Source organism: Oncorhynchus tshawytscha, linkage group LG12 (assembly GCF_018296145.1).
Source record: "Oncorhynchus tshawytscha isolate Ot180627B linkage group LG12, Otsh_v2.0, whole genome shotgun sequence".
Classification (NCBI taxonomy): Eukaryota; Metazoa; Chordata; class Actinopteri; order Salmoniformes; family Salmonidae; genus Oncorhynchus; species Oncorhynchus tshawytscha.
Window position 1 is genome coordinate 2,441,190 of NC_056440.1, and position 60,948 is coordinate 2,502,137.

The following is a 60,948-nucleotide window of genomic DNA, read 5'->3' on the forward strand; positions in this document are numbered from 1 at the left end:
TGGGAAAAAAGGAACATTTGCTTTCTAACTGGGAGTCTCCTGAGTGAAAGCATCTGAAGTTCTTCAAAGGTAAATTATTTAATTTGGTTGCTTTTCTTATTTTCGTGTTGCCTGCTGCCAGCAGAGCCTAGCATAGCATTATGCCATGATAAACTTACACAAATGCTTGTCTAGCGTTGGCTGTAACGTATATTTTGAAAATCTGAGATGACAGTGTTGTTAACAAAAGGCTAAGCTTGTGTTTGAATATATTTATTTCATTTCATTTGTGATTTTCTTCGTATTTATGTCCGCTGCGTTATGCTAATGCGTTTGAGGCGATGATTACGCTCCCGGATACGGGTTTGAGAGTCGCAAGAGGTTCACTGACTTGCTAGTTAAATAAAGGTGTGTAAAAAATATATATATAAAAGAAATCGTCCAAAACCGATTTCCGATTGTTATGAAAACTTGAAATCGGCCTTAATTAATCGGCCATTCTGATTAATCTGTCGACCTCTACTGTAGATATGTGGTAGTGGTGGAGTAGGGGCCTGAGGGCACACAGTATGTTGTGAAATCTGTGAATGTATTGTAATGATCAGAAATACAGTGTAGACATCGTTAATGTTGTAAATAACTATTGTAGCTGGAAACGGCAGATTCTTTATGGAATATCTACATAGGCGTACAGAGGCCCATTATCAGCAACCATCACTCCTGTGTTCCAATGGCACGTTGTGTTAGCTAATCCAAGTGTATCATTTTAAAAGGCTAATTGATTATAAGAAAATTGTTTTGCAATTATGTTAGCACAGCTGAAAACTGTTGTTCTGATTAAAGAAGCAATAAAACTGGCCTTCTTTAGACTAGTTGAGTATTTGGAGCATCAGCATTTGTGGGTTCGATTACAGGCTCAAAATGGCCAGAAACAAAGACCTTTCTTCTATAACTCATCAGTCTATTCTTGTTCTGAGAAATGAAGGCTATTCCATGCGAGAACTTGCCAAGAAACTGGAGATCTCGTACAACGCTGTGTACTACACCCTTCACAGAACAGGGCAAACTGGCTCTAAACAGAATAGAAAGAGGAGTGGGAGGCCCCGGTGCACAACTGAGCAAGAGGACAAGTACATTAGAGTATCTAGTTTGAGAAATAGACGCCTCACAAGTCCTCAACTGGGAGATGGGAGCCAGGACTAGAGCTGGGAGATGGGAGCCAGGACTAGAGCTAGGAGATGGGAGCCAGGACTAGAGCTAGGAGATGGGAGCCAGGACATGGGAGCCAGCACTAGAGCTGGGAGATGGGAGCCAGGACTAGAGCTGGGAGATGGGAGCCAGGACTAGAGCTGGGAGCCATGACTAGAGCTGGGAGATGGGAGCCAGGACTAGAGCTGGGAGATGGGAGCCAGGACTAGAGCTGGGAGATGAGAGCCAGGACTAGAGCTAGGACATGGGAGCCAGGACTAGAGCTGGGAGATGGGAGCCAGGGCTAGAGCTAGGAGATGGGAGCCAGGTAGAGGAAGACCAAGAACAAGGACAGTAATCTCTGATGAAATTCAGGCGGCTGTGGTGGACCATGTGGTCCACATGGTTTGACCTTGAAAGAGGCTGGGCAGAGATGTCAGCACAATCTGAGCCGCTTCACCATAACAGCCATCATCCGGACGTTCCAAAATGAGAATATGTATGTACTGCAGACATTGGACCTCTCTACTACTTTTACTACTTGACAGCAACATAAAGCACAGTAAAGACCATAAACTAAAAATACATAAGGGGAAACAACACAAATGTCTCATGTATTACTGTATATATGAAATTGAGAGCTATACTACTTTGTCTCTTGACAACAAGGTAGATGAAATTCGAGCAAGGGTTTCCTTCCAGAGAGACATCAGAGACTGTAACATTCTCTGTTTCACAGAAACATGGCTCACTCTGGATACGTCATCAGAGTCAGTACAGCCACTCGTTTTTTTCACGCATCGCTCCGACAGAAACAAACATCTCTCTGGTAAGAAGAAGGGCGGGGGTGTATGCCTAATGATTAACAAGTCGTGGTGTGATCATAACAATTTACAGGAACTCAAGTCCTTGTATTCACCTGACCTAGAATTCCTTACAATCAAATGCCGACCGCATTATCTATATAGAGAATTCTCTTTGATTATAATCACAGCCGTGTATATCCCCCCCCCAAGCAGACACCTCAACGTCCCTGAAAGGACTTCAATGGACTCTATGTAAACTGGAAACCACATATCCTGAGGCTGCATTTATTGTAGCTGGGGATTTTAACAAGGCTAATCTGAAAACAAGGCTCCCTAAATTTTATCAGCATATCAAATGCGCGACCCGGGCTGGCAGCATTCTGGATCATTGCTACTCAAACTTCCGTGATGCATACAAAGCCCTCCATCGCCCTCCTTTCGGCAAATCTGACCACGTCTCCATTTTGTTTTCGAAGATTGCTTCGATCACTGGGATATGTTCCAGAAAGCCTCAGAAACAATATTAATGTTAATGCTGATTCGGTGAGCGAGTTTATTAACAAGAGCATCGGTGATGTTGTACCCACAGTGTCTATTAAAACATTCCCCAACCCAAAACTGAGGATTGATGGCAGCATTCGCGCAAAACTGAAAGCGCGAACCACTGCTTTTAATCATGGCAAGGTGACCGGAAACACGACCGAATACAAACAGTGTAGCCATTCCCTCCGCAAGACAACCAAACAAGCTTAGCGTCAGTATAGAGACAAAGTAGAGCTTTGCAACAGCTCAGACACAAGACGAATGTGGCAGGGTCTACAGTCAATCACGGATTACACCGACATCTTGCTCTCAGACAAACTAAACAACTTCTTTGCTCTCTTTGAGAACAATACAGTGCCACTGACACGGCCCGCTACCAAAACCTGCGGGCTCTCCTTCACCGCAGCCAACGTGAGTAAAACATTTAAATGTGTTAACCCTCGCAAGGTTGCCGGCCCAGACGGCATCCCCAGCCACCTCCTCAGAGCATGCGCAGACCAGCTAGCTGGTGTAATTACGGACATATTCAATCAATCGCTGTCCCTGTCTGCTGTTCCAACATGCTTCAAGAGGGCCACCATTGTTCCTGTTCCCTAGAAAACTAAGATAACTGAGCTAAATGACTATCACTAGCACTCACTTCTGTCATCATGAAGTGCTTTGAGAGACAAGGATCATATCACCTCCACCCTACCTGACACCCTAGACCCACTCCAATTTGCTTACCACCCCAATCACAACCACACTGCACACTGCCCTAACCTATCTGGACAAGAGGAATACGTATGTAAGAGTGCTGTTCATCGATTACAGCTCAGCATTTAACACCATAGTATCCTCCATAGTACCCTCCAAAATCTTCATTAAGCTAACTGGGTCCTGGACTTAGACGGGCCGCCCCCAGGCGGGTTAGGGAGGGTTTGGCCGGCAGGGATATCCTTGTCTCATCGCGCACTAGCGACTCCTATGTCAGGCCGGGCGCAGTACACGTTGACCAGGTCGCCAGGTGTACGGTGTTTCCTCCGACACATTGGTGCGGGTGGCTTCTGGGCTGGATGGGCATTGTGTTAAGAAGCAGTGCGCCTTCGTTGTGTTGTGTTTTCAGAGGACGCATGGCTCGCGACCTTCGTCTCTCCCGAGTCCGTACGGGAGTTGCAGCAATGAGACAAGACTGTAACCACTACCAATTGGATACCACGAAATTGGGGGGGAAAAAAGTATGAAAAAAAAGAAAGAAAAAGTTTGCAGACGACACTACAGTGGTAGGCTTGATTACCAACAACGACGAGACGGCCTACAGGGAGGAGGTGAGGGTCCTCGAAGTGTGGTGTCAGGAAAAGAACTGGAAGCTCTAGTCCTGGCTCCTATCTCCCAGCTCTATTTCAGATGGTAAATGAATTACAAAATATATATATATCTGTCGCTCTAGGTTCTACACAGAGAGAGGAAGCAGGGAGAGAGATTCTACACAGAGAGAGGAAGCAGGGAGAGAGATTCTACACAGAGAGAGAGGAAGCATTACACAGAGAGAGGAAGCAGGGAGAGAGGTTCTACACACAGAGAGAGGAAGCAAGCAGGGAGAGAGGTTCTACACAGAGAGAGGAAGCATTGAAGCAAGCAGGAGAGAGGTTCTACACAGAGAGAGGAAGCAGGGAGAGAGATTCTACACAGAGAGAGGAAGCAGAGGGAGAGGTTCTACACAGAGAGAGGAAGCATTGAAGCAAGCAGGGAGAGAGGTTAGTAGCACACTGGTTCCCAAACTTGGGGTCCGGGACCCACAAGTTTCACTGTGCATGACGTTTCAAATGCATTCTGTCATTACTAAATGTGTTATAGGTATTTTAACACAAAACAACAACAAAAACATTTCATGAATAAATAAATAGGGCATCAGTCATCTTCGTCAAATGAATGGGATAATGACGCAATCTTTGTTAAAGGGGAGGGAATCTGATTTCATTGGTCTCAGACACTTTATTCTGGATAAATGGAGTTGGTTCGAAGTCAGCCTGCCTGGAAGCAGGTTAGTTCCGATGGATTTGTTGCCTCAGAACGATTCCTGGCTAAAAGGTGAGCCACTTTCGTAATATCTGTGTTTTTTCAGAGTTTAACTTTGGTCAACTTCCTCACTAACTCCTCAAGCCAGGTACATCGTATAGGGCTCTGGTCTACAGAGACTTCATATGATATGCCTGGAAGTTTCATATGTCCGTGTCTCAGATTTAATATGCCTTTCGGATCAGTGTCGGATCAGTGTCTCAATTTCTTAACCTATTTCTGTTGGATGCTAAGCTACGTCGTAAGAAAACAACAGAACAGCAGGATCTGCTATGACGCTCCTGTCTGGTCTGGCTATACTGCCTAGAGATGACACTGTGACATGCTCGCTCCCTCCCTCCCTCCTCGCTATCTATTCTCTCTCTCATCTCCCTCTACGCAGAATCAGGTCAGCAGTACGTAAACACAGACGACGTGTCTCAGAACAGAGAGAGAAAAGAGAGAGAAAGAAGGGGCTCTACGCTGAACTCGTCACAAGGAGCACATGTGCACACAAAATACATTTAGGAGCACAATGAAAATTATCAGAAGTAAAAATAATTTTTCTCGCTGATGCTTCTAATATTCCAAATTCCAGGTTGGACAGCACAAATTGTTACGGTGTATATGCAAGTAAAATGGTCGCACTGTAGAGCCCTGAGTGGGTTTGAGGTAAATGTAATTTAGAAAGCAATTTCAGGAGGAGCGTTAAAAGCTTATGATGATATCAAATCCACAGCAGGAACTGTTCCTCCATATTGGAATGTAGCCTTCGAGCAGGAACTCCATGCATGGGCACAGACGTTCCTATTGGAATGTAGCCTTCGAGCAGGAACTCCATGCATGGGCACAGACGTTCCTATTGGAATGTAGCCTTCGAGCAGGAACTCCATACATGGGCACAGGGGTTCCTATTGGAATGTAGCCATCGAGCAGGAACTCCATACATGGGCACAGGGGTTCCTATTGGAATGTAGCCTTCGAGCAGGAACTCCATGCATGGGCACAGACGTTCCTATTGGAATGTAGCCTTCGAGCAGGAACTCCATGCATGGGCACAGACGTTCCTATTGGAATGTAGCCTTCGAGCAGGAACTCCATACATGGGCACAGACGTTCCTATTGGAATGTAGCCTTCGAGCAGGAACTCCATACATGGGCACAGACGTTCCTATTGGAATGCTGCCCAGAACAGGAACTCCATACATGGGCACAGATGCTCCTATTGGAATGCTGCCCAGAACAGGAACTCCATACAAAATTCATATTGTAACATGGCCATGGAGCAGGAACTCCATATACGGAAGCTATACGGACATAGAGAGGTAACCTTGCTAATTCCAAACCTGCATCCAGTCTTCATTAGCCACAAGTCCGCCTCACTCACCTGAATCCCCTTGCTTCATCAACCCCCCTCATAGTATTTAAACGGTATCCTTCTTCACTCCATCTGTCTCACATGCAGACCGTACTGCAGGACTCCTGCACAACGGCAGGCCAGCTCAACCCCAGTCGACTACCAGGGGCTGTCCCCGCCAGCAGGGGGACCAGCACAATCTCTGCTTATGGCTGGGGGTTGGCCTCGGCAGCAGGCGCAGCATAACCACAGTTCATGACTGGGGGCTGACCCTGTTAGGCCAGATACCAACCTCGGTCCATGACCACCATCCATGCCAGAACCCTCTACAACAACCCCCACCTTCTACGACACCTCTACTAACTTCTACGACACCTCTACTACCTTCTACGACACCTCTACTACCTTCTACGACACCTCTACTACCTTCTACGACCCCTCTACTACCTTCTACGACACCTCTACTACCTTCTACGACACCTCTACTACCTTCTACGACACCTCTACTACCTTCTACGACACCTCTACTACCTTCTACGACACCCTACGACACCTCTACTACCTTCTACGACACCTCTACTACCTTCTACGACACCTCTACTACCTTCTACGACACCTCTACTACCTTCTACGACACCTCTACTACCTTCTACGACACCTCTACTACCTTCTACGACACCTCTACAACCTTTGACACCTCTACAACCTTCTGACAACTCTACTACCTTCTACGACACCTACCACCTTCTGACACCTCTATGACACCTTCTACGACACCTCTACCACCTTCTATGACACCTCTACCACCTTCTACGACACCTTTACCACCTTCTACGAAACCTCTACTACCTTCTACGACACCTACCACCTTCTGACACCTCTACGACACCTCTACCACCTTCTACGACACCTCTACCACCTTCTACGACACCTACCACCTTCTGACACCTCTATGACACCTTCTACGACACCTCTACCACCTTCTACGACACCTCTACCACCTTCTACGACACCTTTACCACCTTCTACGACACCTCTACTACGACACCTACCACCTTCTGACACCTCTACGACACCTCTACCACCTTCTACGACACCTCTACCACCTTCTACGACACCTCTACCACCTTCTACGACACCTCTACCACCTTCTACGACACCTCTACCACCTTCTACGACACCTCTACCACCTTCTACGACACCTCTACCACCTTCTACGACACCTCTACCACCTTCTGACACCTCTACCACCTTCTACGGCACCTCGGACACCCTCTACTGCACCTCTACCACCTTCTACGACACCTCACAACCTTCTACGACACCTCTACAACCTTCTACGACACCTCTACCACCTTCTACGGCACCTCACCCTCTACTGCACCTCTACTACCTTCTACGACACCTCTACCACCTTCTACGACACCTCTACCATCTTCTACGACACCTCTGCCATCTTCTACGACACCTCTACCACCTTCTGACACCTCTACCACCTTCTGACACCTCTACCACCTTCTACGACACCTCTACCACCTACGACACCTCTACCACCTTACGGCACCTCACCCTCTACTGCACCTCTACTACCTTCTACGACACCTCTACAACCTTCTACGACACCTCTACAACCTTCTACGACACCTCTACAACCTTCTACGACACCTCTACCACCTTCTACGACACCTCTACCACCTTCTACGACACCTTTACCACCTTCTACGACACCTCTACTACCTTTGACACCTCTACTACCTTCTGACAACTCTACTACCTTCTACGACACCTACCACCTTCTGACACCTCTACCACCTTCTACGACACCTTTTCTACGACACCTCTACTACCTTCTACGACACCTACCACCTTCTGACACCTCTACGACACCTCTACCACCTTCTACGACACCTCTACCACCTTCTACGACACCTCTACCACCTTCTACGACACCTCTACTACCTTCTACGACACCTCTACTACCTTCTACGACACCTCTACCACCTTCTACGACACCTCTACCATCTTCTACGACACCTCTACCACCTTCTACGACACCTCTACAACCTTCTACGACAGCTCTACCACCTTCTACGGCACCTCGGACACCCTCTACTGCACCTCTACCACCTTCTACGACACCTCTACAACCTCTACGACACCTCTACCACCTTCTACGGCACCTCGGACACCCTCTACTGCACCTCTACCACCTTCTACGATACCTCTACACCTTCTACGACACCTCTACAACCTTCTACGACACCTACTGCAACTCTACTACCTTCTACGACACCTACAACCTTCTACGACACCTCACCTTCTACGACACCTCTACCACCTTCTACGACACCTCTACCACCTTCTACACACCCCTGCCATCTTCTACGACACCTCTACCACCTTCTGACACCTCTACCACCTCTAACACCTCTACCACCTTCTACGACACCTCTACCACCTTCTACGACACCTCTACCACCTTCTACGACACCTCTACGACACCTACCACCTTCTACGACACCTCTACCACCTTCTACGACACCTCACCCTCTACTGCACCTCTACTACCTTCTACGACACCTCTACAACCTTCTACGACACCTCTACAACCTTACGACACCTCTACCACCTTCTACGACACCTCTACCACCTTCTACGACACCTCTACCACCTTCTACGACACCTCTACCACCTTCTACGACACCTCTACAACCTTCTGACACCTCTACCACCTTCTACGGCACCTCACCCTCTACTGCACCTCTACAACCTTCTACTGCACCTCTACCACCTTCTACGACACCTCGGACACCTTCTACGGCACCTCGGACACCTCTACTGCACCTCTACCACCTTCTACGACACCTCTACCACCTTCTGACACCTCTACCACCTTCTACGGCACCTCGGACACCTTCTACGGCACCTCCGACACCCTCTACTGCACCTCTACCACCTTCTACGACACCTCTACAACCTTCTACGACACCTCTACACCACCTACGGCACCTCTACCACCTTCTACGACACCTCTACCACCTTCTACGACACCTCTACCACCTTCTACGACACCTCTACCACCTTCTACGACACCTCTACCACCTTCTACGACACCTCTACTACCTTCTATGACACCTCTACTACCTTCTGACACCTCTACCACCTTCTACGACACCTCTACCACCACCTACGGCACCTCTACCACCTTCTACGACACCTCTACCACCTTCTACGACACCTCTACTACCTTCTGACACCTCTACCACCTTCTACGACACCTCTACCACCTTCAGACACCTCTATGACACCTCTACAACCTTCTACGACACCTCTACAACCTTCTACGACACCTCTACAACCTTCTACGACACCTCTATGACTACTCTACCCAAACTACATCAACTATTACTCCGACCGACTTGTTAGTTTTTCAGATGGCGAGAAGACGAACTCTTGGGATGACAACATCCTGATTAGGAGGGAAGAGAGAGAGGCTGATGTCCTCATTTTAAAGAGACTCCAAATGTCAACACTGCTGGTGCTTCTCTGTCTGGTCAAAACTGTTCCATCACACTCTGTTCTACTGAATTCTACTGTATTTGATTGAACTTTTTTTCTTCTTCTTCCGGGACTCCATCCGGCTTCGTATCCTGATGGAATCTCTCTCACAGCTGGATATAGTGGTCACACATACTCCCTCACCCCCGGCCACTCAGTAGGCTCCCACTGCTTTAAGCCCCGGTGTTGCTGCTATTTACAGAACAGTGACATCGTCAGAGGGAGGGGCCAACGTCCTTGGTGAGTCAGAGAGAAAGTAGCAGGAATGAAGAGCAACAAGAACGTCCCCTAAATGTTCTCCTGCGACGTTTCCCTGCCAGCCGTCACCCCGGATAACAGACTGATGGGAGCAACAAAACGACAACAGAGTCCCCAGATAGCCATCACACTATGAGCTGGAGAGAGATCCCCCCCCCACACCACGGGAAGGGGGAGGAGGGACAGACAGGGGAGGGGGGGGGCCACTCGGGCAAGGGGGCCCAATCTCCACCTGCTGCCAAGGCCGCAAAGGGGCACCACTCCATCCAGCCAGCTCCCTACCCCAGCTATAGGCCTCAGCCTGCCCTACACACAACGGAGGCCCAGTGGGCCAAAACAAAAAGGTTGACAGAGCAGCCACAGAGGATCACATACAATAGAGCTCTTCATCTTCATCTTCCTCACACCTTTTGCACTATTTTCAACTCAATCTCAACGTATGTTTATGTTAAAATTAGATTGATGGAACAACCTGTTTAGTCAGGTTAAGTCATTGTATTGGAGTTGCGGTTTTACTCTAATTTCAATGTCTACAACACTGGTTGAAATTAGATGAAAACAGTTTGATGCTTGATAACTTTTTGCAAATCCAAATGTGTTTTCAAGATGGATTCTACAGGTTAACAAATTAATTTGAAACAACGTTGATTCAACCAGTGTGTGGTCAGTGGGATGGAGCTGGTTGGCGGCCATATTGGAAAATGTGTACCCTATGATTAAAATCAGTAGTAGCTAGGCACCATTGTGTAGACCCCATAAACTCAACTCTGGACCTCCCTGCCAGTTCCACAGCATTTAAAAAAAATTGTTCCCCTCTAATCAGGGACTTCCTGGTTCAGCCACTGTTATTCCACTACCTCTGTTTCAGTCCACTACAGAACCACTGTTATTCCACTACCTCTGTTTCAGTCCATCACAGAACCACTGTTATTCCACTACCTCTGTTTCAGTCCATCACAGAACCACTGTTATTCCACTACCTCTGTTTCAGTCCATCCTAGAACCACTGTTATTCCACTACCTCTGTTTCAGTCCATCCTAGAACCACTGTTATTCCACTACCTCTGTTTCAGTCCATCACAGAACCACTGTTATTCCACTACCTCTGTTTCAGTCCACTACAGAACAACTGTTATTCCACTACCTCTGTTTCAGTCCATCACAGAACCACTGTTATTCCACTACCTCTGTTTCAGTCCATCCTAGAACCACTGTTATTCCACTACCTCTGTTTCAGTCCATCCTAGAACCACTGTTATTCCACTACCTCTGTTTCAGTCCATCCCAGAACCACTGTTATTCCACTATCTCTCTCACTATTCATTTCCCTCTGTGTGTTTAAATAAAGTTCCTGTTAACTCTGGGGCTGATTTATTCCCCTCTAACGGGAGGCCGTGTCAGTGAGTCACAGAGCAGTGAAACACGTAGAGCCGGGTAGCTCTCTCTTCATTATGTTTTCATGTTGACATAAAACTCCTGTCAGCCAAACACAGACACTGTTTTCATTATTTCTCACAACTTTTAAATCAAAGACTAGCGGTTAAAGCGTTGGGTCAGTAACAGAAAAGTCGCTTGTTTGAATCCCCGCGCTGGCAATGTGCAAAATCCCCCCATCATAGAGAACCAGGAAGAACCTCCTCCCCCATCATAGAGAACCAGGAAGAACCTCCTCCCCATCATAGAGAACCAGGAAGAACCCCCTCCCCCATCATGAAGAGAACCAGGAAGAGCCCCTCACCCCATCATAAAGAGAACCAGGAAGAGTCATCAAAAGAGAACCAGGAAGAACCCCCTCCCCCATCATGAAGAGAACCAGGAAGAGCCCCTCCCCCATCATGAAGAGAACCAGGAAGAGCCCACTCCCCCATCATAAAGAGAACCAGGAAGAACCCCTCCCCCATCATGAAGAGAACCAGGAAGAGCCCACTCCCCCATCATGAAGAGAACCAGGAAGAACCCCTCCCCCATCATGAAGAGAACCAGGAAGAGCCCACTCCCCCATCATAAAGAGAACCAGGAAGAACCCCTCCCACATCATAAAGAGAACCAGGAAGAACCCCTTCCCCCAACATAAAGAGAACCAGGAAGACCCCACTCCCCCAACAGAGAAAACCAGGAAGACCCCCTCCCCCATAATGAAGAGAACCAGGAAGAACCCCTCCCCCATAATGAAGAGAACCAGGAAGAACCCCCTCCCCATAAGGAAGAGAACCAGGAAGAACCCCTCCCCCATAATGAAGAGAACCAGGAAGAACCCCTCCCCCCATAAGGAAGAGAACCAGGAAGAACCCCTCCCCCATAATGAAGAGAACCAGGAAGAACCCCCTCCCCCATAAGGAAGAGAACCAGGAAGAACCCCCCCCCATAATGAAGAGAACCAGGAAGAACCCCTCCCCCATAATGAAGAGAACCAGGAAGAACCCCTCCCCCATAAGGAAGAGAACCAGGAAGAACCCCTCCCCCATAATGAAGAGAACCAGGAAGAACCCCTCCCCCATAATGAAGAGAACCAGGAAGAACCCCTCCCCCATAATGAAGAGAACCAGGAAGAACCCCCCATAATGAAGAGAACCAGGAAGAACCCCTCCCCCATAATGAAGAGAACCAGGAAGAACCCCTCCCCCATAATGAAGAGAACCAGGAAGATCCCCTCCCCCCATAATGAAGAGAACCAGGAAGAACCCCTCCCCCATAATGAAGAGAACCAGGAAGACCCCTCCCCCATAATGAAGAGAACCAGGAAGAACCCCCATAATGAAGAGAACCAGGAAGAACCCCTCCCCCATAATGAAGAGAACCAGGAAGAACCCCTCCCCCAAAATGAAGAGAACCAGGAAGAACCCCCATAATGAAGAGAACCAGGAAGAACCCCTCCCCCATAATGAAGAGAACCAGGAAGAACCCCTCCCCCATAATGAAGAGAACCAGGAAGAACCCCTCCCCCATAAGGAAGAGAACCAGGAAGAACCACCTCCCACATAATGAAGAGAACCAGGAAGAACCCCTCCCCCATAATGAAGAGAACCAGGAAGAACCCCCCATAATGAAGAGAACCAGGAAGAACCCTCCCCATAATGAAGAGAACCAGGAAGAACCCCTCCCCCATAATGAAGAGAACCAGGAAGACCCCCCCCCCATAATGAAGAGAACCAGGAAGAACCCCTCCCCCATAATGAAGAGAACCAGGAAGAACCCCTCCCCCATAATGAAGAGAACCAGGAAGAACCCCCCATAATGAAGAGAACCAGGAAGAACCCCTCCCCCATAATGAAGAGAACCAGGAAGAACCCCTCCCCCAAAATGAAGAGAACCAGGAAGACCCCCCCCCCATAATGAAGAGAACCAGGAAGAACCCCTCCCCCATAATGAAGAGAACCAGGAAGAACCCCCTCCCCCAAAATGAAGAGAACCAGGAAGAACCCCTCCCCCATAATGAAGAGAACCAGGAAGAACCCCTCCTCCCATAATGAAGAGAACCAGGAAGAACCCCCCTCCCACATAATGAAGAGAACCAGGAAGAACCCCCCCCCATAATGAAGAGAACCAGGAAGAACCCCTCCCCCATAATGAAGAGAACCAGGAAGAACCCCTCCCCCATAATGAAGAGAACCAGGAAGAACCCCTCCCCCATAATGAAGAGAACCAGGAAGAACCCCTCCCCCATAATGAAGAGAACCAGGAAGAACCCCTCCCCCATAATCAGGAAGAACCCCTCCCCCCCATAATGAAGAGAACCAGGAAGAACCCCTCCCCCATAATGAAGAGAACCAGGAAGAACCCCCTCCCCCATAATGAAGAGAACCAGGAAGAACCCCTTAATGAAGAGAACCAGGAAGAACCCCCTCCCCCCATAATGAAGAGAACCAGGAAGAACCCCCTCCCCCCATAATGAAGAGAACCAGGAAGAACCCCCCCCCCCATAATGAAGAGAACAGGAAGTCCCCCATAATGAAGAGAACCAGGAAGAACCCCTCCCCCATAATGAAGAGAACCAGGAAGAACCCCTCCCCCATAATGAAGAGAACCAGGAAGAACCCCCTCCCCCATAATGAAGAGAACCAGGCCTCTCTCTGCGCTGCATCTATTATCCAACACTCACGTCACGGGTCAACGTTAGCTCTAAATAAAGACCTGCTGTTTATTTCAGTAGTATGCAACCACACAGGGTTGGGTGGGTTACTTTTTAAATGTAATCTGTTACTAGTTACCGGTTTAAAATACCTTAACTCAGTCATGTAATCTGATAACTTTCAGTTACTTATGGATTATTTCACCCGTAAATTAGTAATTTTTTCTTGTTTTAACAGTTATTTCAGGATGTTTGAGCCACTAAGCAGAGCCACATTAGAACAGATCACAAAACATTGTGTCCTTCATCCTGATCTTGTCCATTTACACCTATAAGATCTGATCAAAGTCAGACCACAATGCATATTTTAATCAAGTACACCTGTCTAAAAAGTGGGCACAAACACAACATGCAGGACAAAAGATACATTTTAAAACCAGGTATAAGTAAGGGCTTAAGTAACACAGCAACATGGACGGTGCTAAACAGGACACCAGTACGAAAAAGTATGAAAATGTCTGCACTCACTACTGCAATGACTCTGGATCAGAGAGTCTGCTAAATGACTCACTACTGTAGTGGCTCTGGATCAGAGAGTCTGCTAAATGATTCACTACTGTAGTGACTCTGGATCAGAGAGTCTGTTAAATGATTCACTACTGTAGTGACTCTGGATCAGAGCGTCTGCTAAATGACTCACTACTGTAGTGGCTCTGGATCAGAGAGTCTGCTAAATGACTCACTACTATAGTGGCTCTGGATCAGAGAGTCTGCTAAATGACTCACTACTGTAGTGGCTCTGGATCAGAGAGTCTACTAAATGACTCACTACCATAGTGGCTCTGGATCAGAGAGTCTACTAAATGACTCACTACTGTAGTGGCTGTGGATCAGAGAGTCTGTTAGATGACTCACTACTGTAGTGGCTCTGGATCAGAGAGTCTACTAAATGACTCACTACTGTAGTGGCTATGGATCAGAGAGTCTACTAAATGACTCACTACTGTAGTGGCTGTGGATCAGAGAGTCTGTTAGATGACTCACTACTGTAGTGGCTGTGGATCAGAGAGTCTACTAAATGACTCACTACTGTAGTGGCTGTGGATCAGAGAATCAGAGAGTCTGTTAGATGACTCACTACTGTAGTGGCTCTGGATCAGAGAGTCTACTAAATGACTCACTACTGTAGTGGCTGTGGATCAGAGAGTCTACTAAATATCTCACCACCTCATTGGTGGAGGTGAGGTTGAGGGTGCGCTATACAACGTCGATGTGGAGAGAGGAAAAGGTTCCTCATCAAACCTCATTCCATCCTTCCAACCTCAAATCATTAAACCTCATTCCATCATCCCATCTCTTCAATACCACTGAACTCCCAGAATGCCTTGACAAAAATGAGCTTACACTGTCTGTGACTGTGGCCCTCACTTTGTGCAGAAATTGTAAAAAGTCTTCATGAATTTCACTTAACGTGGCAACAATCACATCATAGGTGTGATTTCCTCTGTCTCGCAAAGACCAAAGCAGCCGGCTTCCTCTCCAAGGCGGTCTCCTCGATCCAGTGGCATGTCATGATGAAAAAGCTTCGGCACACTGACTTTACTGCTCTGGAGTTAGGTGGAGAGAGAGAGCTTCTTTCATGGACTCAAATTCCCTTTCGGTTTGTTGCATCATTCTCCAACCAGCGATTCCTTCTTACTAGCTATGCGGAATGAAGGCTCTCTGCTGGTGAACAGTGTTACACATCCTCTACGATGAAGTCAAATATCAGGTGATTAAGCCGGCTTTGTGAGCTGTGTGCTAGTCCTGGTTGTAGTTTTGCTTGTTTCAATGGTGTACAATATGTTCATTTTTGGCCATCTGTAGACGGCTGTGCATCTCCTTCCTACATGTCACCTGGCTGACTGTTCCCGCTCAGGGTCCTTCCATTGTTATGCCTCCTCTGAAAAAAACGATGTAAATTACTTAACTATGACACTACAGTCGAAGTAAAACAACAGTGGATTGAACACCTCGTTATCGTTTCAATTAAGGATTGTAGTTTTACCCAACTTTTGTCCACCATTTTGAAACACACGTTTCACTTTATATTTCTGTCGCACTGCTTTGCTTCATCTTGGCCAGGCCTCAGTCACACCAGTATCTCTACTTTACTCCATGTGTAACTCTGTGTTGTTGTTTCTGTCACACTGCTTTGCTTTATCTTGGCCAGGTCGCAGTTGTAAATGAGAACTTGTTCTCAACTGGCCTACCTGATTAAATAAAGGTGATCTGGCCTACCTGGTTAAATAAAGGTGATCTGGCCTACCTGGTTAAATAAAGGTGATCTGGCCTACCTGGTTAAATAAAGGTGATCTGGCCTACCTGGTTAAATAAAGGTGATCTGGCCTACCTGGTTAAACAAAGGTGATCTGGCCTACCTGGTTAAATAAAGGTGATTTGGCCTACCTGGTTAAATACAGGTGATCTGGCCTACCTGGTTAAATAAAGGTGAAATGAAATAAATTTCAAATCGCTTGCCCCTGTTTGATTAAGTCAGGGCTGGGGTTGGAACATGTAGCCACTCACACATGGACAAAGCCGTGGATGCAAGGATGTCGATGGTGGTTTATATTGTTTGTCTAGAAATACTCAAATATAAAATTTAAAAAACAATGGACTAACACACTATTATTCTATGAGTTATGATTGAATACAGGCATTTATTTGGGTAGAAAAAACTATTCAAAGGCAGGAAAACTGCAGTGTGGCTTAATTGATTTGGGTAGCATGTTACTGAAACCATAGCTAGCTAAGTTAGCAACAACCCTGACAGTGAGCATCTTATGTTGGGTCACAGGGCCCAACCAACTTAAAAACAAACAAAATAACTTTTGATTTAGCTAGATAGGCTATGTAGCCCAGTGAGTCTTACCCACTACAACTAGTTTAGCTTAGTTAAAATAGATTTAATTAGAAAAATTGTAGAAAAAATAATTGCACAATAGCATACTTGCTATGATATTTTGCGAACTACAGTAGCTAGCAAACATTATCAAACAGGCTAGCTAGCAAGAAATCTGACTAACTAGCTAGTGAGAACTCTCTGAAACCTCCGACCTATGCTGGAACATTGTGAAGACAATCCGTTTTTCTCTAGAGACTAGCTAGCTCAGCAAGCTAACGCGTCACACCTGCCAATCGTCAACTTTACCGCCAAGTGTTTCTTGGCCATGGGCCGAAGTCTGCATTAAACTGTTACATTCCTGCCCTCTTGATCTTTGATCAACAAAAAATGCTCTGCACTGGGTCAAGGTAACGCTCTGGGTCAGGGTAACGCTCTGGGTCGGGGTAACGCTCTGGGTCTGGGTAACGCTCTGGGTCGGGGTAACGCTCTGGGTCGGGGTAACGCTCTGGGTCGGGGTAACGCTCTGGGTCGGGGTAACGCTCTGGGTCAAGGTAACGCTCTGGGTCAAGGTAACGCTCTGGGTCAGGGTAACGCTCTGGGTCAAGGTAACGCTCTGGGTCTGGGTAACGCTCTGGGTAACGCTCTGGGTCAGGGTAACGCTCTGGGTCAAGGTAACGCTCTGGGTCAGGGTAACGCTCTGGGTCTGGGTAACGCTCTGGGTCAAGGTAACGCTCTGGGTCTGGGTAACGTCTGGGTCGGGGTAACGCTCTGGGTCGGGGTAACGCTCTGGGTCGGGGTAACGCTCTGGGTCTGGGTAACGCTCTGGGTCTGGGTAACGCTCTGGGTCGGGGTAACGCTCTGGGTAACGCTCTGGGTCTGGGTAACGCTCTGGGTCAGGGTAACGCTCTGGGTCGGGGGTAACGCTCTGGGTCGGGGTAACGCTCTGGGTCGGGGTAACGCTCTGGGTCGGGGTAACGCTCTGGGTCGGGGTAACGCTCTGGGTCTGGGTAACGCTCTGGGTCTGGGTAACGCTCTGGGTCGGGGTAACGCTCTGGGTCGGGGTAACGCTCTGGGTCAGGGTAACGCTCTCGGGGTAACGCTCTGGGTAACGCTCTGGGTCTGGGTAACGCTCTGGGTCAGGGTAACGCTCTGGGTCGGGGTAACGCTCTGGGTAACGCTCTGGGTCTGGGTAACGCTCTGGGTCTGCGTAACGCTCTGGGTCGGGGTAACGCTCTGGGTCGGGGTAACGCTCTGGGTCGGGGTAACGCTCTGGGGGTAACGCTCTGGGTCGGGGGCTCTGGGTCGGGGTAACGGGGTAACGCTCTGGGTCGGGGTAACGCTCTGGGTCGGGGTAACGCTCTGGGTCGGGGTAACGCTCTGGGTCTGGGTAACGCTCTGGGTCTGGGTAACGCTCTGGGTCGGGGTAACGCTCTGGGTCGGGGTAACGCTCTCAGGGTAACGCTCTGGGTCGGGGTAACGCTCTGGGTAACGCTCTGGGTCTGGGTAACGCTCTGGGTCAGGGTAACGCTCTGGGTCGGGGTAACGCTCTCTGGGTAACGCTCTGGGTCTGGGTAACGCTCTGGGTCTGGGTAACGCTCTGGGTCGGGGTAACGCTCTGGGTCGGGGTAACGCTCTGGGTCGGGGTAACGCTCTGGGTCGGGGTAACGCTCTGGGTCGGGGTAACGCTCTGGGTCGGGGTAACGCTCTGGGTCGGGGTAACGCTCTGGGTCGGGGGTAACGCTCTGGGTCTGGGTAACGCTCTGGGTCTGGGTAACGCTCTGGGTCGGGGTAACGCTCTGGGTCGGGGTAACGCTCTGGGGTCAGGGTAACGCTCTGGGTCGGGGTAACGCTCTGGGTAACGCTCTGGGTCTGGGTAACGCTCTGGGTCAGGGTAACGCTCTGGGTCGGGGTAACGCTCTGGGTAACGCTCTGGGTCTGGGTAACGCTCTGGGTCTGGGTAACGCTCTGGGTCGGGGTAACGCTCTGGGTTGGGGTAACGCTCTGGGTCGGGGTAACGCTCTGGGTCGGGGTAACGCTCTGGGTCGGGGTAACGCTCTGGGTCGGGGTAACGCTCTGGGTCGGGGTAACGCTCTGGGTAACGCTCTGGGTCGGGGTAACGCTCTGGGTAACGCTCTGGGCCGGGGTAACGCTCTGGGTCTGGGTAACGCTCTGGGTCTGGGTAACGCTCTGGGTCGGGGTAACGCTCTGGGTCGGGGTAACGCTCTGGGTAACGCTCTGGGTCGGGGTAACGCTCTGGGTCGGGGTAACGCTCTGGGTCGGTGTAACGACACAAAAGTAGTAGGCCTGATTATCAACAATGACGAGACGGCCTACAGGAGGTGAGGGCTCTCCAGGAAAATAACCTCTCCCTCAACGTCAACAAAACAAAGGAGATGATCGTGGAACTCAGGAAACAGCAGAGGGAGCACCCCCCTGTCCACATCAACAGGACAGTAGTGGAGAAGGTGGAAAGTTTCAAGTTCCTTGCCGTTCATATCACTGACAATCTGAATCCGGTGAATAAATTCGGCTTGGCCCCTCAGAAACTATTACAGATGCATAATTGAGAGCATCCTGTCAGGCTGTATCACCGCCTGGTACGGCAACTGCACCACCCGCAACCGCAGGGCTCTGCAGACTGTGTTGAGGTCTGCCCTCCAGGACACCTACAGCACCCAATTTCACAGGAAGGCCAAAAAGATCATCAACCACCCGAGCCATGGCCCGTTCACCCGCTATCACCTGTACACAGGTCAGTACAGGTGCCTCAAAGCAGGGACTGAGAGACTGATGGCCTTGAGATTGAAGCAGTTTTTCCGACTGTTAAATAGCCATCACTAGTCGGCTACCACCCGGCTACTCAACCCTGCACCTTAGAGATTGCTGCCCTATATACATAGAATCACTGGCCACTTAAATAATGGAACACTAGTCACTTTAATAATGTTTACATACTGCTTTACTCATTTCAGAGAGTATACTGCATTCTATTCTACTGTATTTTAGTCAATGCCACTACGACATTGCTCATACTAATATTTATTTATGAATTCCACTATTTTACATTTAGATTTGTGTATTGTTAGATACTACTGCACTGTTGGAGCTAGAAACACAAGCATTTAGTTAGATATTACTGTACTCCAACAGTGTCAGAGGTAACACCAAGTGACACAGAGCTCGTAACACAGGACACGGACTCGCCACTCGTAAAACGACCACCAATACGTGATTACGTTTTTTAAACTTTTGAACTTTTATTTAACTAGGCAAGTCGGTTAAAAACAAATTCTTATTTACAATGACTGGTCTACCCCGGCCAAACCCTAACAACGCTGGGCCAATTGTGCGCCGCCCTATGGGGCTCCCAATCACGGCCGGTTGTGATACAGCCTGGAATCAAACCAGGGTCTGTAGTGACACCTCTTGCACTGAGACCTGAGACCCGCTGCCACTCGGGAGCCCTGCCTGACTAAGGGCTGGCTGCCCTGTCTGTTTTTGGTTCTAATTATTAGGAAGATTACTCCTTAAGAGTCTATTGACACATCCGTAAATCGAATCTAAATAACATAATAGATCATACAGGTACCCCCCTGTATATAGCCCCCATATTGACTCTGTACTGGTACCCCCTGTATATAGCCTCCACATTGACTCTGTACCGTAACACCCTGTATATAGCCTCCACATTGACTCTGTACCGTAACACCCTGTATATAGCCTCCACATTGACTCTGTACCGTAACACCCTGTATATAGCCTCCACATTGACTCTGTACCGTAATACCCTGTATATAGCCTCCACATTGACTCTGTACCGTAATACCCTGTATATAGCCTCCACATTGACTCTGTACCGTAATACCCTGTATATAGCCTCTGTTATTTTCCTGCTGCTGTTTAATTATTTGCTACATTTTATTTAACACGTATTTTTCTTAACTGTATTGTTGGTTAAGTTAACATTTCCCTGTAAAGGTTTGTTGTATTCGGCGCATGTGACAAATACAATTTGATTTAATACAAAATCCTCCATAAAAAAAGAAAAATGGTCAGTTGAAGCTAGAGGAGTTATCTACACGGGCTGCATCTATACACCCCATCGGCCTGCCGTATCCGTGGTGAAAGGTGTGCCGAGCTCAAACGGTTTGGCATGCTTGGCGACTGTCACGGGACTCGTCTGAAGTCCGTAACACTGATGTGGCAACTTCTGCCTGTAGCGTTGAGCTACAAACTCACCATGGAAAGGAGAGACTCACGATGGGTGTCACAGGACTCGTCTGACGGTAACCCATAACAACAAATTGGACGTATGGAGGTCGTTTTGAGGCAACAAAAATATGGGGTTAAATGAGCTTTGTTATGTCTCCTAGATATAAACCTTGGATCTTATGATTAGTTTTGTGTCTTTTTCTCCGTGTGTGTATTCCAATATTTGTGGGTATCAGATTTCTGAAATTAAACTCTTTTTCATCTTAGTCTTTCTTGATGTTTTTCTATCCAGCAATTAATTAATTTATATATATTTACTTTTGCCTGCAGCCTGCTGCTGACTTTTGCCCAGGGCCCATAGGGTAGTAGTGCACTATATAGGGGATAGGGTGCCGTTTGAAAAACAGCAGGGCTCGGCCTCACAAGAAACCGATGAAAGATATGAATTTGTGCAAATTGTGAAGCATTAATAAAAATACTGGAAAAACTTGAATTTATTAAAACAAATAAAAAATAAAAAAAATGCATCATTAGAAAGCCAACATTATTTGACGATGTCATACTAAGTGAAAGACAACATTCTATATAATTCACATGACTCTGAAAATAAAAATAAAATGTCCATGAGAGGCGAATGGCTGGGGGTGACTGGTAGTATCAGGGGGTGACTGGTAGTAGCAGGGGGTGACTGGTAGTAGCAGGGGGTAATAGGGGGGTGACTGGTAGTGGCTGGGGGGGTAATAGGGTATCAGGGGGTGACTGGTAGTAGCAGGGGGTGACTGGTAGTAGCAGGGGGTGACTGGTAGTAGCAGGGGGTAATAGGGTATCAGGGGGTGACTGGTAGTGGCTGGGGGTGACTGGTAGTAGCAGGGGGTGACTGGTAGTAGCAGGGGGTACTGGGTATCAGGGGTGACTGGTAGTGGCAGGGGGTGACTGGTAGTAGCAGGGGTGACTGGAAGTAGCAGGGGGTGACTGGAAGTAGCAGGGGGTGACTGGAAGTAGCAGGGGGGGGTGACTGGAAGTAGCAGGGGTGACTGGTAGTAGCAGGGGGTGACTGGTAGTAGCAGGGGGTGACTGGTAGTAGCAGGGGTAATAGGGCATCAGGGGGTGACTGGTAGTAGCAGGGGGTAATAGGGTATCAGGGGTGACTGGTAGTAGCAGGGGTAATAGGGTATCAGGGGGTGACTGGTAGTAGCAGGGGGTGACTGGTAGTAGCAGGGGGTGACTGGTAGTAGCAGGGGTAATAGGGGGGTGACTGGTAGTAGCAGGGGGTAATAGGGTATCAGGGGGTGACTGGTAGTAGCAGGGGTAATAGGGTATCAGGGGGTGACTGGTAGTAGCAGGGGGTAATATACCAGGGTATCAGGGGTGAGTGGTTGGGGCAGGGGGGTGACTGGTAGTAGCAGGGGGGGTCAGGGGGACTGGTAGGGGTAGGGTATCAGGGGGTGACTGGTAGTAGCAGGGGGTGACTGGTATCAGGGGGTGAGTGGTGGTAGCAGGGGGTAATAGGGTATCAGGGGGTGACTGGTAGCAGGGGGTAGGGTATCAGGGGTGAGTGGTAGTAGCAGGGGGTAATAGGGTATCAGGGGGGTAACTGGTAGTAGCAGGGGGTAATAGGGTATCAGGGGGTGACTGGTAGTAGCAGGGGGTAATAGGGTATCAGGGGTGAGTGGTAGTAGCAGGGGGTAATAGGGTATCAGGGGTGAGTGGTAGTAGCAGGGGGGTGGGGGGTAATAGGGTATCAGGGGGTAACTGGTAGTAGCAGGGGGTAATAGGGTATCAGGGGGTGAGTGGTAGTAGCAGGGGGGGGTAACTGGTAGTAGCAGGGGGTAATAGGGTATCAGGGGGTAACTGGTAGTAGCATGGGGGTAATAGGGTATCAGGGGTGACTGGTAGTAGGGGGTAATAGGGTATCAGGGGTGAGTGGTAGTAGCAGGGGTGGGTAATAGGGTATCAGGGGGGGGTGACTGGTAGTAGCATGGGGGGGGTAATGAGGGTATCAGGGGGTAGGGAGTGGTAGTAGCAGGGGGTAATAGGGTATCAGGGGTGAGTGGTAGTAGCAGGGGGGTAATAGGGTATCAGGGGTGACTGGTAGTAGCATGGGGGTAATAGGGTATCAGGGGGTGACTGGTAGTAGCAGGGGGTAATAGGGTATCAGGGGTGACTGGTAGTAGCAGGGGGGGGTAAGGGGTAGTGGGTATCAGGGGGGTGAGTGGTAGCAGCAGGGGGTAATAGGGTATCAGGGGGTAACTGGTAGTAGCAGGGGGGTAATAGGGTATCAGGGGGTACATCCAGAATAGAAGCCTATTCCCTACATAGACCACTCTACTTTTGACCAAAGCCTGGTTACTTCATTTCCTATATATTTGACCATAACTACATAGTGTCCTATGGACCCTAGTCAAAAGTAGTGCACTATATAAGGAATAGGGTGCCATAGGGCTCTGGTCTAAAGTAGTGCACTATACAGGGAATAGGGCTCTGGTCTAAAGTAGTGGTGGGACACAGAAGGTGTCCACGGGGCTGTGTGTGTCCACGGGGCTGTGTGTGTCCACGGGGCTGTGTGTGTCCACGGGGCTGTGTGTGTCCACGGGGCTGTGTGTGTCCACGGGGCTGTGTGTGTCCACGGGGCTGTGTGTGTCCACGGGGGATGTGTGTGTCCACGGGGATGTGTGTCCACGGGGCTGTGTGTGTCCACGGGGGGGCTGTGTGTGTCCACGGGGCTGTGTGTGTCCACGGGGCTGTGTGTGTCCACGGGGCTGTGTGTGTCCACGGGGCTGTGTGTGTCCACGGGGCTGTGTGTGTCCACGGGGATGTGTGTGTCCACTGTGTGTGTCCACAGGGCTGTGTGTGTGTGTGTGTCCACGGGGATGTGTGTGTCCACGGGGCTGTGTGTGTCCACGGGGCTGTGTGTGTCCATGGGGCTGTGTGTGTCCACAGGGATGTGTGTGTCCATGGGGCTGTGTGTCCACGGGGCTGTGTGTGTCCACGGGGCTGTGTGTCCACAGGGATGTGTGTCCACGGGGCTGTGTGTCCACAGGGATGTGTGTCCACGGGGCTGTGTGTCCATGGGGCTGTGTGTCCATGGGGCTGTGTGTCCACGGAGTTACCAGGAGCTGAAGTCTCCAAAGCCAGTCTTTCCTTTGACCTTCTTGGCTCCGCTGGTGGACGGTCCGCTGTCCTCTACTGCCGGACGTTTCCTACACACACAGGATGGGGTTAATGGTGTGCGTGTGGTGTGGTGTGTGTGTGCGTGGTGTGTGTGGGTGTGCGTGCGGTGTGCGTGTGGTGTGTGTTTGGTGTGGTGTGCATGTGGGTGTGTGGTGTGCATGTGGGTGTGTGGTGTGCATGCATGTGGGTGTGTGGTGTGCATGTGGGTGTGTGGTGTGCATGTGGGTGTGTGGTGTGCATGTGGGTGTGTGGTGTGCATGTGGGTGTGTGGTGTGCATGTGGGTGTGTGGTGTGCATGTGGGTGTGTGGTGTGCATGTGGGTGTGTGGCCTCACGTGGTGGTAGCGGTCACAGGATTGATATATTTCCCTATGCCAGCCTTGAAGGTCTTGGGAGCCTGATCTGCTTTAGTCTTCCTCTGAGACAAACTGGTCTGAGCTCGATCCTCCTCCTGCTTCTCAAACTCCTTCTGACGCTCCGCTGCAATCTACACACAAACACAAGACGGTAGTGTATTTTCCAATCTCAGGTCTCCTGATTGTATGTTTTGTTGAAACGCGTCGGGGGCAGCTAACTGACGACAGTTGAAACGCGTCGGGGCAGCTAACTGACCACAGTTGAAACGCGTCGGGGCAGCTAACTGACGACAGTTGAAACGCGTCGGGGGCAGCTAACTGACGACAGTTGAAACGCGTCGGGGGCAGCTAACTGACGACAGTTGAAACGCGTCGGGGGCAGCTAACTGACGACAGTTGAAACGCGTCGGGGGCAGCTAACTGCCGACAGTTGAAACGCGTCGGGGCAGCTAACTGCCGACAGTTGAAACGCGTCGGGGCAGCTAACTGCCGACAGTTGAAACGCGTCGGGGCAGCTAACTGCCGACAGTTGAAACGCGTCGGGGCAGCTAACTGCCGACAGTTGAAACGCGTCGGGGCAGCTAACTGCCGACAGTTGAAACGCGTCGGGCGCAGCTAACTGCCGACAGTTGAAACGCGTCGGGGGCAGCTAACTGCCGACAGTTGAAACGCGTCGGGGGCAGCTAACTGCCGACAGTTGAAACGCGTCCGGGAAGCTAACTGCCGACAGTTGAAACGCGTCGGGGGCAGCTAACTGCCGACAGTTGAAACGCGTCCGGGGGCAGCTAACTGCCGACAGTTGAAACGCGTCGGGGGCAGCTAACTGCCGACAGTTGAAACGCGTCGGGGGCAGCTAACTGCCGACAGTTGAAACGCGTCGGGGGCAGCTAACTGCCGACAGTTGAAACGCGTCGGGGGCAGCTAACTGCCGACAGTTGAAACGCGTCGGGGGCAGCTAACTGCCGACAGTTGAAACGCGTCGGGGGCAGCTAACTGCCGACAGTTGAAACGCGTCGGGGGCAGCTAACTGCCGACAGTTGAAACGCGTCGGGGGCAGCTAACTGCCGACAGTTGAAACGCGTCGGGGGCAGCTAACTGCCGACAGTTGAAACGCGTCGGGGGCAGCTAACTGCCGACAGTTGAAACGCGTCGGGGGCAGCTAACTGCCGACAGTTGAAACGCGTCGGGGGCAGCTAACTGCCGACAGTTGAAACGCGTCGGGGGCAGCTAACTGCCGACAGTTGAAACGCGTCGGGGGCAGCTAACTGCCGACAGTTGAAACGCGTCGGGGGCAGCTAACTGCCGACAGTTGAAACGCGTCGGGGGCAGCTAACTGCCGACAGTTGAAACGCGTCGGGGGCAGCTAACTGCCGACAGTTGAAACGCGTCGGGGGCAGCTAACTGCCGACAGTTGAAACGCGTCGGGGGCAGCTAACTGCCGACAGTTGAAACGCGTCGGGCAGCTAACTGCCGACAGTTGAAACGCGTCGGGCAGCTAACTGCCGACAGTTGAAACGCGTCGGGGGCAGCTAACTGCCGACAGTTGAAACGCGTCGGGGGCAGGTAACTGCCGACAGTTGAAACGCGTCGGGGGCAGCTAACTGCCGACAGTTGAAACGCGTCGGGGGCAGCTAACTGCCAACAGTTGAAACGCGTCGGGGGCAGCTAACTGCCGACAGTTGAAACGCGTCGAGCAGCTAACTGCCGACAGTTGAAACGCGTCGGGGCAGCTAACTGCCGACAGTTGAAACGCGTCGGGGGCAGCTAACTGCCGACAGTTGAAACGCGTCGGGGGCAGCTAACTGCCGACAGTTGAAACGCGTCGGGGGCAGCTAACTGCCGACAGTTGAAACGCGTCGGGGGCAGCTAACTGCCGACAGTTGAAACGCGTCGGGGGCAGCTAACTGCCGACAGTTGAAACGCGTCGGGGGCAGCTAACTGCCGACAGTTGAAACGCGTCGGGGGCAGCTAACTGCCGACAGTTGAAACGCGTCGGGGGCAGCTAACTGACAACAGTTGAAGCGCGTCGGGGCAGCTAACTGCCGACAGTTGAAACGCGTCAGGTGCAGCTAACTGACGACAGTTGAAACGCGTCAGGCAGCTGACAGCTGAAACTCGAGCAGCTAACTGACGACAGTTGAAACGCGTCGGGCAGCTAACTGCCGACAGTTGAAACGCGTCGGGCAGCTAACTGCCAACAGTTGAAACGCGTCGGGCAGCTAACTGCCAACAGTTGAAACGCGTCGGGCAGCTAACTGCCAACAGTTGAAACGCGTCGGGCAGCTAACTGCCAACAGTTGAAACGCGTCGGGCAGCTAACTGCCAACAGTTGAAACGCAGCGTCGGGCAGCTAACTGCCAACAGTTGAAACGCGTCGGGCAGCTAACTGCCAACAGTTGAAACGCGTCGGGCAGCTAACTGCCAACAGTTGAAACGCGTCGAGCAGCTAACTGACAACAGTTGAAACGCGTCGGGCAGCTAACTGACAACAGTTGAAACGCGTCGGGCAGCTGACAGACAACTTACTGGATCATAGACCAAACACACAAACCAACCTGGGCATCTGCCTCTTCATACGGGTCCACGAACACAGTGGCACTCAGCAGCTTGATCTCAGACTGGAGATCGAGAAAGAGAAGAGAGAGAGTTTAGTTTAAGCCCTCGCTGGGTTAGTGGTCGCTGGTGTCTTCAGTCAGGTCTAGATTACAACTGTCTAAGTTACAACTGAATTCTGGGAGTCTGTTTCTACTTAAGTGAGTCACAGGTAACAGGTGTGAACAGGGGATCACAACAGCAGACAGGAGGAAGGAGATAAAACGAGGGATATTGATTGTACTTCTCTGCTCCATACAGTGTGTGTGTGTGTGTGTGTCAGTTTCCGTTAGCCGGTAATAGCTGGCTTTTAGCCGATAATAAAAATTGAAAAAGACAGAAAAGACGATAAATAAGATTGCCGCTGGCCCATTGTCCGAGAGAAGAAGAAAAATAATGCTTTTTAGCATATCCATTGATGGAAATACATTTGACTAATCATGCTTATCAGTCTGTGAATTTGCATAATTTAGTGGAATGCGTTAACTTGTGTACACTGTACATGCTGTTGACAGTGTTCTCCCGTTAATTACACTATGGATCTCACATTTACGCATCGCCTACTGCGCATTGCTGCATTGTTGAGCAACAAATTGTTGAGCAACATTTTAAGCTAAAACGTTCTGATCTGTTGCATTAGACACTTAACTTTTATTTTTAATTAGCCTAGGCCTGCTGGTTGTATGAATTAGGGATCTATCGGCTCACAACTGTCCCAGAGTCTGTTTTGGAATAGGCCATTTCTTTCTCAACAAGCTGACCAATAGAATAGGTTCACTTTTCTACTCTGGCTGACAGTCGATTGACATTGGCTAGTGATTTTTGCTGTTCGTTACTCGTCTCGTTGGCTGATGAAAAGTAAACTTAACATCCTCAAAGTGGGTAAGAAGGGCCCCCCATATCACTGTTTCCTTGACTGTTAAGACTGCATGAATTACTATATTCTCATGTTATTTCATATCCACCCAATGCATATGGGTCCTGTACATTTCTCAAAATGTCCAGTCAATTTAAAACGCTGCTGGTTAAATATACCACGCCACATTTTCCGAACGGAAACCCTGGTGTGTGTGTGTGTGTGTGTGTGTGTGTGTGTGTGTACCTTGGGTTTATCGGTTTTAGGATCAGCCTCTATGTTCTCCATGGCTGTCAGAGCCTCAAAGCCTCCCACCACCCTGGGAAGAAACAAGACAACATATCTTCAAAACTACACAAAGCTTCCTTTCTACGTGTCGGCCGGACAGAACTACAACGTAGGGTGAGCTTAAGGGGGAGGGGTGTGTCTGTTAGCAGCAGCTGGTGTGTGAGCTCTAATATTAAGGAAGTCTCGAGGTTCTTCTCTCCTCCGTTAGAATACCTCATGATCAGCTGTAGACCATACTATTTACCAAGAGAGTTCATCTATATTTTTCGTAGCCATCTATATACCATCTGAGCTGTATAAAAGGCCATAAGCAAACAAGAAAACGCTCATTCAGAGTTGGCGCTCCTAGTGGCCGGGGACTTTAATGCAGGGAAACTTAAATCAGTTTCACCTCATTTCTACCAATATGGTCACGTGTGCAACCAGAAGGGGGGAAAAAAAACCTATTCAGACCCCTTGACTTTTTCCACTTTGTGAGGCTACAACCTTATTCTAAAATTGATTAAATTGTTATTCATTTGTCCTGATGGAAGGTGAACCTTCACCCCAGTCTGAGGTCCTGAGCGCAATCAAGGATCTCTGTACTTTGATCCATTCATCTCTGCCTCGGTCCTGACTAGTCTCCCCAGTCCCTGCCGTTGATAAACATCCCCACAGCATGATGCTGCCACCACCGTGCTTCACTGTAGGGATGGTGTCAGGTTTCCTCCAGACGTGACACAATCATGTAGGCCAAAGAGTTCAATTTTGGTTTCATCAGACCAGAGAATCTTGTTTCTCATAGTCTGAGAGTCCTTCGGGTGTCTTTTGGCAAATTCCATGCGGGCCCTTGTGCCTTTTACTGAGGAGTGGCTTCCATCTGCCCACTCTACCATAAAGGCCTGATTAGTGGAGTGCTGCAGAGATGGTTGTCCTTCTGGAAGGTTCTCCCAACCTGTTTTCACTTTGTCATTATGGGGTATTGTGTGTCGATTGATGAGTAAAAAAATATTGAATCCATTTTAGAATAAGGCTGTAAACGTAACAAAATGTGGAAAAAGTCAAGGGGTCTGAATAGTTTCAGAATTCCCTGTACGTGGTAGTAGAGTAGTGGCCTGAGGGGGAACACTGTTGCCAAAAGCGTTCTGAAATGTCATGTATACTGAAATAAAATATAAAAGCAACCATTTCAAACAGTTTACTGAGTTACAGTTCATAAGGAAATCAGTCCACTTAAATTCATTCATATGGATGTGACATGACTGGGAATACAGATATGACTCTGTTGGTCACAGACACCTTTAATAAAAGTAGGGGCGTGGATCAGAAAACCAGTCAGTATCTGGTGTGACCATTTGCCTCATGCAGCGCGACACATCTCCTTCACATAGAGTTGATCAGGCTGTTGATTGTGGCCTGAGGAATGTTGTCCCACTCCGCTACAATGGCTGTGAGAAGTTGCTGGATATTGGTGGGAACTGGAACACGACGATCCAGAGCATCCCAAACATGCTCAATGGGTGACATGTCTGGTGAGGACGCAGGCCATGGAAGAACTGGGACATTTTCAGCTTCCAGTGATTGTGTCCAGATCCTTGTGACACGGGGCTGTGCTTTATCATGCTGAAACATGAGGTGATAACAGTGGATGAATGGCACGACAATGGGCCTCAGGATCTCATCACAGCATCTCTGTGCATTCAAATTGCCATCGATAAAAAGCATTTGTGTTCGTTGTCCGTAGCTTATGACTGCCCATAAGATAACCCCACCACCACGGGGCACTCTGTTCACAACATTATCAGCAAACCGCTCACCCACATGACGCCATACACGTGGTCTGCGGTTGCGAGGCCGGTTGGACACACTGCAAAATTCTCTAAAACAATGTTGGAGGCGGCTTGTGAAATTAACATTAAATTCTCTGGCAACAGCTCTAGTGGACATTCCTGCAGTCAGCATGCCAATTGCACGCTGCCTAAAAACTTGAGACATCTGTGTTGTGTGACAAAAAAATGCACATTTTAGAGAGTGGCCTTTTATTGTCCCCAGCACAAAGTGCACCTGTGTAATGATCATGCTGTTTAAGCAGTTTCTTGATATGCCACACCTGTCAAGTGGATGGATTATCTTGGAAAAGGAGAAATGCTCACTAACAGGGATGTAAAACAAATTGTGCACAAAAGTTGAGAGAAATTAGCTTTTTCTGTGTATGGAACATTAGTGATGGTTTTATTTCAGCTCATGAAAAACATGGGACTGCGCGTATATATATATATATATATTTGTTTGTTCAGTGTAATACTTGAACTGTATAACGGTCTTAATGTTGCTGGAAGCCAGGAAGAGTTGCTGCAGCTTATAGGCATCTTTAATAAATACAAAAGGCTGTATCATGATCCAAACACACGAAAAGGGCACAGCAATGCCTCCCCCCCCGGATATTTGACATGGGTCCTCAGATATCCTCAACAAGTTAAACAGCTGCACCATTGAGAGCATCTTGACTGGCTGCATCACCGCCTGGTATGGCAACTGTACAGTTTGGTGGAGGAGGAGTATTGTTCTGGGGCTGTTTCCATGGATTGGGCCCCTTAGTTCCAGTGAAGGGAAATCTTAACGCTACAGCATACAATGACATTCTAGATGATTCTGTGCTTCCAATTTTGTGGCAACAGTTTGGGGGAAGGCCCTTTCCTGTTTCAGCATGACAATGCCCCCGTGCACAAAGCGAGGTCCATACAGAAATGGTTTGTCGAGATCAGTGTGGAAGAACTTGACTGGCCTGCACAGAGCCCTGACCTCAACCCCACCGAACACCTTTGGGATGAATTGTAACACTGACTGCAAGCCAGGCCTAATTGCACAACAGCAGTGCCCGGCCTCACTAATGCCCTTGTTCCTACATCTAGTGGAGATCCTTCCCAGAAGAGTGGAGGCTGTTATAGCAGCAATGTTCCAACATCTAGTGGAAAGCCTACCCAGAAGAGTGGAGGCTGTTATAGCAGCAATGTTCCAACATCTAGTGGAAAGCCTTCCCAGAAGAGTGGAGGCTGTTATAGCAGCAAAGGAGGGACCAACTCCATATTAATGCCCATTACAACCAAACAGGGCTCTCTGGTCCGGGGTCAGAACCGGGCTCTGGCCAGTCTGGTACCCAGAGCACAGACATGCCATCTCCATCACATATTCAAGCCAATACAACAGAGATATTTTAAATGAAATCCGTATATCTCTTACCTTCCAAACACGGTATGTTTCCTGTCCAGGTAGGGACATGACCGGAAGGTGATGAAGCTGGGAAAGGAAACAACACATTCAAGTATGGTCAATGTCTCTGTCGTGACATCTCAGCAGCATGGCCTCTCTAATGTCATCAGGTCAATGTCTCTGTCGTGACATCTCAGCAGCATGGCCTCTCTAATGTCATCAGGTCAATGTCTCTGTCGTGACATCTCAGCAGCATGGCCTCTCTAATGTCAATGTCTCTGTCGTGACATCTCAGCAGCATGGCCTCTCTAATGTCATCAGGTCAATGTCTCTGTCGTGACATCTCAGCAGCATGGCCTCTCTAATGTCATCAGGTCAATGTCTCTGTCGTGACATCTCAGCAGCATCTAATGTCAGGTCAAGCATCTGGCATGGCCTCTCTAATGTCATCAGGTCAATGTCTCTGTCGTGACATCTCAGCAGCATCTCATGTCATCAGGTCAATGGACATCTCAGCAGCATGGCCTCTCTAATGTCATCAGGTCAATGTCTCTGTCGTGACATCTCAGCAGCATGGCCTCTCTAATGTCATCAGGTCAATGTCTCTGTCGTGACATCTCAGCAGCATGGCCTCTCTAATGTCATCAGGTCAATGTCTCTGTCGTGACATCTCAGCAGCATGGCCGCTCTAATGTCATCAGGTCAATGTCTCTGTCGTGACATCTCAGCAGCATGGCCTCTCTAATGTCATCAGGTCAATGTCTCTGTCGTGACATCTCAGCAGCATGGCCTCTCTAATGTCATCAGGTCAATGTCTCTGTCGTGACATCTCAGCAGCATGGCCGCTCTAATGTCAATTTCTCTGTCGTGACATCTCAGCAGCATGGCCTCTCTAATATCATCAGGTCAATATCTCTGTCGTGACATCTTAGCAGCATGGCCTCTCTAATGTCATCAGGTCAATGTCTCTGTCGTGACATCTCAGCAGCATGGCCGCTCTAATGTCATCAGGTCAATGTCTCTGTCGTGACATCTCAGCAGCATGGCCTCTCTAATGTCATCAGGTCAATGTCTCTGTCGTGACATCTCAGCAGCATGGCCTCTCTAATGTCATCAGGTCAATGTCTCTGTCGTGACATCTCAGCAGCATGGCCGCTCTAATGTCATCAGGTCAATGTCTCTGTCGTGACATCTCAGCAGCATGGCCGCTCTAATGTCATCAGGTCAATGTCTCTGTCGTGACATCTCAGCAGCATGGCCTCTCTAATGTCATCAGGTCAATGTCTCTGTCGTGACATCTCAGCAGCATGGCCTCTCTAATATCATCAGGTCAATGTCTCTGTCGTGACATCTCAGCAGCAGCTCTAATGTCAATTTCTCTGTCGTGACATCTCAGCAGCATGGCCTCTCTAATGTCATCAGGTCAATGTCTCTGTCGTGACATCTCAGCAGCATGGCCTCTCTAATGTCATCAGGTCAATGTCTCTGTCGTGACATCTCAGCAGCATGGCCGCTCTAATGTCATCAGGTCAATGTCTCTGTCGTGACATCTCAGCAGCATGGCCTCTCTAATGTCATCAGGTCAATGTCTCTGTCGTGACATCTCAGCAGCATGGCCTCTCTAATGTCATCAGGTCAATGTCTCTGTCGTGACATCTCAGCAGCATGGCCTCTCTAATGTCATCAGGTCAATGTCTCTGTCGTGACATCTCAGCAGCATGGCCTCTCTAATGTCATCAGGTCAATGTCTCTGTCGTGACATCTCAGCAGCATGGCCGCTCTAATGTCATCAGGTCAATGTGACATCTCAGCAGCAGGCTCAATGTCATCAGGTCAATGTCTCTTCGGCTCCACTGAGGAAATGGGGGGGGGGGGCACTAACGGGAGCAAAAGGAGGGAGCAAAAGACAGTATCACTTCATGCTGAAGTGTACACTCGTTCACTACTTCCCACAAATTTAAAAGCATTGGAGGCGGCTTGGGCTAGTGGAGGTTTCCACCACATTTCTGATACCAGCCATCTCCTTTCAAATTAGTTAAGGGAAGGGAACAAGTGTACACTTTATGAGGAAAGAGGGATAACTGGGACATAAGACAATGACAACTCACAACTGGGACTTGTTGGTGTTGGGTCCTGAGTTGGCCATGCTGAGAACCCCTCGTCCGGTGTGGGACAGGTTGGGACGAAACTCATCTTTGAAGGGCTTACCCCAGAATGACTCTCCTCCTGAAGAGGGACAGAGAGAGAGAGAGCGAGGGGGGCAGACAGAGAGAGAGAGCGAGAGAGAGAGAGAGGGGGGGCAGAGAGAGAGAGAGAGAGAGGGGGCAGACAGAGAGAGAGAGAGACAGAGAGAGAGAGAGGGGGCAGGCAGACAGAGAGAGAGAGAGCGAGGGGGCAGACAGACAGAGAGAGCAGAGACAGAGAGAGAGAGAGCGGGGGGCAGACACAGACAGAGAGAGAGAGCGAGGGCGAGCAGACAGAGAGAGAGCAGACAGAGAGAGAGAGCGAGGGGGCAGGCAGACAGAGAGAGAGCGAGCGAGGGGGCAGACAGAGAGAGAGAGAGCAGAGCGAGCGGGGCAGACAGAGAGAGAGAGAGAGCGAGCGAGGGGGCAGACAGAGAGAGAGAGAGCGAGCGGCGGGGCAGACAGAGAGAGAGCAAGCGAGGGGGCAGACAGAGAGAGAGAGCGAGCGAGGGGGGGGGGCAGACAGAGTGAGATATACCAACTTGTAATTAGGATTCTAAGTATTGGGAGAAAAATCCAATAGAACATCTAGACCCAGAATGATCCTACATAAAGGAGCAGTAACTCAGACGACTCCCTCTGACTGGAAATCTAAATTACAGGGCAGTGAAATGGTGGTACCATTGGAAATTAAGCCACAAAACCTAATAATTCAATGCACTGAACCCAAGAGATGGACCCTGAGAGAGTCTCCTGTTAAAACCACTAAACAACACTGTTATTCAAACACACAAGGAAATCAAATCAAAACCCTGCGTCGCCACGCCCTGCGTTGTCACCAAATAACATCCATTTAAAAACATAAAATAATGTATACCTTGACATGATATTTTGGCCATATTGCCCAGCCCAACAGGACCGGTGTCTTGTCTAAACATTAATTTCAAAACAAGCTGGCTAGGATCTCGTCTTTTCACAACGACCACGGAGAATCTATTGAATGGAGGCGTGTTCTACCGTCCTGTGTGTGCGCCATGCTGGGATCATTTTACAGCTAGCTGGCCAATCATCTCCTGATTGTCTCCTCTCATCCATAAACACACCTGGTGACATTAGTGCATAATTTATCACCTGGCTGACATTTCCCTCCGCACAGCTGGCTCTCTGCCAAACATACAGACATTATCACATCCACCCAGGGCTACAAATTAACATCCGCAACCTGACAAATGGCGGTCGATTTTGGTGGGTCAGATGTCCACTTTACCAGCCTAGTTGACAGGTGGTCAGATGTCCACTTTACCAGCCTAGTTGACAGGTGGTCAGATGTCCACTTTACCAGCCTAGTTGACAGGTGGTCAGATGTCCACTTTACCAGCCTAGTTGACAGGTGGTCAGATGTCCACTTTACCAGCCTAGTTGACAGGTGGTCAGATGTCCACTTTACCAGCCTAGTTGACAGGTGGTCAGATGTCCACTTTACCAGCCTAGTTGACAGGTGGTCAGATGTCCACTTTACCAGCCTAGTTGACAGGTGGTCAGATGTCCACATTGTTTTGTTCACAAGCTAGGTTGTTTTTTTCCTAACGTTTGACTTTCATCAGCTATTGAAGAAAAGACAAGGCTTCTACTAGTCAGACTCAATCTCACAGGCATTAACATGACTCCAGTGACGTTACCACGGTAACCTCCCGCCCTTAAAGGGGCAGGTGAACATTTTTGACGTCGTCTCTATGATATTTTGGTAAAAAGACTCGGGCCACGAAATGTTTAATTATTAAATTTACCACAGTTACCTCTTACGAGTAATAGATGTGTTGTTTCAGAGACATCACAAAGCTCATTCTTTTTTCTTGGTGTAATGTTAGTGTCACAGACATATTTTGGCTGGCACACACACACTAGTCGAATAGGTAGTACTGGAGGGGGGGTCGCAATAAAGCCCCCTCCGCCTGCTAGAGCAGCTCTCCCCCTCCCCACAGTACGGCCCCCTCCCCCTTGCCCATAGTACGGCCCCTCCCAGTATGGCCCCCTTCCCACAGTACGCCCCCCTCCCCACAGTACGGCCCCCTCCCTCCCCACAGTACGGCCCCCCCCCCTTGCCCACAGTATGGCCCCTTGACCACAGTATGGCCCCCTCCCAGTAAGGCCCCCTCCCCACAGTATGGCCCCCTCACAGTACGGCCCCCCTCCCTCAGTAGTCAAGGGGTTTTACTCTCCACTACTCATGTTGTAGGGTCTAAACTTACCTAAACCAGTCCCAGTTGGGTCTCCTCCTTGGATCTGAAACACATTGGGAAATATATCTATTTACAAACATTGATGAATTAACAATGTGTTTGTTGTGGTAACAGGTGGTGAGTATAGTTAATTCGAGACAGGTGAGTCATAATGAATCACTAGAGTTGAGACAGGTGAGTCATAATGAATCACTAGTGTTGAGACAGGTGAGTCATAATGAATCACTAGTGTTGAGACAGGTGAGTCATAATGAATCACTAGTGTTGAGACAGGTGAGTCATAATGAATCACTAGTGTTGAGACAGGTGAGTCATAATGAATCACTAGTGTTGAGACAGGTGAGTCATAATGAATCACTAGTGTTGAGACAGGTGAGTCATAATGAATCACTAGTGTTGAGACAGGTGAGTCATAATGAATCACTAGTGTTGAGACAGGTGAGTCATAATGAATCACTAGTGTTGAGACAGGTGAGTCATAATGAATCACTAGTGTTGAGACAGGTGAGTCATAATGAATCAGTAGTGCGTTTAGTCTCACCATGAAGTTCCTGATAGATCTGTGGAAAACAGTTCCGTCGTAGTAACCCTTCTTACACAGCTTGGTGAAGTTCTCTCCTGCTTTAGGAACCTGGGCGAGAGAGCAGGAGGAGTTTTTAAAACCACAGTCCTGTACGAGACAAAGTTAAAGACCTGTCCTGTGTCACTCCACATCATATTTCCAGAAGGCTTGCTAATGCCCCCCCCCCCTCACAGACCGTGATTTTAGCAGTCATACACCACGATTCTGCCATAGGTCGTAAAGGATTGTCAGACGTCTTGGCTGGTTCAGTGAGACAGGGTCTAGGTCTGTTGGTTCAGTACCACTACATCTTGGCTGGTTCAGTGTGACAGGGTCTAGGTCTGTTGGTTCAGTACCACTACATCTTGGCTGGTTCAGTACCACTACATCTTGGCTGGTTCAGTGTGACAGGGTCTAGGTCTGCTGGTTCAGTACCACTACGTCTTGGCTGGTTCAGTGAGACAGGGTCTAGGTCTGCTGGTTCAGTACCACTACATCTTGGCTGGTTCAGTACCACTACGTCTTGGCTGGTTCAGTGAGACAGGGTCTAGGTCTGCTGGTTCAGTACCACTACATCTTGGCTGGTTCAGTGTAACAGGGTCTAGATCTGCTGGTTCAGTACCACTACATCTTGGCTGGTTCAGTGAGACAGGGTATAGGTCTGCTGGTTCAGTACCACTACGTCTTGGCTGGTTCAGTGAGACAGGTTCTAGGTCTGCTGGTTCAGTACCACTACATCTTGGCTGGTTCAGCGTGACAGGGTCTAGGTCTGCTGGTTCAGTACCACTACGTCTTGGCTGGTTCAGTGTAACAGTGTCTAGATCTGCTGGTTCAGTACCACTACATCTTGACTGGTTCAGTGAGACAGGGTCTAGGTCTGCTGGTTCAGTTCCACTACATCTTGGCTGGTTCAGTGTGACAGGGTCTAGATCTGCTGGTTCAGTACCACTACATCTTGGCTGGTTCAGTGAGACAGGGTCTACGTCTGCTGGTTCAGTACCACTACATCTTGGCTGGTTCAGTACTACTACGTCTTGGCTCCCCGTTCAGTGAGACAGGGTCTAGTTCTGCTGGTTCAGTACCACTACATCTTGGCTGGTTCAGTGTGACAGGGTCTAGGTCTGCTGGTTCAGTACCACTACGTCTTGGTTGGTTCAGTGAGACAGGGTCTAGGTCTGCTGGTTCAGTACCACTACATCTTGGCTGGTTCAGTACCACTACGTCTTGGCTGGTTCAGTACCACTACGTCTTGGCTGGTTCAGTACCACTACGTCTTGGCTGGTTCAGTACCACTACATCTTGGCTCCTCGTTCAGTGAGACAGGGTCTAGGTCTGTTGGTTCAGTACCACTACATCTTGGCTCCTCGTTCAGTGAGACAGGGTCTAGGTCTGTTGGTTCAGTACCACTACTTCTTGGCTCCTCGTTCAGTGAGACAGGGTCTAGGACTGCTGGTTCAGTACCACTACGTCTTGGCTGGTTCAGTACCACTATGTCTTGGCTCCTGGTTCAGTGAGGTCGTAGGCGCCCACAAAGTTCTGGCAGTGCCTTCATCGTGTAGTGTGGCTGGTGTTACGAGCCAATCCCGGTGACTGACCAATAGGAACGCGGCTGGCACACAATAATACGATTATTCTGAATAGAACGATTTATATAATATTTGGATTTAAAAATGCTAACATGCTGTGTCGGAAGAAGGATTTCCCTGAAAATCAGGCTACCTGATGGGGTTTTCATACATTCCCAAAATCACCAATTATAATGAACGTTCTACAACAGCAACCATGTTATTTTGGAAGTTAATTGATTATGAGGGAAAACCATGCATGGAGGGAGGAGGAGAGAGAGAGCGAGAGGGATGGAGGGAGGAGGAGAGCGAGGTGGATGGAGGGATGAGGACAGAGAGAGAGGGATGAGGACAGAGAGAGAGGGAGGCGAGAGGGAGGGAGGAGAGAGGGTTGGAAGAGGGGGAGGGTTGGAAGAGGGGAAGAGGGAAATGGAACACACTCTCCCACCATGGCAAAAGCCATGTTGGACCAAAGTGAACTTCAAAGGACCACACACCTTGTCACAGTACAGCTCCAGGTTGATGTCTCCCTTGTTGGTGTGGAGGCGAACATAGCCTTTCTTCTTCACATAGGAATAACGCACCGTGTCATCTGAGATGGCATCTACAACAACCAGAGAAAACATCATGTGTTCCTCAAACACAGACATGTTGCTGAGCTGTTCTCTGTGTGGAGAGACTACTAACACTAACCCACAGTGTGTTGTTACCAGACACTACTAACCCACAGTGTGTTGTTACCAGACACTACTAACCCACAGTGTGTTGTTACCAGACACTACTAACCCACAGTGTGTTGTTACCAGAGACTACTAACCCACAGTGTGTTGTTACCAGAGACTACTAACCCACAGTGTGTTGTTACCAGAGACTACTAACCCACAGTGTGTTGTTACCAGAGACTACTAACCCACAGTGTGTTGTTACCAGAGACTACTAACCCACAGTGTGTTGTTACCAGAGACTACTAACCCACAGTGTGTTGTTACCAGAGACTACTAACCCACAGTGTGTTGTTACCAGAGACTACTAACCCACAGTGTGTTGTTACCAGACACTACTAACCCACAGTGTGTTGTTACCAGACACTACTAACCCGCAGTGTGTTGTTACCAGACACTACTAACCCGCAGTGTGTTACCAGACTACTAACCCACAGTGTGTTGTTACCAGACACTACTAACCCACAGTGTGTTGTTACCAGAGACTACTAACCCACAGTGTGTTGTTACCAGACACTACTAACCCAGTGTGTTGTTACCAGAGACTACTAACCCACAGTGTGTTGTTACCAGACACTACTAACCCACAGTGTGTTGTTACCAGACACTACTAACCCACAGTGTGTGTTACCAGACACTACTAACCCACAGTGTGTTACCAGACACTACTAACCCACAGTGTGTTACCAGACTACTAACCCACAGTGTGTTGTTAGCAGGGACACTGGCTGTGGACAGTGTGTTGTTACCAGACACTACTAACCCACAGTGTGTTGTTAGCCAGGGGAACTACTAAAAACAGTTTGTTACCAGACACTACTAAACCCACAGTAGTGCTCTACACCCCTACTAGCAGACACTACTAACCCACAGCTCTGTTACCCCTACTAACCCACAGTGTTTGTTACCCAGACACTACTAACCCCAGTGTGTTGTTACAGACACTACTAACCCACAGCTGTTACAGCACTACTAACCCCAGTGTGTTGTTACAGCACTACAACCCACAGTGTGTTACACCCAGACACTACTAACCCACAGTGTGTTGTTACCAGACACTACTAACCCACAGTGTGCGCTACACCTACAGCTCAGACACTACACTAACCCTACAGCTCTACAGTTGTTACACCACTACTAACCCACAGCTCTACAGTTACACCCACTACAACCCACAGTGTGTTGTTACAGCACTACTAACCCACAGTGTGTTGTTACACCCCTACAACCCACAGTGTGTTGTTACCAGACACTACTAACCCACAGTGTGTTGTTACAGACACTACTAACCCACAGTGCTTGTTCTACAGACACTACTAACCCACAGCTCTGTTACCCCTACAGCACTACTAACCCACAGTGTGTTACACCCCTACAGCTACTAACCCCAGTGTGTTGTTACAGCTCTACACCCCTACAGTTGTTACAGCACTACTAACCCCAGTGTACAGTTACAGCACTACTAACCCACAGCTCTACACCCCTACAGCTCTACAGTGTGTTGTTACAGCTCTACAACCCACAGCTGTTACCACACCACTACTAACCCACAGTGTGTTGTTACCCCAGACACTAGCCCACAGTACACCAGACACTACTAACCCACAGTGTGTTGTTACCAGACACTACTAACCCACAGTGTGTTGTTACCAGACACTACTAACCCACAGTGTGTTGTTACCAGAAGTAGGACACGGCAGAACAGTGGGAACGACACGCCTAACCCACAGTGTGTTGTTACCAGACACTACTAACCCAGACAGTGTGTTGTTACCATGGTGACTACTCACCCACAACATCTTTCAGACCCAGCCACCAATGTGTTGTTAAAACACTGACTAGGTACAGTGTGTTGTTACCAGACACTACTAAGACAGTGTGTTGTTACAGACAAACCTGGCTAACCCGCAGTGTGAGAGTCAGACTACTAACCCGCAGTGTGTTACCAGACTACTAACCTGCAGTGTGTTCGGTAGCAGGGGTCATGGCTGTGGAGGTGAAGGAAGCAGACACTCTGCCAGTAGAGTAATGAGCCTAGGGGAAGGAGAGAAAACAGTTAGTACCCTACACACTAAACCCTTAACAGCTAGGCTCTACACCCCTACAGCTCTACAACCCTACAGCTCTACACCCCTACAGACACACTGGCTGCCTACAGAGGACAGTCTGGCTCTACACCCCTACAGCTCTACACCCAGACAGCCCTGGCTGCCCAGAGAGGACAGTCTACAGCTCTACAGACACCCCTACAGCAGACACCCCTGGCTACACCCCACAGAGGACAGTCCCCTACAGACACCCCTACAGCCCAGACACCCCTGGCTGCTACAGAGAGGACAGTCTGGCTATAGACACCTCTACAGCCCTACACCTCTGGCAGCCCACAGCTCTACAGTCTGGCTCTACACCCCTACAGCTCACAGACAAACCTGGCTGCCCAGAGCAGGACGGTCACCTCTATAGAGACCCTACACCTCTACAGACAAACCTGGCTGCCCACAGAGGACAGTCTACACCCCTACAGCTCTACACCCCTACAGCTCTACACCCCTAAGCTCTGCCCAGCTCTACAGCCCTACAGCTCTACAGCCCTACACCCCTACAGCTCTACACCCCTACAGCTGCCTACACCCCTACAGCTCTACACCCCTACAGCCCTACACCCCTACAGCTTATGGCCAACAGTAGTGCACTGCTCCCACTACCCAACATTCCTGTTTCCCAGAAGTAGGACACGGCAGAACAGTGGGAACGTCGCCTGGTCGGGCAGTGACCTCTTAGAACGTTAACAACACCCAGACAGACTGACGTTACCATGGTGACTCCCCTCACACCAACATCTTTCAGCCCAGCCACCAATGAGGAAAACACTGACTAGGTACAGACGCGGAGAGGACAGTCTGGCTATAGAGACCGATCGTCACAGACAAACCTGGCTGCCCAGAAAGGAGAGTCTGGCAAACAGGAACATAGAGACCATCTCAAACAAACCTGGCTGCCCAGAGAGGAGAGTCCTATAGAGACCTCGTCACAGACAAACCTGGCTGCCCAGAGAGGAGAGTCTGGCTATAGAGACCGGTCGTCACAGACAAACCTGGCTGCCCAGAGAGACCAGTCTGGCTATAGAGACCGGTCGTCACAGACAAACCTGGCTGCCCAGAGGAGAGTCTGGCTATAGAGCCCGGTGGTCACAGACAAACCTGGCTGCCCAGAGAGGACAGTCTGGTTATAGAGACCGGTCGTCACAGACAAACCTGGCTGCCCAGAGAGGCAGTCTGGCTATAGAGACCGGAGTCCAGACAAACCTGGCTGCCCAGAGAGGACAGTCTGGCTATAGAGACCAGAGCCAGACAAACCTGGCTGCCCAGAGAGTGAGTCTGGCTATAGAGACCTATGGCCGTCACAGACAAATCTGGCTGCCCAGAGACCAGAGTCTGGCTATAGAGACCTGTAGACCAGACAAACCTGGCTGCCCAGAGAGGACGGTCTGGTTAGATAGAGACCTATGGTCATCACAGACAAACCTGGCTGCCCAGAGAGGACAGTCTGGCTATAGAGACCGGTCGTCACAGACAAACCTGGCTGCCCAGAGAGGAGAGTCTGGCTATAGAGACCGGTCGTCACAGACAAACCTGGCTGTCCAGAGAGGACAGTCTGTTTCCACTACTATTATCATTGATACCTTAAGAAAGACAGACAGACAGACAGACAGGGGTCAGTGTCATCACCGCGTTAAGTTTGTCGGTCTTCTTGGCCTGTGGTTCCTTCATGGTGGAGGCCAGTAGAGCGTCTCCTTTATAATCCTTATAGAGCTCAGCCAGGGTCTCTCTGGTCTCCATGTTCGTACTGTTCAGGTGGTAACCAGGGTCCAGCTTAGCCTTCTCCTCATCTACACACAGCAAAAACATTGGAGTTTAGAAAAACAACTTCCTCCTCAACGCCATCTCAAACAGGAACATCCAGAGAGGTCCTTCCTTCAAACATCCCCTACCCCTACATAGTGCACTACTTTAGACCAGAGCCCTATGGCCCCCTACCCCCTACATAGTGCACTACTGTAGACCAGAGCCCTATGGCCCCCTACATAGTGCACTACTTTAGACCAGAGCCCTATGGCCCACTACATAGTGCACTACTTTAGACCAGAGCCCTATGGCCCCCTACATAGTGCACTACTGTAGACCAGAGCCCTATGGTCCCCTACATAGTGCACTACTTCAGACCAGAGCCCTATGGCCCCCTACATAGTGCACTACTTTAGACCAGAGCCCTATGGCCGCCTACATAGTGCACTACTTTAGACCAGAGCCCTATGGCCCCCTACATAGTGCACTACTGTAGACCAGAGCCCTATGGCCCCCTACCCCCTATATAGTGCACTACTGTAGACCAGAGCCCTATGGCCCCTACATAGTGCACTACTGTAGACCAGAGCCTTATGGCCCCCTACATAGTGCACTACTTAGACCAGAGCCCTATGGCCCCCTACATAGTGCACTACTTTAGACCAGAGCCCTATGGCCCCCTATATAGTGCACTACTTTAGACCAGAGCCCTATGGCCCCTACCCCTATATAGTGCACTACTTTAGACCAGAGCCCTATGGCCCCCTACATAGTGCACTACTTTAGACCAGAGCCCTATGGCACCCTACATAGTGCACTACTTTAGACCAGAGCCCTATGGCCCCCTACATAGTGCACAACTTTAGACCAGAGCCCTATGGCCCCCTACATAGTGCACTACTTTAGACCAGAGCCCTATGGCCCCCTACATAGTGCACTACTTTAGACCAGAGCCCTATGGCCCCCTACATAGTGCACTACTTTAGACCAGAGCCCTATGGACCCCTACCCCCTATATAGTGCACTACTGTAGACCAGAGCCCTATGGCACCCCATAGTGCACTACTTTAGACCAGAGCCCTATGGCCCCTACATAGTGCACTACTTTAGACCAGAGCCCTATGGACCCCTACCCCCTATATAGTGCACTACTGTAGACCAGAGCCCTATGGCCCCCTACATAGTGCACTACTGTAGACCAGAGCCCTATGGCCCCCTACATAGTGCACTACTGTAGACCAGAGCCCTATGGCCCCTACATAGTGCACTACTGTAGACCAGAGCCCTATGGGCCCCTACCCCCTATATAGTGCACTACTTTAGACCAGAGCCCTATGGCCCCTACATAGTGCACTACTTTAGACCAGAGCCCTATGGCCCCCTACCCTCTATATAGTGCACTACTTTAGACCAGAGCCCTATGGCCCCTACATAGTGCACTACTTTAGACCAGAGCCCTATGGGCCCCTACATAGTGCACTACTTTAGACCAGAGCCCTATGGCCCCCTACCCCTATATAGTGCACTACTTTAGACCAGAGCCCTATGGCCCCCTACATAGTGCACTACTGTAGACCAGAGCACAATGGCCCCCTACCCTCTATATAGTGCACTACTTTAGACCAGAGCCCTATGGACCTGATTCCCTATATAGTGCACTACTGTAGACCAGAGCCCTATGGCCCCCTACCCTCTATATAGTGCACTACTTTAGACCAGAGCCCTATGGCCCCCTACCCTCTATATAGTGCACTACTTTAGACCAGAGCCCTATGGCCCCCTACATAGTGCACTACTTTAGACCAGAGCCCTATGGCCCCCTACTTTAGACCAGAACCGTATGGTGCAATAGCTAGGGAATAGTTGACCATCTGGGAATCAGACCAAACATTTACCCACCAGGGTCCAGTACTTTGAGGTTGTTCTTGACGTGGAAGAAGTCCGAGACATTGAACTTATCCAGGTTGGTTGGATCCTGTTGTGTAGAAACAAACACCAGAAAAAGTTAAGGACTCAGGACTACATTTACAACCTGAATCCTACATTTCCCATGATGCTTATAGCAGGCTTCAGGCCCAGAACAGACATGATGTAGATCAGTAAACATCCACATTGAATACCTGCAGGGTGATGATGTCCTGTCTGGTGAAAGGTTCATCAGAGAGCAGGTCTCTGTAACTCTTCGTCTTGACGTTGAGCTGTTCCACAGCCTGAGGTAAACACACTTCTTAGAAACAACGTGTGGAATCATCATCATCATCATCAGGTGGGTGCTAATTTAACCTTTAACTAGGCAAGTCAGTTAAGAACAAATTCTTATTTTCAATGACAGCCTAGGAACAGTGGGTTAACTGCCTTGTTCAGGGACAGAATGACAGATTCTAACCACTAGGCTACCTGCTGGTTACTAGTCCAACACTAACCACTAGGCTACCTGCTGGTTACTGGTCCAACACTAACCACTGGGCTACCTGCTGGTTACTAGTCCAACGCTCTAACCACTAGGCTACCTGCTGGTTACTAGTCCAACACTAACCACTAGGCTACCTGCTGGTCACTGGTCCAACGCTCTAACCACTAGGCTACCTGCTGGTTACTAGTCCAACACTAACCACTAGGCTACCTGCTGGTTACTAGTCCAACGCTCTAACCACTAGGCTACCTGTCTCTAACCACTAGGCTACCTGCTGGTTACTAGTCCAACACTCTAACCACTAGGCTACCTGCTGGTTACTAGTGCAACACTCTAACCACTAGGCTACCTGCTGGTTACTAGTTCAACCCTCTAACCACTAGACTACCTGCTGGTTACTAGCCCAACCCTCTAACCACTAGGCTACCTGCTGGTTACTAGTCCAACGCTCTAACCACTAGGCTACCTGCTGGTTACTAGTCCAACACTCTAACCACTAGGCTACCTGCTGGTTACTGGTCCAACACTCTAACCACTAGGCTACCTGCTGGTTACTAGTCCAACACTAACCACTAGGCTACCTGCTGGTCACTGGCCCAACGCTCTAACCACTAGGCTACCTGCTGGTTACTAGTCCAACACTCTAACCACTAGGCTACCTGCTGGTTACTGGCCCAACGCTCTAACCACTAGACTACCTGCTGGTTACTAGTCCAACACTAACCACTACGTTACCTGCTGGTTACTAGGCTACCTGCTGCCCCTTATATTCCAGAGGAGTTGGGTTAAATGTAGAAGACACATTTCAGTTGAATTCATTCAGTTGTATAACTGACTAGGTACCCCCCTTTTAATAGTGTTGTAGCTGTGGTAAAACCATTATAACTGACTAGGTACCCCCCTTTTAATAGTGTTATAATGGTTTTACCACAGCTACTACTGACTAGGTACCCTCCTTTCCCTTTTAATAGTGTTGTAGCTGTGGTAAAACCATTATAACTGACTAGGTACCCCCCTTTTAATAGCGTTGTAGCTGTGGTAAAACCATTATAACTGACTAGGTACCCCCCTTTTAATAGCGTTGTAGCTGTGGTAAAACCATTATAACTGACTAGGTACCCCCTTTTAATAGTGTTGTAGCTGTGGTAAAACCATTATAACTGACTAGGTACCCCCTTTTAATAGTGTTGTAGCTGTGGTAAAACCATTATAACTGACTAGGTACCCCCTTTTAATAGTGTTGTAGCTGTGGTAAAACCATTATAACTGACTAGGTACCCCCTTTTAATAGTGTTGTAGCTGTGGTAAAACCATTATAACTGACTAGGTACCCCCCTTTCCCTTTTAATAGTGTTGTAGCTGTGGTAAAACCATTATAACTGACTAGGTACCCCCCTTTCCCTAGATTTGTCCTATTTCACACCAGTGTGTATTAATATATGTGAATTGGAAATGTGTTTTTGTTGCATATCCCAACTCCCCCTTGAGACACCCTCAGAGAGTGGGGTCACGGCCAGGGTCAGTCATCCCCTACGGCGACCCTGGGGCAGTCAACCCCTACGGCGACCCTGGGGCAGTCAGGATTGAGAGTCAGAGTGGGGTCACGGCCAGGGGCAGTCATCCCCTACGGCGACCCTGGGGCAGTCAGGGTTGAGAGTCAGAGTGGGGTCACGGCCAGGGTCAGTCATCCCCTACGGCGACCCTGGGGCAGTCAACCCCTACGGCGACCCTGGGGCAGTCATCCCCTACGGCGACCCTGGGGCAGTCATCCCCTACGGCGACCCTGGGGCAGTCAGGATTGAGAGTCAGAGTGGGGTCACGGCCAGGGTCAGTCATCCCCTACGGCGACCCTGGGGCAGTCAACCCCTACGGCGACCCTGGGGCAGTCAGGATTGAGAGTCAGAGTGGGGTCACGGCCAGGGGCAGTCATCCCCTACGGCGACCCTGGGGCAGTCAGGGTTGAGAGTCAGAGTGGGGTCACGGCCAGGGTCAGTCATCCCCTACGGCGACCCTGGGGCAGTCATCCCCTACGGCGACCCTGGGGCAGTCATCCCCTACGGCGACCCTGGGGCAGTCAGGATTGAGAGTCAGAGTGGGGTCACGGCCAGGGTCAGTCATCCCCTACGGCGACCCTGGGGCAGTCAGGGTTGAGAGTCAGAGTGGGGTCACGGCCAGGGTCAGTCATCCCTACGGCGACCCTGGGGCAGTCAGGGTTGAGAGTCAGAGTGGGGTCACGGCCAGGGTCAGTCATCCCCTACGGCGACCCTGGGGCAGTCATCCCCTACGGCGACCCTGGGGCAGTCAGGATTGAGAGTCAGAGTGGGGTCACGGCCAGGGTCAGTCATCCCCTACGGCGACCCTGGGGCAGTCAGGATTGAGAGTCAGAGTGGGGTCACGGCCAGGGTCAGTCATCCCCTACGGCGACCCTGGGGCAGTCATCCCCTACGGCGACCCTGGGGCAGTCAGGGTTGAGAGTCAGAGTGGGGTCACGGCCAGGGTCAGTCATCCCCTACGGCGACCCTGGGGCAGTCATCCCCTACGGCGACCCTGGGGCAGTCATCCCACGGCGACCCTGGGGCAGTCAGGATCGAGAGTCAGAGTGGGGTCACGGCCAGGGTCAGTCATCCCCTACGGCGACCCTGGGGCAGTCAGGGTTGAGAGTCAGAGTGGGGTCACGGCCAGGGTCAGTCATCCCCTACGGCGACCCTGGGGCAGTCAGGGTTGAGAGTCAGAGTGGGGTCACGGCCAGGGTCAGTCATCCCCTACGGCGACCCTTCATCTACGGCGACCCTGGGGCAGTCAGGATTGAGAGTCAGAGTGGGGTCACGGCCAGGGTCAGTCATCCCCTACGGCGACCCTGGGGCAGTCAGGATTGAGAGTCAGAGTGGGGTCACGGCCAGGGTCAGTCACCACGGCGACCCTGGGGCAGTCATCCCCTACGGCGACCCTGGGGCAGTCAGGATTGAGAGTCAGAGTGGGGTCACGGCCAGGGTCAGTCATCCCCTACGGCGACCCTGGGGCAGTCAGGATTGAGAGTCAGAGTGGGGTCACGGCCAGGGTCAGTCATCCCCTACGGCGACCCTGGGGCAGTCATCCCCTACGGCGACCCTGGGGCAGTCAGGATTGAGAGTCAGAGTGGGGTCACGGCCAGGGTCAGTCATCCCCTACGGCGACCCTGGGGCAGTCAGGATTGAGAGTCAGAGTGGGGTCACGGCCAGGGTCAGTCATCCCCTACGGCGACCCTGGGGCAGTCAGGGTTGAGAGTCATGCTCTAATGCACGTCCCTAGATTTATCTCTTCCTGGTTCGATCCAGTGACCTTTCGCTTACTGGCCCATCGCCCTAACCACTAGGCTACCTGCCGCCCTCGTGTGTGTGTGTGCGTGTTAAACCCCCCCAGAATATCTTACCTCGTGAGAGAACACATTGCCAGTGAGCTTGTTGGTGACGATATGGGAGTTGTTTGTGAAGACTGTGTACAGGACGGGACAGTGGTATTTACCTGGCCAAATGAAAAAGCAGGGTAGTTACCATGACGCTCCCGTGGTCAGTTAGCAGTCTGTCCTACGATGACGGCCCTGTGGTCAGTTAGCAGTCTGTCCTACGATGACGGCCCTGTGGTCAGTTAGCAGTCTGTCCTATGACGACGGCCCTGTGGTCAGTTAGCAGTCTGTCCTACGACGACGCTCCCGTGGTCAGTTAGCAGTCTGTCCTACGATGACGGCCCTGTGGTCAGTTAGCAGTCTGTCCTATGACGACGGCCCCGTGGTCAGTTAGCAGTCTGTCCTACGATGACGGCCCCGCGGTCAGTTAGCAGTCTGTCCCACGATGACGGTCCTGCGGTCAGTTAGACTTGAGACTAAAGTTGGGAATGAAGGTCGTTCGGAACGCTTTGAATATCACTGAAAAACCTACCATCGTTGTTCTTGGCGAAGTTTAGCTTGATGAGGGACTTCGCTTCCAGTTTCTGAGGGAGAAGAGAAGGAATGAGAATGTGCCTTTGAATGAAGAGATAAAACTGTCCAGTTTGAGTATTTGTTGCAGCTCGTTCCAGTCGCTAGCTGCAGCGAACTGAAAAGTGGAGCGACCCAGGGATGTGTTTGCTTTGGGGACCTTTAACAAAATATGACTGGCAGAATGGGTGTTGTATGTGGAGGATGAGGGCTGCAGTAGGTATCCCAGGGGGGAGTGAGGCCTAAGAGGGTTTTATAAATAAGCATCAACCAGTGGGTCTTGTGACGGGTATAAAGAGATGACCAGTTTACAGAGGAGTACAGAGAGCAGTGATGCGTCTTATTTTATTTATCCGTTATTTTACCAGGTAAATTGACTGAGAACACGTTATCATTTGCAGCAACAACCTGGGGAATAGTTACAGGGAGAGGAGGGGGATGAATGAGCCAATTGTAAGCTATTGGTGGCAAATCAGATGGCCGAATGGTAAAGAACATCTAATAATGTACTGGCTCAAATTGATGATTCATTAATTATAAAGGAGCCAATTGGTTTTCTACCCTAAGTTGAAGAGGCAATGTTCTAATACATTTTAAAACACACAAGAGACCAGCAAAATGGACAGTGTGGAGCTATAGCAGGAACAGCGGCCTCTAATGGTCAAATACGGGTACATTATGGTAAATAATGCTGGTGACTAAAATGACTAATTTACTCTGATTGGTTTTAAAAAAAAAAGCTTTTTTTTTTTTTTTTTTTTTTAGATAGCCGCAGGAGTGGCTTCGGGACAAGTTTCTGAATGTCCGTGTGTGGCCCAGCCAGAGCCCAGTCTTGAATCCGAGCATATGTGGAGACCTGAGAATAGCTGTGCAGCGACAATCCCCATTCAACCTGACAGCTTGAGAGTATCAGCAGAGAAGAATGTGAGGAACTTCCCAAATACAGATGTGCCAAGCTTGTAGCGTCAAACCCGACAAGACTAGAGGATGTACAGTGCCTTGCGAAAGTATTCGGTCCCCTTGAACTTTGCGACCTTTTGCCACATTTCAGGCTTCAAACATAGATATAAAACTGTATTTTTTTGTGAAGAATCAACAAGTGGGACACAATCATGAAGTGGAACGACATTTATTGGATATTTCAAACTTTTTTAACAAATCAAAAACGGAAAAATTGGGCGTGCAAAATTATTCAGCCCCTTTACTTTCAGTGCAGCAAACTCTCTCCAGAAGTTCAGTGAGGATCTCTGAATGATCCAATGTTGACCTAAATGACTAATGATGATAAATACAATCCACCTGTGTGTAATCAAGTCTCCGTATAAATGCACCTGCACAAAAAATACAGTTTTATATCTTTATGTTTGAAGCCTGAAATGTGGAAAAAGGTCGCAAAGTTCAAGGGGGCCGAATACTTTCGCAAGGCACTGTAATCACTGCCAATGGTGCTTCAACAAAGTACTGAGTCAAGGGTCTGAATACTTACAGTTGAAGTAGGAAGTTTACGTACACTTGTGTTGGAGTCATTAAAACTCATTTTTCAACCACTCCACAAATTTCTTGTTAAACAAACTATAGTTTTGAGAAGTCGGTTAGGACATCTACTTTGTGCAGGACACAAGTCATTTTTACAACAATTATTTACAGACAGATTAGTTCACTTATATTTCACTGTATCACAATTCCAGTGGGTCAGAACACTAAGTTGACTGTGCCTTTAAACAGCTTGGAAAACTCCAGAAAATTATGTCTTGGCTTTAGAAGCTTCTGATAGGCTAATTGACATCATTTGAGTCAATTGGAGGTGTACCTGTGGATGTATTTCAAGGCCTACCTTCAAACTCAGTGCCTCTTTGCTTGACATTATGGGAAAATCAACAGAAATCAGCCAAGACCTCATAAAATAAATTGGAGACCTCCACAAGTCTGGTCCATCCTTGGGAGCAATTTCCAAACGCCGAAGGTACCACGTTCATTTGTACAAACAATAGTACGTAAGTATAAAAACCATGGGACCACACAGCTGTCATACCGCTCAGGAAGGAGATGCGTTCTGTCTCCTAGAGATGAATGTGCTTTAGTGCAAATCAATCCCAGAACAGCAAAGGACCTTGTGAAGATGCTGGAGGAAACAGGTACAAAAGTATCTATATCCACAGTAAAACGAGTCCTATATCGACATAACCTGAAAGGCAGCTCAGCAAGGAAGAAGCCACTGCTCCAAAACAGCCATGGTCTGATGAAACAAAAATAGAACTGTTTGGCCATAATTATGTTTGGAGGAAAAAGGTGGAGCCTTGCAAGCCGAAGAACACCATCCAAACCGTGAAGCACGGGGGTGGCAGCATCATGTTGTGGGGGTGCTTAGCTGCAGGAGGGACTGGTGCACTTCACAAAATAGATGGTATGAGGAAGGAAAGTTGTGGATATATTGAAGCAACATCTCAAGACATCTGTCAGGAAGTTAAAGCTTAGTCGCAAATGGGTCTTCCAAATGGACAATGACCCCAAGCCTGCTTCCAAAGTTGTGGCAAAATGGCTTAAGGACAACAAAGTCAAGGTATTGGAGTGGCCATCACAAAACCCTGACCTGAGGCCTACAAACCTGACTCAGTTACACCAGCTCTGTCAGGAGGAAATGGGCCAAAATTCATCCAACTTATTGTGGGAAGCTTGTGGAAGGCTACCCTTTTTACTAGGATTACATTTCAGGAATTGTGAAAAATGTAGTTTAAATGTATTTGGCTAAGGTGTATGTAAACTTACATACAGTTGAAGTCGAAAATGTGATATTTCCATTTATTTTTTATTATAAATTTGTAAACATTTCGAAAAATCTGTTTTGCCTTGTCATTATGGGGTAGTGCGTGTAGATTAATGAGGAAAACAACTATTTATTACATTTTATTATATGGCTAACAAAATGTGTGAAAAGTCACGGGGTCTGAATACTTTCCGAATGCACTGTCTATCTTCACGAGAATACATTAGATAGTATGAAGAACCAATACGCCAAGATGCAGCTCCATACTACTTGTCAAACAAAGAACTGATACTGTATACTGGTTGTTTTTTTATTTAATTTAACTGTTGTTGGTGTGGGATTGGTGTGTGTGTGTGTGGGGGGGGGTCCATTTGATACAACTTACCCATTAGAAGGAAGAAGTTTGGTCCAAATTGGATGTTGGATATAATATTGAATACTATAATTATTTTTTTAATGCCAATTTGGGTGCAAAACCTTAATTTATCAGAGATCACATTAAGATGTTTACAAAATAATGCTTCAGAAATTATAATCATCTGTTACTAACTACAGAAACGATTTCAGAACAGGCTCAGATGGTGGAAGCTGAAATCTTCTTTCTTGTGCTTTGAGGTGGAACGACACCTGAATTATTCCTTCACAAGTAGAGAGAGAGCAAGAGCCTCAGCAGGACTAGTCCAGACGTATCTAGAACAGGGATAAACAACCACAGCCTCAGCAGGACTAGTCCAGACGTAGCTAGAACAGGGATAAACAACCACAGCCTCAGCAGGACTAGTCCAGACGTAGCTAGAACAGGGATAAACAACCACAGCCTCAGCACGACTAGTCCAGACGTATCTAGAACAGGGATAAACAACCACAGCATCAGCAGGACTAGTCCAGACGTAGCTAGAACAGGGATGAACAACCACAGCCTCAGCAGGACTAGTCCAGATGTATCTAGAACAGGGATGAACAACCACAGCCTCAGCAGGACTAGTCCAGATGTATCTAGAACAGGGATGAACAACCACAGCCTCAGCAGGACTAGTCCAGACATAGCTAGAACAGGGATAAACAACCACAGCCTCAGCAGGACTAGTCCAGACGTAGCTAGAACAGGGATAAACAACCACAGCACGACTAATCCAGACGTATCTAGAACAGGGATAAACAACCACAGCCTCAGCAGGACTAGTCCAGACGTAGCTAGAACAGGGATAAACAACCACAGCCTCAGCAGGACTAGTCCAGACGTATCTAGAACAGGGATAAACAACCACAGCCTCAGCAGGACTAGTCCAGACGTATCTAGAACAGGGATAAACAACCACAGCCTCAGCAGGACTAGTCCAGACGTAGCTAGAACAGGGATGAACAACCACAGCAGGACTAGTCCAGACGTATCTAGAACAGGGATAAACAACCACAGCAGGACTAGTCCAGACGTATCTAGAACAGGGATAGACAACCACAGGTACAGTAGGATTTGGTTCCAACTTGGCACCACACCTGACCAACTGAGCTAATTGATTGTCTTAATTCAATACGCCTGGTTTTCCAAGTCGGGTTTCAACCAAACATGTTTTGTACCTTCAGCACTTCGGGACCAGGGTTATTTACCACCCCCAGGTCTAGAAACATCCCTCTGCAGCCAGACTAATCAACCCTGACAGGGTTATTTACCCCCGGTCTAGAAACATCCCTCTGCAGTCAGACTAATCAACCCTGACAGGGTTATTTACCCCCCGGTCTAGAAACATCCCTCTGCAGCCAGACTAATCAACCCTGACAGGGTTATTTACCCCCCCCTGGTCTAGAAACATCCCTCTGCAGCCAGACTAATCAACCCTGACAGCAGGATCCAGCTGGACGGACACACATTAAGTGTCGCTCTCTCACCCACACACTGACACATGTGCTCGCTGATTGATACGATCACGTCTCATCTATCAGTTGGTGCACATGTAAATATTATCATTATTATAAACCTGTCATGGCGTGACCTGGACATGTGTTTTATCCACCAAGTTGAAACTCAGTTACTTTAATTGAGGAAAGAATGGTAGCTGGTGTGCTAGGGGGGCTTCCCTGTAAAGTCCACATGGGAAGACATGCACTCAGCCAGAGAGGAAGAGGCCAAGCCAGAGGTTTCACTCTGTAACCTAAATCTGTCCAAAATATGTCCAATGCGTTACTATGGGCTTATTTTGGACCGAAGCTTGTCGCCTTCCCGCCTTTGGGATAACGACTCTGATCGTTGGGACGGAGTCATGAGCATCTTGTCATTATATACAGATCTCTGACTCAGACGACCGTCTCAACATGCTGTGGCGGTTGACTCCCTCCAGTGGCTGGGAGAGGTACTGTCATGCTTAAAATAATCTATTTCTTAGACCTGTCAGGAACAATCCTGTTGTGGTTGGTTGACTACTTACCTCTCCAGAGATGGGATTGGTGCCAAACTTCTTTATCCAAGGAACGATGCTCCTAAAAGCACAGGACACAGAGGGGATTGGTCAACACTACAGGCTGGTTTATACTTACTCTACGTATACAAAGCAAGAATGCTTAGCATGGTAATCCTGCGTCGAGATAAATCAAGGGGCTGTTCACGCCTGCGTGGGTTTTGCTACGCAATGCCATTTATGCGTAGCTACTTGTAGTTATGTCATACGTACATACGTTGGTTATAGACCAGGCTTCAAAATGACAGTACTATTACAGATTTCAGCTTCCCTTTTCCATCAGTAAACAACCTTCCAGACTAAACCAGCCAGGGTATATCATAGAACTACATATAGATCTCTACTCACAGCAGGTCAAAGACGATTCCCTCGGGAGTGCACATGGGATATTCAAACGGCTGCAGAGACAAGCTGAAATGGGACAGGGGTAAGATTATTGAGTACACACAATTAAAATGTAGCATCACTGCAAAGACCTTACATTCAACACTAAGGTCGCTAAGGTCTTTTTGCCTCTTACAAACTGTACTTTAGCTCAGGACTGGTGAAATTATGTCTTACCTGCAATGGTCAAATGGAAGACGTCGAAAATTTGACTTTGGAATTTCTTAAAGATATATATTTTTAAAAAAAGACAGAATGCATCAACATTGTTAGTGAAGAACTGTTCCTAATCATCAACATGATTCAGTATGTTGAGTAGTGAACAACTGGGTTCTACTCCACCTCTTAAGGGACAATAGCAAAGAATCCTACCTGATCTTTTCCCTCCATAGAAATGGGTGTACTCAGCACATGTGATGTACCTGGAGACAAAACGAAAAGAAACAAACTGTGACACAGTCCTTGAACTTTAGAAGCAGGATAAAAAAGATGTTACTATCAAACTCAATTGGAAAACTTGGTTAGATGGCAACATGTTCAGAAAACAACATTAAGTCAATGATCCAGCATGGCTAGCATACACAAAGGCTAAAGTTACAAAACGCTGACGAAGTTCTCCCTATCACAAATTAAACCCTACCTAAAAGTTTTGATGACGGTCTGTCAACCGGATTTAAATTGAATAAAATTCGGGCAAATAATAAATAGTTAGCTGAAGTTAAGTTTAGCAAAAGCTAGGTAGTTACTAGCTTGCACCAATTATTATATTGCTAGCACCAATTATTATATTGACATGTCCTCAACGATTGAAGGCAGGCGACATCGGGTGGGAACCATTCTAGCCAATTAATCCTTATTTTAATTAGCACTGGAACACCTAAAGATTTTGCAATTGTTTTAGATGCCATTCCCTCAGGTGTTGCTTTATTATTCAGGAACGTGTCAGGACCTGACCCTCAGAGCCTACCTTCTGTTGACCCTGTTGACTCATCAGTAGGAAAGATTTGTTTCTCTTTTGGTCCATTCAACAACAGAGCGATACGATCCTTGTTTCAGCAGGATGTTGTATCTATACCTTATGTCATGCCTTATTGGAATGGATTTATTGATAATATCTGTTGGAAAAAAGGTTGGATGTTGCCACACACATACCTACTCGTTAACAAAATTAAGGAAGTTTCCTTTAAAATTATTCATAAATATTATCCTGCCAACCACTATATGAAGAAGTTTAAGGAAAACATCAACTCAAATTGCTCCTTTTGTAATGACCACCCAGAAACAGTTGTGCATCTTTTTTGGCATTGTATGCATGTAAGAAAACTGTGGCAATACATCAGTAGGTTTATAATTGAACACATTTATGAAGATTTTACACTATTGTGGAGAGATGTACTGTTTGGATTCTTTACATACAATAGAAATAAGCGGAATCATTTTTATGTAATTAATTTCATTATTCTTTTGGCCAAATTACATATACACAAATGTAAATTTACAAACAGAAAAACAAATTTTTCGTACACCTACAAAACGAAATTGAACTGTATTTTAAGACGGTTAAATGCTCTACTAACAAAAAAGCTGTTAGAATTGTAAGTAATATGCATGTCCCTTAAGGTCCTTGTGTAATTGTAATGTGATATCATACCCCCTAGCCCCGCCCCCAGCCCCGCCCCCAGCTCGATTGTCCATTGTTTGTAATCTATGTATGCTTGTGTTCCCTCATGTGCTTTATGTATTGATTTGTTATTATTAAAAAGAAAAGAAAAATAAATCGGTCTGGTGACGCCGTTACTATGCAACCACCAGCTAGCTGACGGCACCGTGTTTAGCTAGCTAGCTCGTCTGGTTGCTGTTAGCTAGCATATGGACAAACAGTAGTAAGACATGACACGAATTACCACCGGAAACTGCATTCAACTTTTATGAGAACAGGTTGCCCTCGAATGTTAGAGACCTAACGTTAGATAGCAAATCAGAGTTGAAACAAGCCAACTGGAATTTTAGCTGGCCAGGTCGTATTGAAAGCTACGTCATATCAAACCGTATATATATATTAACAGCCAATACATTGGCATGGTAGGAATTACGCTAGCGACGATGATAACCGTTTAGCAAACTAAATACAAGGGTCTGAGTCTGTCTGGCACGACTATAGGGAAAACGTTGGATACAACACGGCGAGAGGGTGAACATAATTCTTCAACATCTTACCAAGTTAGTTAGCGAAGCCAGCTGTAGTCACATATTGGCTACCTAGCAACATGGTGGCCCCCAGCCCACCCAAACCGGGTTGACTCCAAAGTGTCAATGGAAACGGGGCTTGAGAGGGGAGACGTGCGTTTTGTGATCAACAGGCACAAATAAGTCGGGTTTTTTTCTCAGTTGCCGGAATACCACGTGCGTCCACCTACATCTGTACATTTATAACAGCCTAAACATGAACTACGAAACGTATCACCGATCAAATAACCCTCACGTAATTCAACACTGGCATAGACGTCCATACAAAAAGGACACGTCTCGCTTCGTATCTTCCTCTCTGCTAGAGCGGCTAATCTGTTTCTTTGCTCTCTGTTAGTGTAGTAACGTCATTTGGCTGGCTACTTTATCAAGCTTTTTGACGTTACATACTTGAAAATATTATGTTCAGAACTTACATTTTATCCTTCTGATGTTGACGCTTCCCCATTTTGATTGAGGTGTTAATAAATTACTATTAAACTTATTTCATAAACTATGTCGTTAGCTAGACAAAATATCAAAATAGACTTCGTCGTTTGACTAAACCGGAAGTTTTGAATTGTATTCGAGTTTGCGGAAGTACCATTGATACAGAGAGGGAGAATCTATCACAGATAGAACAATGAGACAGATATTTTACCGGATGTATAAATATGAAGCATCCACTTGGCGTTTCCACTCACTGCCAAATATGGTAGTGAGAGGAAGCCCAATACCCGGCAGTTTGAGAGGATTATTTTGTTTATTTTTTGTTACAAACTGGCTTTTGGAAGAAATTATTCGATGAAGCATTAGATCTCAAAACAGTTTTCTGTTCCCAAAACTACAATATGTTATGAACAGAGTGTAGGTTTTGTAGACTTTTCCCTTTGCAAAAGTTTTTTAAAAATTGCTTTGTTTTGGAGTGCAAAGTCGAATATAGGTGTTCCCTAAAGGGAATAATATGCAGATGCTTGCTAGAACGCGCCAATAGGATCTCGCAAGCTCGTGCTTGGATCGACCCACCTCTTTGCTTTTTCTGTCCACTATTACTCATTTATTCCCATTGGAAATGACAGGCTGTGGTTTATCCTGGTTTAGTTATGACAATCTTTGACTCTAGTGCCCAAAAGCAAAGGGAAAGAGATGTAGAACTCTATTGCCCAATTGCAGAAAGGAAAAGGCGAAGCAAGAGATTTTACACAGCCCAAAATCTTTCCAATAATTTTTGTATGGAGGTCAATGAGAGAGTGAGTTGCTAATTAGCTACATTAGGCTTATTTGATAGAATATCATTTTCGTAATGGCTAGGTTGATAAGAATGCACTGGTATATAGCCCCACAATGGAGGTGTCATAATATCCATAAAACCTAGCAGTCAAACAGGAAATTGGTTCCAATCGTTTTTCCCATAGAGGATTTTAAAAACACTTAAAATAAGGTCTGTGTTTCATGTGTACATACCCTGGTGTGACATTTTGAAAACCAATGCTCCTTATAAGACACATCTGCACTCTATACTCCTCTGTAAACTGGTCATCTCTGAATTCCCGTCGCAAGACCCACTGACGCTTATTTATAAAACTCTCTTAGGCCTCACTCCCCCCTATCTGACATATCTACTGCATCCCTCATCCAACACCTGTCCTGCCAGTCACATTCTGTTGAAGGTCCCCAAAGCAAACAAATCCCTGGGTTGCTCGTCTTTTCAGTGAGCTGCAGCTAGCAACTGGAACAAGCTGCAACAAACACTCAAACTGGACAGTTTTATCTCTTAATTCAAAGACTCAATCATGGACACTCTTACTGACAGTTGTGGCTGATTTGCGTGATGTATTGTTGTCTCTACCTTATTGCCCTTTGTGCTGTTGTCTGTGTCCAATAATGTTTGCACCATGTTGTGTTGCTACCATGTTGTGTTGCTACCATGCTGTGTTGCTACCATGTTGTATTGCTGCCATGTTGTGTTGCTACCATGTTGTGTTGCTACCATGCTGTGCTGCTACCATGTTGTATTGCTGCCATGTTGTGTTGCTACCATGTTGTGTTGCTACCATGTTGTGTTGCTACCATGCTGTGTTGCTACCATGTTGTGTTGCTACCATGTTGTGTTGCTACCATGTTGTGTTGCTACCATGCTGTGTTGCTACCATGCTGTGTTGCTACCATGTTGTGTTCTACCATGTTGTCATGTTGTGTTGTCATGTGTTGCTGCCATGCTATGTTGTTGTTTTAGGTCTCTCTTTATGTAGTGTTGTGGTGTCTCTTTTGTCGTGATGTGTGTTTTGGCCTATATTTGATTATATTTATATATATGTATATATATATATATATATACAGTGGGGAGAACAAGTATTTGATACACTGCCGATTTTGTAGGTTTTCCTACTTACAAAGCATGTAGAGGTCTGTCATTTCTATCATTGGTACACTTCAACTGTGAGAGCCGGAATCTAAAACAAAAATCCAGAAAATCACATTGTATGATATTTAAGTAATTCATTTGCATTTTATTGCTCACTAAGTTGAGCACTTAGTGTATCAGGACATTTGCATGTATAGGACTATAGGCTTAGGAGTCCAGTGAATGATATGAATATTTACAAAATAAATATACAAGGAAGAGAGAACCTGAGAGAGAGGCTGCATTCCAAACACGTTATTTTTACTCCCTCAGCGCTAGGCACTTTCCCCCGGGGGAATCCTGGTCGAAAACCGGATGCAGTTTGATTGCCATATTAAGTAGAGTTCCAATTGTCCCTCAATTTAGCTTGAGGGAGCAAGTGAACAACTTTGGTTGTGGGGTTGATATGACCCACAATTCAATGCAAACTGTAGTCACATGTCAAACTCTGGTGGCCGCAAAGTGTCGAATTGAATCAACAAGGCTGCATTTTCGGCATGTCAGAAAAAAGTATGAAGCTAGCTTGCAACAAAAAATATATATATATAGAAATTGATTTTAGTGTTGGCAAATTGGCTTAGTCTCATAGTGAGGAGCCTGTAAAATGTAGCTAGATTCATAAACAGATTTTGGGGAATTCTGAAACGTATTGTTATAAATGACCAAACTATAACGCTAGCTAGCCAGCTATGGGTAACTGTAGCTAGCTACCTGACAGGAGTGATAGCTAGATACGTTAGCTTACTAGATACATTAATAGCTTACGGTTGGTTGTTTTTAAGCTCAACTTCCAGATTTCCACCAAAGACGTTGCCTCTCCGATCATGGGCATACTTGCTTGGGCAAGGGACATTTAACTTGTTATGGCTGCAGGGGCAGTATTGAGTAGCTTGGATGAAAGGTGCCCAGAGGTGCCCAGAGTAAACGGCCTGCTCCTCAGTCCCAGTTGCTAATATATGCATATTATTATTATAATTGGATAGAAAACACTCTGAAGTTTCTAAAACTGTTTGAATGATGTCTGTGAGTATAACAGAACTCATATGTCAGGCAAAAACCTGAGAAGAAATCCAAACAGTAAGTGAGAAATCTGAGGTTGATCGATTTTCAAACCAGGCCCTATTGAATTCACAGTGGGATATGGATGAAGTTGCACTTCCTAGGGCTTCCACTAGATGTCAACCGTCTTTAGAAACTTGAATGAGGCTTCTACTGTGTTGTGGGACTGAATAAGAGCTGAATGAGTCAGTTTACTGGCAGAGAGCCATTTCCTGGTCATGCGCATTTCACATTCAACAGTATTGAAGAATTATGATAAAAGCATCCTAATGATTGATTCTATACTTAGTTTGAAAGGTTTCTTCGACCTGTAATATAACTTTTTGGAGTTTTTGTCCGAAGTTATGCTGGACCTGCACCAGCGTTTGGATATGTCTACCTAACGCCCTAACAATAGTAGCTAGTTGGACATAAATAATGGACATTATCGAGCAAATCAAGCATTTATTGTGGAACTAGGATTCCTGGGAGTGCATTCTGATGAAGATCATCAAAGGTAAGGGAATATTTATCATGTTATTTCTGGTTTCTGTTGACTCCAACATGGCAGCTAATTTTATTATTTTTATTGCGTGGTTTGCTTTTTCCGTAGAGTTTAAAAAAAATATGACACAGCAGTTGCATTAAGGAGAGGTATATCTATAATTCCATGTGTATTATCATCTACATTTATGATGAGTATTTCTGTTGAGTCGATGTGGCTATGCAAAATCACTGGATGTTTTTGGAACTAGTGAACGTAACGAGCCAATGTAAACTCAGATTGTTTTTATATAAATATGAACTTTATCAAACAAAACATACATGTATTGTGTAACATGAAGTCCTATG

At 48.1% G+C, this 60,948-nt stretch overlaps 2 protein-coding genes across 3 annotated transcripts; both read right to left on the reverse strand.

The window, feature by feature from the left end:
- Window positions 1–17,059: 17,059 nt before the first annotated feature.
- LOC121847887 (early nodulin-75-like) lies at window positions 17,060–21,995 on the reverse strand. Its single transcript, XM_042331144.1, has 5 exons — window positions 21,809–21,995; window positions 18,513–18,986; window positions 18,173–18,405; window positions 17,448–18,129; window positions 17,060–17,397 (listed from the first exon to the last, which is right to left on the reverse strand). The coding sequence occupies exons 1-5, from the start codon at window positions 21,993–21,995 to the stop codon at window positions 17,060–17,062; spliced, it is 1,914 nt and encodes a 637-aa protein (XP_042187078.1).
- Window positions 21,996–23,872: 1,877 nt separating this feature from the next.
- ppil2 (peptidylprolyl isomerase (cyclophilin)-like 2) lies at window positions 23,873–57,247 on the reverse strand. Of its 2 annotated transcripts, none has more exons than XM_042331188.1 (20): window positions 57,092–57,247; window positions 54,801–54,850; window positions 54,606–54,651; window positions 54,393–54,455; window positions 54,015–54,066; window positions 48,790–48,841; window positions 48,285–48,376; window positions 44,583–44,672; window positions 44,362–44,437; window positions 42,346–42,506; window positions 40,576–40,651; window positions 38,393–38,499; window positions 36,310–36,399; window positions 35,778–35,811; window positions 33,454–33,571; window positions 31,376–31,432; window positions 28,115–28,187; window positions 26,976–27,038; window positions 24,400–24,551; window positions 23,873–24,094 (listed from the first exon to the last, which is right to left on the reverse strand). In XM_042331188.1, the coding sequence occupies exons 1-20, from the start codon at window positions 57,121–57,123 to the stop codon at window positions 24,001–24,003; spliced, it is 1,578 nt and encodes a 525-aa protein (XP_042187122.1). In that variant the 5' UTR covers window positions 57,124–57,247; the 3' UTR covers window positions 23,873–24,000. The 2 variants fall into 2 exon arrangements, with proteins under 2 accessions (XP_042187122.1, XP_042187123.1); XM_042331189.1 differs by lacking the exon at window positions 57,092–57,247 and adding an exon at window positions 56,646–56,958.
- Window positions 57,248–60,948: the final 3,701 nt, after the last annotated feature.

Coding starts and splice junctions, on each gene's coding strand:
- LOC121847887 (XM_042331144.1), bottom strand. CDS start 21,995: ATGCCCTATTACCCCTGCTACTACCAGTCACCCCCTGCTACTACCAGT. Junction 18,406..18,512: donor GCGTTACCCCGACCCAGAGC/GTTACCCTGACC, acceptor CCCCCGACCCAG/AGCGTTACCCCGACCCAGAG. Junction 17,398..17,447: donor GCGTTACCCCGACCCAGAGC/GTTACCCCGACC, acceptor ACCTTGACCCAG/AGCGTTACCCAGACCCAGAG.
- ppil2 (XM_042331188.1), bottom strand. CDS start 57,123: ATGGGGAAGCGTCAACATCAGAAGGATAAAAT. Junction 48,842..54,014: donor CCAATCCCATCTCTGGAGAG/GTAAGTAGTCAA, acceptor CTTCTCCCTCAG/AAACTGGAAGCGAAGTCCCT. Junction 31,433..33,453: donor AACACCAACAAGTCCCAGTT/GTGAGTTGTCAT, acceptor TTCCTTTCCCAG/CTTCATCACCTTCCGGTCAT.